The 71,006-nt window shown below is 34.7% G+C and overlaps 5 protein-coding genes across 5 annotated transcripts; 4 read left to right on the top strand and 1 right to left on the bottom strand.

Annotated features, from left to right (window-relative positions):
• The first annotated feature begins 37,555 nt into the window (after positions 1 to 37,555).
• LOC145606221 (high affinity nitrate transporter 2.5-like) lies at positions 37,556 to 47,199 on the top strand. Its single transcript, XM_081662262.1, has 3 exons — positions 37,556 to 38,727; positions 38,854 to 39,187; positions 47,161 to 47,199. Exons 1-3 carry the CDS (start codon positions 37,556 to 37,558, stop codon positions 47,197 to 47,199), a joined length of 1,545 nt encoding a protein of 514 aa, XP_081518388.1.
• LOC145606141 (CRIB domain-containing protein RIC4-like) lies at positions 44,663 to 46,817 on the top strand. Its single transcript, XM_081662196.1, has 3 exons — positions 44,663 to 44,939; positions 45,042 to 45,188; positions 46,150 to 46,817. The coding sequence occupies exons 1-3, from the start codon at positions 44,795 to 44,797 to the stop codon at positions 46,431 to 46,433; spliced, it is 576 nt and encodes a 191-aa protein (XP_081518322.1). The 5' UTR covers positions 44,663 to 44,794; the 3' UTR covers positions 46,434 to 46,817.
• On the bottom strand, positions 47,165 to 49,339 carry LOC145606143 (photosystem I reaction center subunit XI, chloroplastic). Its single transcript, XM_081662198.1, has 2 exons — positions 49,070 to 49,339; positions 47,165 to 47,779 (listed from the first exon to the last, which is right to left on the bottom strand). The coding sequence occupies exons 1-2, from the start codon at positions 49,226 to 49,228 to the stop codon at positions 47,288 to 47,290; spliced, it is 651 nt and encodes a 216-aa protein (XP_081518324.1). The 5' UTR covers positions 49,229 to 49,339; the 3' UTR covers positions 47,165 to 47,287.
• Positions 49,340 to 54,552: 5,213 nt separating this feature from the next.
• LOC145606151 (inositol diphosphatase DSP3-like) lies at positions 54,553 to 61,726 on the top strand. The gene is made up of 6 exons (XM_081662205.1): positions 54,553 to 54,686; positions 58,913 to 59,128; positions 59,273 to 59,366; positions 60,838 to 60,886; positions 60,990 to 61,033; positions 61,158 to 61,726. The coding sequence occupies exons 1-6, from the start codon at positions 54,640 to 54,642 to the stop codon at positions 61,413 to 61,415; spliced, it is 708 nt and encodes a 235-aa protein (XP_081518331.1). The 5' UTR covers positions 54,553 to 54,639; the 3' UTR covers positions 61,416 to 61,726.
• Positions 61,727 to 64,191: 2,465 nt separating this feature from the next.
• LOC145604662 (protein METHYLENE BLUE SENSITIVITY 1-like) lies at positions 64,192 to 64,905 on the top strand. Its single transcript, XM_081660571.1, has one exon. It carries the CDS (start codon positions 64,266 to 64,268, stop codon positions 64,572 to 64,574), a length of 309 nt encoding a protein of 102 aa, XP_081516697.1. The 5' UTR covers positions 64,192 to 64,265; the 3' UTR covers positions 64,575 to 64,905.
• The last annotated feature ends 6,101 nt before the right edge of the window (positions 64,906 to 71,006 follow it).

Raw genomic sequence — 71,006 nt, 5'->3', positions numbered from 1 at the left:
AAGTGGAGTTAGGAGAGTCTCCTCCACATCCCTAATGGTAGCACCATCATGATACACTTTGAGTCTTTGACCATTGACCTTGAACTCTTCACCTTTGTTATTCACCAACTCCACCGAACCGAATTTGTTCACTTTTGTGACAGTGAAGGGACCGGACCACCTAGATTTCAACTTTCCTGGAAAAATCTTCAATCTAGAGTTAAAGAGAAGGACCTTATCACCCGGTGTAAACTCTTTTGGTAGGATCCTCTTGTCATGCCACTTCTTGGTCTTCTCCTTGTAGATGCGTGCATTGTCATAGGCCGACAATCTAAACTCATCCAACTCATTGAGTTGGAGAAGTCTCTTCTTGCCCGCGGCCTTAGAATCCATGTTAAGCTCCTTGATTGCCCAAAAAGCTTTGTACTCCAATTCTACGGGAAGATGACATGCCTTACCATAAACTAGCCTATAAGGTGAAGTACCAATTGGTGTCTTGAATGCCGTTCGGTATGCCCAAAGTGCGTCATCTAACTTCATACTCCAGTCCTTCCTAGACTTGGCTACTACCTTCTCTAAAATCGCCTTGATTTCTCTATTAGAGACCTCAACTTGACCGCTAGTTTGGGGATGGTAACCAAGCCCGGTTCTATGATATACACCATACTTCTTAAGTAAGTTGTCCAACTGTCTCTCGTGGAAGTGGGAACCTCCATCACTAATAATAGCTCGTGGGACACCAAACCTGGGAAATATGATTCTCTTGAATAGCTTGATGACTACCTTGGAGTCATTTGTTGGTGATTCTATGGCTTCAACCCATTTGGACACATAATCGACGGCCACAAGTATGTAACAATTCCTATTGGAAGATGGGAACGGCCCCATATAATCGATACCCCAAACGTCAAATATTTCAACTTCAAGTATCCCAGTTTGGGGCATCTCATGCCTCCGCGAAATGTTGCCAGTCCTCTGGCAAGAGTCACAAGCTTGCACAAAAGTGTTAGCATCTTTAAACATGGTAGGCCAAAAGAAGCCTGACTCGTTAATCTTGGCCACCGTTCTAGAGGGGCCGTGATGTCCACCATAGGGTGAAGTGTGGCAACTAGTAAGGACGCCGTGAACTTCCCATTCGGGAACACACCTGCGGAATAATCCATCTGCACACTCACGAAACAAAAAAGGATCATCCCAAAAATAATGTTTAACATCAGAAAGGAATTTCTTTTTCTGTTGGTAGGACAAGTCAGGAGGTAGAGTACCACCCACCAAATAATTAGCAAAATCTGCATACCAAGGGTGATTCTCTACTACTGCATACAGGTTGTCATCGGGGAACGAATCATCTATAGGAAGAGAATCCTTACCCTCATCATACCTGATACGTGACAAGTGATCTGCCACTACGTTCTCTGCTCCCTTTTTGTCTCTTATCTCAATATTGAAATCTTGGAGCAAAAGAACCCACCGGAGTAGCCTTGGCTTGGATTCAGCCTTAGCTATTAGATATTTCAACACTGCATGGTCAGTAAAAACAATGACTTTAGAACCAACAAGATATGATCTAAACTTTTCTAAAGCATATATAACAGCAAGAAACTCCTTTTCCGTGGTGGCATAATTGACTTGGGCCTCATCTAAAGTTTTGCTTGCATAATAGATAGCGTGCAAAACTTTATCCTTCCTTTGTCCAAGCACGGCTCCTAGAGCATAGTCACTTGCATCACACATAATTTCGAATGGAAGGTTCCAATCGGGAGCACATATGATGGGTGCTGATATCAAAGCCTGCTTAATCCTGTCAAAAGCCTCAAGACACTCGTCAGTAAAAACAAAAGGGGCATCCTTAAGCAAAAGCTGAGTTAGTGGTTTAGCAATTTTAGAAAAATCCTTGATAAAACGGCGATAAAACCCCGCATGACCCAAGAAACTCCTAACTCCCTTAACATTAACTGGGGGAGGTAATTGCTCAATCACTGAAATTTTAGCTTTGTCCACCTGTATGCCCTTATCAGATACAATATGACCCAAGACTACTCCCTCTGTCACCATAAAGTGACATTTTTCCCAATTTAGAACCAAATTGCATTCTTCACATCTTTTCAGGATTTTAGCTAGGTTAATTAAACATGCATCAAATGAGGAACCATAAACACTAAAATCATCCATAAAGAATTCCATGATAGACTCTATGAAATCAGAAAAAATGCTCATCATGCAACGTTGAAAGGTAGCAGGCGCATTACACAAACCAAAAGGCATTCTACGATATGCAAAAGTGCCATAAGGGCATGTAAATGTAGTCTTTTCCTGGTCGTCAGGGTGGATCGGGATTTGGAAAAATCCCGAATACCCATCCAAATAGCAAAAGAACTTATGGTTTGCTAACCTCTCAAGCATTTGATCAATAAAGGGGAGAGGGAAGTGGTCCTTTTTAGTGGAGACATTTAGTCTACGATAGTCAATGCACATACGCCACCCTGTAACAGTTCTAGTGGGAATTATTTCATTTTTATCATTTTTAACGACAGTCATCCCACCCTTCTTAGGAACCACCTGTACAGGACTTACCCATTTAGAGTCAGAAATAGGATAGATGATACCTGCATCAAGTAACTTCATAACCTCTTTCTTGACTACCTCTTGCATATTAGGATTCAACCTCCTCTGGGGTTGAACGCAGGGCTTGTAATTGTCCTCTAAGTGTATCCTGTGCATACAAAAATCAGGGCTTATACCCTTGAGATCATCAATACTGTACCCTATTGCCCTTTTGTGGGTTCGGAGAACCTCTAAAAGTTGAGAAATTTGTGGGTCATCCAGTGCAGTACTAATGATCACAGGGTACAATTCCTGCTCATCAAGGAAAACATATTTTAAATGGGAAGGGAGAGGTTTTAGTTCAGGTTTCTTCACCTCTGCAGGTTTTGATTCCTGAACCAAATTTACTACCTTCACACAATCATTAAGATCAGATTCCTCGGTGGCAAGAGCTCTTTCTATATCGTCCACCTCCTTGCTCCATACGCTCATGTCACCTGCAGACAAATTTCCACAAAGAATTTCCTCCAAGGGGTCCCTTGCAAGAACCTGTGGTAAGCTTTCCTCACAAATATCATCCATTATATCAAGCACATCAATCAAATAACAATTTTCTTCAAGCATTGGACCTTTTAAAACTTTCCCTAAATTAAACGTGATATTATCGTCGCCTACAGAAAGGGTTAGTTTACCATTTTTGACGTCAATAATGGCTCCTGCAGTATGGAGAAAAGGTCTACCTAGTATAATGGGAATTTGCGTGTCCTCAGCCATGTCTAGAACAACAAAATCAACGGGGATAAAAAATTTACCAACTCTAACAGGTACATCCTCTAAAATACCTAAGGGGTATTTAACAGAACGGTCTGCCATTTGCAATGTTATATTAGTAACTTTTAAATCACCCATATTTAATTTAGCACAAATAGACGATGGCATTACACTAACAGAAGCACCTAGATCACATAATGCTTTATCAATGAAGACATTACCAATATGACAGGGGATAGAAAAACTATCGGGATCCTTTAATTTAGGAGGGGATTTATTCTGTAAAAGTGCACTACATTCCTCAGTGAATGCTACGGTTTCTACCTCATTAAAGGCCCTCTTCCTAGTCAGAATGTCTTTCATAAATTTAGCATATGCAGGAACCTGAGTAATAAGTTCTGTGAAAGGAACTGTTACCTGCAAATTTTTAACAACCTCCAAAAACTTACCAAACTGTTTATCCAACTTAGTCTTCAAGTGACGGTTGGGAAAAGGTAGCTTGATAACTGGTGGTGCTTCCCTACTCTTCTCCTGGGGTGCATCCTTCCCTGGGGTTGTACCCTGCAATGAATCATCAAAAATATTAGCATCAGGAATTTTACCCTGCAGCCCTGTAGGGGAAATTGGTACAAAGGAATCAGGATTAGCAATGTCAGATAATTCAGGTTCATCCTCTTTGGGCATTTGGGGCCCATCATAGTGTGAACCACTCCTTAGGGTGATTGCATTTGCATGATCCGTTGGTTGCATTCCCTGCGCTGGTAAAGCTCCCTGCTGACGAGATTGAAGGGTAGAAGACAATTGGGCAATTTGGGTGTCCATGACTTTATTATGGGCTATAATAGAGTCAATCTGTTGGTCTCTACTCTCCATATGCTTTTGCATATTAGTCAGCATTGCCCTAATTTCTGATAAAGCAGGGTCAGAAGATGTAGTAGGGGGTTGTGATGGGGGTTTCTGATTGGCATGAGGATGGTAATATTTCTGCTGTGGAGGGGGTGCTTGTTGTGGTTGTTGTGGAGGTGGAGGATTTTGAACATTGGTGCTACGGTAAGATAGGTAGGGATGGTTCCGGTAGCCAGGATTGTAGGAATTGGAGTATGGGTTATTTTGCTTGTAAGTTTGAAAAGCATTAACTTGCTCCATTGAACTCCTGCAATCTTGTTCAAAATGACCTACACTTCCACAATTTTCACAGAAAGCATCATTAGCATTATTAGAAACAGCAGAAACATTAGCAACAGAATTAGGATTGTTAGTAGTAAGATTATCTAGTTTCTGACAAATAGAAGTAAGCTGGGCTTGCAATAAAGTGACTGAATCAACATGATGCTTGCCCTTGTTAGCAAAGCCTCTAGCATTCCCATATTGGGAATTATGGATTGCCATATCTTCGATAACCTGACCTGCATCATCAACATTTAAATTCATAAATCTACCGCTAGCTGCGGAATCTAAAATTGTCCTAGATGCATTTCCTAAACCATTGTAAAAAGCTTGAATCAACTGCCACTTCGCCAAATTGTGGTGGGGACACTGATGTATCCATTTTATATAGTATTTTACCCCCGTCCCTTGGTCATAGTTAGTAGTGTTTTTGGCTCTTTAGAGCCACTTTTATTACTAATTGGTGTTTTCTAGTGTTTTCGTAGATTTGGTTGACTTTTGCAGGGATTTATGCTTTTGGAGTATTTTCCCGAGATATTTTGGAGCAATCACGAGCACTGGAGAAGCACGACCAGATTTTATAGCCCAGGGCCGGTTGGAGCCATCGAACCGGTGACTAAGGGCTCGGTAGAGGTGATACCGGGGCGTTTGGACCGAGTATTCAAGACCCAAAGAGGAAACCCAGATTGGCCCGAAGAATTGGAGCCCAATCGAAGTCCAAATATTGGCCCAAATGATCCGCCCGGCCAAAGAGGCTGGCGCCCGGAGGCGCGCCCGGCCGGGCGGGAGGAGCGCCCGGTGACGCGCCCGGCCGGGCGCGAGATTGTTATTAGAGGTGAAAAAAGGCGCGCCCGATCGGGCTCGTGTTTATTTAGGAGACAATTAGAGTCGTATTAATTTGTTTTAGTTTAGGATTTTTGTACGGAGTATAAATACTCCTCCGTAATACGTTTTTAGATCGTCTCTTCTTTTGGGGAGATCTTCTTCTCTCTTCTTCTCCTATTCCCTTATCTCCTCTCTTTTAGACTTTCTCTCTCTACTTAGTTTTCTCTCTCTAAACTCTCTCCCTAAACCTTTGTTCTTATTCCTTTGATTAATTCCAGATTTATTTTGGTGACGATTTCTTTTCCCTTAATCTTAGTTATTTATTTTATTCCTTTGATCATGATTTATTTTATTGCTTTGTTTAGTTTATATCTAATTATGTGTGAGTAGTTTAATTTCTAGGGTTTATGGGGATCTAATAAATAATGTGAAGGGGTAAATTTATTGTTGTTAATTATCAATGCTAGATTAATTTCCTATTGATTGATTTAATGCTCTGTGACTAGATTAGGCCTATCTTTTATGCATGAGTTTGACAATATTGATTCAAGAATCGAGAGATGAGAATTAATGTTTAGGTCTAGTTTCAATAGGCAAGTTAATTTATAAATGGTTAAGTCAAGATTCGAGAGATGAGATTTAATACCGATAAATTAATTGTGTGATTGTAATAAGTAGCGAGAGCCCTTTACAATCTGGTTAATTGATGCATTGATGATTGACTATTATTGATTGTTGGTATTGCATGATGATTTCTTATTGGATTGTTTTAATGTTTTACAATTGCGGCTTGTAAAAGTATAGCAATATTAAATTGATGAATCGAGCAGATGTTAATTTGATATTAAAGGCTATTTTCAATAAGAACTTAGATCTAGTAAATTGCGAGAGCCTGTTAGGTCTATGTTGGTTAATAAATTGCGAGAGCCTGTTAATCATGTTATTTATGCAATGTCAATAATTGATTACCCTATTTTACCCCGGAATATTATTTATTGGTGAACCTATGCCCTAGATCCTTTTATATATTATTTTCTCCCTTTTCTTACTCTTTTTAGTTTAGTTTCATATTCAACTTTTAATATTGGTTACTTAAATAATTTAGATTATAATATTTAATTAGGAGTAAAAAGACTTGTTTCCCTGTGGAGATCGACCCTACTTCCCTATCTACTTTAGTTAGTGAATTAGGTAATTATTTTTGATTAGGGGATACGACTTTACCCTGTCAAAATTTGGCGCCGTTGCCGGGGAAACGGTTTTATTTTTATTTCTAGTTATTATTAGAGTCTAGATTATTTTTAATTTATTATTATTATTATTATTTTAATTTGCCGGGAAAAGACTAGTTGATTTGGCAAGGATTGTGTGATAGTTCCATAGTTCCTGGTATGTCAATGAATTTGAGTATTGGTTTGCTACTACTAGTAATGTTTATATGATTCATTATTATGCACATTGTGGAGGACGAAGGTATTTGTTCTTTTAGGTAGCCTCCAGACATTGTAGATACATTTGTTCCCTTCTTGCTACCCATGTTGTTGCCTTGACTTTTTGTTGTTTATTAGCCATATTACAAGCCTATTTTGCCCCATTGGTTACTAGTCCCAAGCTTGGCTTGGGGGAGCTATTAGTGAGTGAGGTGAGGGAGTTTGTAGTGTGTTATTTATTTGCACAATTTGGGTGGGATTTTGAGAAGTAGTTTTGTTGATTGTTCATGTTTATTTTTGATGAGTTTGAGAGTTATATTTTCTTGAAAAAATAAAGCATGATATTATGAAAAAAAAAGAGAAGTTCAAAGAAAAAAAATGTGAAAAAATAAGCGAACTTCAAAAGAAAAAAAATGTTCAAATGTTCTAGTTGGAGGTTTGTAAAGAATAATTTTGATACCTTAATGGAAAAATTTCAAGTTTGGAAAATAAAGTTTGTTTATTCACTCTATTACTCCATTATTATATCTTATGAGTGAAATTGTAAGAGTTGGGTTTATTTATTATGATTGGAGTATATTTGGTTGATGTTAGAGTTGGTTATGTAGGAGATGTTGATCATTACTTATTTTTGATCATGAGTTTTATTAGGATATTGCTCCCTTAAGCATAGCTTTTCTCTCACGTATTTCCAAATTTATCCTACCCTTTACCTTAGCCTTACATTACAAGCTTTAAAGACCTTCCGACCTTTGTGCATAGAACTGTATGAATGTGAAAGTGTTGCTTATCAATGCAAGTTATGATTTGGCATATTTCGAGTCGACTAGTAGGATTGAGCGTTCATTGTTTTTATACACACGAGAGTGTGAGTTGGGAGGGCATTGTTCACATTAAAGGGGTGGTTGGAGAGCGATCGAGTACATCTTTTACTCGCCACATAAATGAGAGTCGAGTGTGTGAGCACTAGTCTTGAATTCTATATGCTCTTGTGGTTTGCTCTGTTTGACAATTGTTAGGGAAGAAAGGTAATTGGATGGATTTGATTGGTTGACTTTGAAGCATGTTTATTTGATTTACCCTGGATCGTTTGTGCTTGATTTTTACTTATTGGGGTGAAGCATATTTATTGATTCATTGATGAGATCTTTGCTTAGGGACAAGCAAAGGTTTGGCTTGGGGGAGTTTGATGTATCCATTTTATATAGTATTTTACCCCCGTCCCTTGGTCATAGTTAGTAGTGTTTTTGGCTCTTTAGAGCCACTTTTATTACTAATTGGTGTTTTCTAGTGTTTTCGTAGATTTGGTTGACTTTTGCAGGGATTTATGCTTTTGGAGTATTTTCCCGAGATATTTTGGAGCAATCACGAGCACTGGAGAAGCACGACCAGATTTTATAGCCCAGGGCCGGTTGGAGCCATCGAACCGGTGACTAAGGGCTCGGTAGAGGTGATACCGGGGCGTTTGGACCGAGTATTCAAGACCCAAAGAGGAAACCCAGATTGGCCCGAAGAATTGGAGCCCAATCGAAGTCCAAATATTGGCCCAAATGATCCGCCCGGCCAAAGAGGCTGGCGCCCGGAGGCGCGCCCGGCCGGGCGGGAGGAGCGCCCGGTGACGCGCCCGGCCGGGCGCGAGATTGTTATTAGAGGTGAAAAAAGGCGCGCCCGATCGGGCGCGTGTTTATTTAGGAGACAATTAGAGTCGTATTAATTTGTTTTAGTTTAGGATTTTTGTACGGAGTATAAATACTCCTCCGTAATACGTTTTTAGATCGTCTCTTCTTTTGGGGAGATCTTCTTCTCTCTTCTTCTCCTATTCCCTTATCTCCTCTCTTTTAGACTTTCTCTCTCTACTTAGTTTTCTCTCTCTAAACTCTCTCCCTAAACCTTTGTTCTTATTCCTTTGATTAATTCCAGATTTATTTTGGTGACGATTTCTTTTCCCTTAATCTTAGTTATTTATTTTATTCCTTTGATCATGATTTATTTTATTGCTTTGTTTAGTTTATATCTAATTATGTGTGAGTAGTTTAATTTCTAGGGTTTATGGGGATCTAATAAATAATGTGAAGGGGTAAATTTATTGTTGTTAATTATCAATGCTAGATTAATTTCCTATTGATTGATTTAATGCTCTGTGACTAGATTAGGCCTATCTTTTATGCATGAGTTTGACAATATTGATTCAAGAATCGAGAGATGAGAATTAATGTTTAGGTCTAGTTTCAATAGGCAAGTTAATTTATAAATGGTTAAGTCAAGATTCGAGAGATGAGATTTAATACCGATAAATTAATTGTGTGATTGTAATAAGTAGCGAGAGCCCTTTACAATCTGGTTAATTGATGCATTGATGATTGACTATTATTGATTGTTGGTATTGCATGATGATTTCTTATTGGATTGTTTTAATGTTTTACAATTGCGGCTTGTAAAAGTATAGCAATATTAAATTGATGAATCGAGCAGATGTTAATTTGATATTAAAGGCTATTTTCAATAAGAACTTAGATCTAGTAAATTGCGAGAGCCTGTTAGGTCTATGTTGGTTAATAAATTGCGAGAGCCTGTTAATCATGTTATTTATGCAATGTCAATAATTGATTACCCTATTTTACCCCGGAATATTATTTATTGGTGAACCTATGCCCTAGATCCTTTTATATATTATTTTCTCCCTTTTCTTACTCTTTTTAGTTTAGTTTCATATTCAACTTTTAATATTGGTTACTTAAATAATTTAGATTATAATATTTAATTAGGAGTAAAAAGACTTGTTTCCCTGTGGAGATCGACCCTACTTCCCTATCTACTTTAGTTAGTGAATTAGGTAATTATTTTTGATTAGGGGATACGACTTTACCCTGTCAAAATTTGGCGCCGTTGCCGGGGAAACGGTTTTATTTTTATTTCTAGTTATTATTAGAGTCTAGATTATTTTTAATTTATTATTATTATTATTATTTTAATTTGCCGGGAAAAGACTAGTTGATTTGGCAAGGATTGTGTGATAGTTCCATAGTTCCTGGTATGTCAATGAATTTGAGTATTGGTTTGCTACTACTAGTAATGTTTATATGATTCATTATTATGCACATTGTGGAGGACGAAGGTATTTGTTCTTTTAGGTAGCCTCCAGACATTGTAGATACATTTGTTCCCTTCTTGCTACCCATGTTGTTGCCTTGACTTTTTGTTGTTTATTAGCCATATTACAAGCCTATTTTGCCCCATTGGTTACTAGTCCCAAGCTTGGCTTGGGGGAGCTATTAGTGAGTGAGGTGAGGGAGTTTGTAGTGTGTTATTTATTTGCACAATTTGGGTGGGATTTTGAGAAGTAGTTTTGTTGATTGTTCATGTTTATTTTTGATGAGTTTGAGAGTTATATTTTCTTGAAAAAATAAAGCATGATATTATGAAAAAAAAAGAGAAGTTCAAAGAAAAAAAATGTGAAAAAATAAGCGAACTTCAAAAGAAAAAAAATGTTCAAATGTTCTAGTTGGAGGTTTGTAAAGAATAATTTTGATACCTTAATGGAAAAATTTCAAGTTTGGAAAATAAAGTTTGTTTATTCACTCTATTACTCCATTATTATATCTTATGAGTGAAATTGTAAGAGTTGGGTTTATTTATTATGATTGGAGTATATTTGGTTGATGTTAGAGTTGGTTATGTAGGAGATGTTGATCATTACTTATTTTTGATCATGAGTTTTATTAGGATATTGCTCCCTTAAGCATAGCTTTTCTCTCACGTATTTCCAAATTTATCCTACCCTTTACCTTAGCCTTACATTACAAGCTTTAAAGACCTTCCGACCTTTGTGCATAGAACTGTATGAATGTGAAAGTGTTGCTTATCAATGCAAGTTATGATTTGGCATATTTCGAGTCGACTAGTAGGATTGAGCGTTCATTGTTTTTATACACACGAGAGTGTGAGTTGGGAGGGCATTGTTCACATTAAAGGGGTGGTTGGAGAGCGATCGAGTACATCTTTTACTCGCCACATAAATGAGAGTCGAGTGTGTGAGCACTAGTCTTGAATTCTATATGCTCTTGTGGTTTGCTCTGTTTGACAATTGTTAGGGAAGAAAGGTAATTGGATGGATTTGATTGGTTGACTTTGAAGCATGTTTATTTGATTTACCCTGGATCGTTTGTGCTTGATTTTTACTTATTGGGGTGAAGCATATTTATTGATTCATTGATGAGATCTTTGCTTAGGGACAAGCAAAGGTTTGGCTTGGGGGAGTTTGATGTATCCATTTTATATAGTATTTTACCCCCGTCCCTTGGTCATAGTTAGTAGTGTTTTTGGCTCTTTAGAGCCACTTTTATTACTAATTGGTGTTTTCTAGTGTTTTCGTAGATTTGGTTGACTTTTGCAGGGATTTATGCTTTTGGAGTATTTTCCCGAGATATTTTGGAGCAATCACGAGCACTGGAGAAGCACGACCAGATTTTATAGCCCAGGGCCGGTTGGAGCCATCGAACCGGTGACTAAGGGCTCGGTAGAGGTGATACCGGGGCGTTTGGACCGAGTATTCAAGACCCAAAGAGGAAACCCAGATTGGCCCGAAGAATTGGAGCCCAATCGAAGTCCAAATATTGGCCCAAATGATCCGCCCGGCCAAAGAGGCTGGCGCCCGGAGGCGCGCCCGGCCGGGCGGGAGGAGCGCCCGGTGACGCGCCCGGCCGGGCGCGAGATTGTTATTAGAGGTGAAAAAAGGCGCGCCCGATCGGGCGCGTGTTTATTTAGGAGACAATTAGAGTCGTATTAATTTGTTTTAGTTTAGGATTTTTGTACGGAGTATAAATACTCCTCCGTAATACGTTTTTAGATCGTCTCTTCTTTTGGGGAGATCTTCTTCTCTCTTCTTCTCCTATTCCCTTATCTCCTCTCTTTTAGACTTTCTCTCTCTACTTAGTTTTCTCTCTCTAAACTCTCTCCCTAAACCTTTGTTCTTATTCCTTTGATTAATTCCAGATTTATTTTGGTGACGATTTCTTTTCCCTTAATCTTAGTTATTTATTTTATTCCTTTGATCATGATTTATTTTATTGCTTTGTTTAGTTTATATCTAATTATGTGTGAGTAGTTTAATTTCTAGGGTTTATGGGGATCTAATAAATAATGTGAAGGGGTAAATTTATTGTTGTTAATTATCAATGCTAGATTAATTTCCTATTGATTGATTTAATGCTCTGTGACTAGATTAGGCCTATCTTTTATGCATGAGTTTGACAATATTGATTCAAGAATCGAGAGATGAGAATTAATGTTTAGGTCTAGTTTCAATAGGCAAGTTAATTTATAAATGGTTAAGTCAAGATTCGAGAGATGAGATTTAATACCGATAAATTAATTGTGTGATTGTAATAAGTAGCGAGAGCCCTTTACAATCTGGTTAATTGATGCATTGATGATTGACTATTATTGATTGTTGGTATTGCATGATGATTTCTTATTGGATTGTTTTAATGTTTTACAATTGCGGCTTGTAAAAGTATAGCAATATTAAATTGATGAATCGAGCAGATGTTAATTTGATATTAAAGGCTATTTTCAATAAGAACTTAGATCTAGTAAATTGCGAGAGCCTGTTAGGTCTATGTTGGTTAATAAATTGCGAGAGCCTGTTAATCATGTTATTTATGCAATGTCAATAATTGATTACCCTATTTTACCCCGGAATATTATTTATTGGTGAACCTATGCCCTAGATCCTTTTATATATTATTTTCTCCCTTTTCTTACTCTTTTTAGTTTAGTTTCATATTCAACTTTTAATATTGGTTACTTAAATAATTTAGATTATAATATTTAATTAGGAGTAAAAAGACTTGTTTCCCTGTGGAGATCGACCCTACTTCCCTATCTACTTTAGTTAGTGAATTAGGTAATTATTTTTGATTAGGGGATACGACTTTACCCTGTCAAAATTTGGCGCCGTTGCCGGGGAAACGGTTTTATTTTTATTTCTAGTTATTATTAGAGTCTAGATTATTTTTAATTTATTATTATTATTATTATTTTAATTTGCCGGGAAAAGACTAGTTGATTTGGCAAGGATTGTGTGATAGTTCCATAGTTCCTGGTATGTCAATGAATTTGAGTATTGGTTTGCTACTACTAGTAATGTTTATATGATTCATTATTATGCACATTGTGGAGGACGAAGGTATTTGTTCTTTTAGGTAGCCTCCAGACATTGTAGATACATTTGTTCCCTTCTTGCTACCCATGTTGTTGCCTTGACTTTTTGTTGTTTATTAGCCATATTACAAGCCTATTTTGCCCCATTGGTTACTAGTCCCAAGCTTGGCTTGGGGGAGCTATTAGTGAGTGAGGTGAGGGAGTTTGTAGTGTGTTATTTATTTGCACAATTTGGGTGGGATTTTGAGAAGTAGTTTTGTTGATTGTTCATGTTTATTTTTGATGAGTTTGAGAGTTATATTTTCTTGAAAAAATAAAGCATGATATTATGAAAAAAAAAGAGAAGTTCAAAGAAAAAAAATGTGAAAAAATAAGCGAACTTCAAAAGAAAAAAAATGTTCAAATGTTCTAGTTGGAGGTTTGTAAAGAATAATTTTGATACCTTAATGGAAAAATTTCAAGTTTGGAAAATAAAGTTTGTTTATTCACTCTATTACTCCATTATTATATCTTATGAGTGAAATTGTAAGAGTTGGGTTTATTTATTATGATTGGAGTATATTTGGTTGATGTTAGAGTTGGTTATGTAGGAGATGTTGATCATTACTTATTTTTGATCATGAGTTTTATTAGGATATTGCTCCCTTAAGCATAGCTTTTCTCTCACGTATTTCCAAATTTATCCTACCCTTTACCTTAGCCTTACATTACAAGCTTTAAAGACCTTCCGACCTTTGTGCATAGAACTGTATGAATGTGAAAGTGTTGCTTATCAATGCAAGTTATGATTTGGCATATTTCGAGTCGACTAGTAGGATTGAGCGTTCATTGTTTTTATACACACGAGAGTGTGAGTTGGGAGGGCATTGTTCACATTAAAGGGGTGGTTGGAGAGCGATCGAGTACATCTTTTACTCGCCACATAAATGAGAGTCGAGTGTGTGAGCACTAGTCTTGAATTCTATATGCTCTTGTGGTTTGCTCTGTTTGACAATTGTTAGGGAAGAAAGGTAATTGGATGGATTTGATTGGTTGACTTTGAAGCATGTTTATTTGATTTACCCTGGATCGTTTGTGCTTGATTTTTACTTATTGGGGTGAAGCATATTTATTGATTCATTGATGAGATCTTTGCTTAGGGACAAGCAAAGGTTTGGCTTGGGGGAGTTTGATGTATCCATTTTATATAGTATTTTACCCCCGTCCCTTGGTCATAGTTAGTAGTGTTTTTGGCTCTTTAGAGCCACTTTTATTACTAATTGGTGTTTTCTAGTGTTTTCGTAGATTTGGTTGACTTTTGCAGGGATTTATGCTTTTGGAGTATTTTCCCGAGATATTTTGGAGCAATCACGAGCACTGGAGAAGCACGACCAGATTTTATAGCCCAGGGCCGGTTGGAGCCATCGAACCGGTGACTAAGGGCTCGGTAGAGGTGATACCGGGGCGTTTGGACCGAGTATTCAAGACCCAAAGAGGAAACCCAGATTGGCCCGAAGAATTGGAGCCCAATCGAAGTCCAAATATTGGCCCAAATGATCCGCCCGGCCAAAGAGGCTGGCGCCCGGAGGCGCGCCCGGCCGGGCGGGAGGAGCGCCCGGTGACGCGCCCGGCCGGGCGCGAGATTGTTATTAGAGGTGAAAAAAGGCGCGCCCGATCGGGCGCGTGTTTATTTAGGAGACAATTAGAGTCGTATTAATTTGTTTTAGTTTAGGATTTTTGTACGGAGTATAAATACTCCTCCGTAATACGTTTTTAGATCGTCTCTTCTTTTGGGGAGATCTTCTTCTCTCTTCTTCTCCTATTCCCTTATCTCCTCTCTTTTAGACTTTCTCTCTCTACTTAGTTTTCTCTCTCTAAACTCTCTCCCTAAACCTTTGTTCTTATTCCTTTGATTAATTCCAGATTTATTTTGGTGACGATTTCTTTTCCCTTAATCTTAGTTATTTATTTTATTCCTTTGATCATGATTTATTTTATTGCTTTGTTTAGTTTATATCTAATTATGTGTGAGTAGTTTAATTTCTAGGGTTTATGGGGATCTAATAAATAATGTGAAGGGGTAAATTTATTGTTGTTAATTATCAATGCTAGATTAATTTCCTATTGATTGATTTAATGCTCTGTGACTAGATTAGGCCTATCTTTTATGCATGAGTTTGACAATATTGATTCAAGAATCGAGAGATGAGAATTAATGTTTAGGTCTAGTTTCAATAGGCAAGTTAATTTATAAATGGTTAAGTCAAGATTCGAGAGATGAGATTTAATACCGATAAATTAATTGTGTGATTGTAATAAGTAGCGAGAGCCCTTTACAATCTGGTTAATTGATGCATTGATGATTGACTATTATTGATTGTTGGTATTGCATGATGATTTCTTATTGGATTGTTTTAATGTTTTACAATTGCGGCTTGTAAAAGTATAGCAATATTAAATTGATGAATCGAGCAGATGTTAATTTGATATTAAAGGCTATTTTCAATAAGAACTTAGATCTAGTAAATTGCGAGAGCCTGTTAGGTCTATGTTGGTTAATAAATTGCGAGAGCCTGTTAATCATGTTATTTATGCAATGTCAATAATTGATTACCCTATTTTACCCCGGAATATTATTTATTGGTGAACCTATGCCCTAGATCCTTTTATATATTATTTTCTCCCTTTTCTTACTCTTTTTAGTTTAGTTTCATATTCAACTTTTAATATTGGTTACTTAAATAATTTAGATTATAATATTTAATTAGGAGTAAAAAGACTTGTTTCCCTGTGGAGATCGACCCTACTTCCCTATCTACTTTAGTTAGTGAATTAGGTAATTATTTTTGATTAGAGGATACGACTTTACCCTGTCAAAATTTGGCGCCGTTGCCGGGGAAACGGTTTTATTTTTATTTCTAGTTATTATTAGAGTCTAGATTATTTTTAATTTATTATTATTATTATTATTTTAATTTGCCGGGAAAAGACTAGTTGATTTGGCAAGGATTGTGTGATAGTTCCATAGTTCCTGGTATGTCAATGAATTTGAGTATTGGTTTGCTACTACTAGTAATGTTTATATGATTCATTATTATGCACATTGTGGAGGACGAAGGTATTTGTTCTTTTAGGTAGCCTCCAGACATTGTAGATACATTTGTTCCCTTCTTGCTACCCATGTTGTTGCCTTGACTTTTTGTTGTTTATTAGCCATATTACAAGCCTATTTTGCCCCATTGGTTACTAGTCCCAAGCTTGGCTTGGGGGAGCTATTAGTGAGTGAGGTGAGGGAGTTTGTAGTGTGTTATTTATTTGCACAATTTGGGTGGGATTTTGAGAAGTAGTTTTGTTGATTGTTCATGTTTATTTTTGATGAGTTTGAGAGTTATATTTTCTTGAAAAAATAAAGCATGATATTATGAAAAAAAAAGAGAAGTTCAAAGAAAAAAAATGTGAAAAAATAAGCGAACTTCAAAAGAAAAAAAATGTTCAAATGTTCTAGTTGGAGGTTTGTAAAGAATAATTTTGATACCTTAATGGAAAAATTTCAAGTTTGGAAAATAAAGTTTGTTTATTCACTCTATTACTCCATTATTATATCTTATGAGTGAAATTGTAAGAGTTGGGTTTATTTATTATGATTGGAGTATATTTGGTTGATGTTAGAGTTGGTTATGTAGGAGATGTTGATCATTACTTATTTTTGATCATGAGTTTTATTAGGATATTGCTCCCTTAAGCATAGCTTTTCTCTCACGTATTTCCAAATTTATCCTACCCTTTACCTTAGCCTTACATTACAAGCTTTAAAGACCTTCCGACCTTTGTGCATAGAACTGTATGAATGTGAAAGTGTTGCTTATCAATGCAAGTTATGATTTGGCATATTTCGAGTCGACTAGTAGGATTGAGCGTTCATTGTTTTTATACACACGAGAGTGTGAGTTGGGAGGGCATTGTTCACATTAAAGGGGTGGTTGGAGAGCGATCGAGTACATCTTTTACTCGCCACATAAATGAGAGTCGAGTGTGTGAGCACTAGTCTTGAATTCTATATGCTCTTGTGGTTTGCTCTGTTTGACAATTGTTAGGGAAGAAAGGTAATTGGATGGATTTGATTGGTTGACTTTGAAGCATGTTTATTTGATTTACCCTGGATCGTTTGTGCTTGATTTTTACTTATTGGGGTGAAGCATATTTATTGATTCATTGATGAGATCTTTGCTTAGGGACAAGCAAAGGTTTGGCTTGGGGGAGTTTGATGTATCCATTTTATATAGTATTTTACCCCCGTCCCTTGGTCATAGTTAGTAGTGTTTTTGGCTCTTTAGAGCCACTTTTATTACTAATTGGTGTTTTCTAGTGTTTTCGTAGATTTGGTTGACTTTTGCAGGGATTTATGCTTTTGGAGTATTTTCCCGAGATATTTTGGAGCAATCACGAGCACTGGAGAAGCACGACCAGATTTTATAGCCCAGGGACGGTTGGAGCCATCGAACCGGTGACTAAGGGCTCGGTAGAGGTGATACCGGGGCGTTTGGACCGAGTATTCAAGACCCAAAGAGGAAACCCAGATTGGCCCGAAGAATTGGAGCCCAATCGAAGTCCAAATATTGGCCCAAATGATCCGCCCGGCCAAAGAGGCTGGCGCCCGGAGGCGCGCCCGGCCGGGCGGGAGGAGCGCCCGGTGACGCGCCCGGCCGGGCGCGAGATTGTTATTAGAGGTGAAAAAAGGCGCGCCCGATCGGGCGCGTGTTTATTTAGGAGACAATTAGAGTCGTATTAATTTGTTTTAGTTTAGGATTTTTGTACGGAGTATAAATACTCCTCCGTAATACGTTTTTAGATCGTCTCTTCTTTTGGGGAGATCTTCTTCTCTCTTCTTCTCCTATTCCCTTATCTCCTCTCTTTTAGACTTTCTCTCTCTACTTAGTTTTCTCTCTCTAAACTCTCTCCCTAAACCTTTGTTCTTATTCCTTTGATTAATTCCAGATTTATTTTGGTGACGATTTCTTTTCCCTTAATCTTAGTTATTTATTTTATTCCTTTGATCATGATTTATTTTATTGCTTTGTTTAGTTTATATCTAATTATGTGTGAGTAGTTTAATTTCTAGGGTTTATGGGGATCTAATAAATAATGTGAAGGGGTAAATTTATTGTTGTTAATTATCAATGCTAGATTAATTTCCTATTGATTGATTTAATGCTCTGTGACTAGATTAGGCCTATCTTTTATGCATGAGTTTGACAATATTGATTCAAGAATCGAGAGATGAGAATTAATGTTTAGGTCTAGTTTCAATAGGCAAGTTAATTTATAAATGGTTAAGTCAAGATTCGAGAGATGAGATTTAATACCGATAAATTAATTGTGTGATTGTAATAAGTAGCGAGAGCCCTTTACAATCTGGTTAATTGATGCATTGATGATTGACTATTATTGATTGTTGGTATTGCATGATGATTTCTTATTGGATTGTTTTAATGTTTTACAATTGCGGCTTGTAAAAGTATAGCAATATTAAATTGATGAATCGAGCAGATGTTAATTTGATATTAAAGGCTATTTTCAATAAGAACTTAGATCTAGTAAATTGCGAGAGCCTGTTAGGTCTATGTTGGTTAATAAATTGCGAGAGCCTGTTAATCATGTTATTTATGCAATGTCAATAATTGATTACCCTATTTTACCCCGGAATATTATTTATTGGTGAACCTATGCCCTAGATCCTTTTATATATTATTTTCTCCCTTTTCTTACTCTTTTTAGTTTAGTTTCATATTCAACTTTTAATATTGGTTACTTAAATAATTTAGATTATAATATTTAATTAGGAGTAAAAAGACTTGTTTCCCTGTGGAGATCGACCCTACTTCCCTATCTACTTTAGTTAGTGAATTAGGTAATTATTTTTGATTAGAGGATACGACTTTACCCTGTCAAAATTTGGCGCCGTTGCCGGGGAAACGGTTTTATTTTTATTTCTAGTTATTATTAGAGTCTAGATTATTTTTAATTTATTATTATTATTATTATTTTAATTTGCCGGGAAAAGACTAGTTGATTTGGCAAGGATTGTGTGATAGTTCCATAGTTCCTGGTATGTCAATGAATTTGAGTATTGGTTTGCTACTACTAGTAATGTTTATATGATTCATTATTATGCACATTGTGGAGGACGAAGGTATTTGTTCTTTTAGGTAGCCTCCAGACATTGTAGATACATTTGTTCCCTTCTTGCTACCCATGTTGTTGCCTTGACTTTTTGTTGTTTATTAGCCATATTACAAGCCTATTTTGCCCCATTGGTTACTAGTCCCAAGCTTGGCTTGGGGGAGCTATTAGTGAGTGAGGTGAGGGAGTTTGTAGTGTGTTATTTATTTGCACAATTTGGGTGGGATTTTGAGAAGTAGTTTTGTTGATTGTTCATGTTTATTTTTGATGAGTTTGAGAGTTATATTTTCTTGAAAAAATAAAGCATGATATTATGAAAAAAAAAGAGAAGTTCAAAGAAAAAAAATGTGAAAAAATAAGCGAACTTCAAAAGAAAAAAAATGTTCAAATGTTCTAGTTGGAGGTTTGTAAAGAATAATTTTGATACCTTAATGGAAAATTTTCAAGTTTGGAAAATAAAGTTTGTTTATTCACTCTATTACTCCATTATTATATCTTATGAGTGAAATTGTAAGAGTTGGGTTTATTTATTATGATTGGAGTATATTTGGTTGATGTTAGAGTTGGTTATGTAGGAGATGTTGATCATTACTTATTTTTGATCATGAGTTTTATTAGGATATTGCTCCCTTAAGCATAGCTTTTCTCTCACGTATTTCCAAATTTATCCTACCCTTTACCTTAGCCTTACATTACAAGCTTTAAAGACCTTCCGACCTTTGTGCATAGAACTGTATGAATGTGAAAGTGTTGCTTATCAATGCAAGTTATGATTTGGCATATTTCGAGTCGACTAGTAGGATTGAGCGTTCATTGTTTTTATACACACGAGAGTGTGAGTTGGGAGGGCATTGTTCACATTAAAGGGGTGGTTGGAGAGCGATCGAGTACATCTTTTACTCGCCACATAAATGAGAGTCGAGTGTGTGAGCACTAGTCTTGAATTCTATATGCTCTTGTGGTTTGCTCTGTTTGACAATTGTTAGGGAAGAAAGGTAATTGGATGGATTTGATTGGTTGACTTTGAAGCATGTTTATTTGATTTACCCTGGATCGTTTGTGCTTGATTTTTACTTATTGGGGTGAAGCATATTTATTGATTCATTGATGAGATCTTTGCTTAGGGACAAGCAAAGGTTTGGCTTGGGGGAGTTTGATGTATCCATTTTATATAGTATTTTACCCCCGTCCCTTGGTCATAGTTAGTAGTGTTTTTGGCTCTTTAGAGCCACTTTTATTACTAATTGGTGTTTTCTAGTGTTTTCGTAGATTTGGTTGACTTTTGCAGGGATTTATGCTTTTGGAGTATTTTCCCGAGATATTTTGGAGCAATCACGAGCACTGGAGAAGCACGACCAGATTTTATAGCCCAGGGACGGTTGGAGCCATCGAACCGGTGACTAAGGGCTCGGTAGAGGTGATACCGGGGCGTTTGGACCGAGTATTCAAGACCCAAAGAGGAAACCCAGATTGGCCCGAAGAATTGGAGCCCAATCGAAGTCCAAATATTGGCCCAAATGATCCGCCCGGCCAAAGAGGCTGGCGCCCGGAGGCGCGCCCGGCCGGGCGGGAGGAGCGCCCGGTGACGCGCCCGGCCGGGCGCGAGATTGTTATTAGAGGTGAAAAAAGGCGCGCCCGATCGGGCGGTGCCTCGCCCGATCGGGCGCGTGTTTATTTAGGAGACAATTAGAGTCGTATTAATTTGTTTTAGTTTAGGATTTTTGTACGGAGTATAAATACTCCTCCGTAATACGTTTTTAGATCGTCTCTTCTTTTGGGGAGATCTTCTTCTCTCTTCTTCTCCTATTCCCTTATCTCCTCTCTTTTAGACTTTCTCTCTCTACTTAGTTTTCTCTCTCTAAACTCTCTCCCTAAACCTTTGTTCTTATTCCTTTGATTAATTCCAGATTTATTTTGGTGACGATTTCTTTTCCCTTAATCTTAGTTATTTATTTTATTCCTTTGATCATGATTTATTTTATTGCTTTGTTTAGTTTATATCTAATTATGTGTGAGTAGTTTAATTTCTAGGGTTTATGGGGATCTAATAAATAATATGAAGGGGTAAATTTATTGTTGTTAATTATCAATGCTAGATTAATTTCCTATTGATTGATTTAATGCTCTGTGACTAGATTAGGCCTATCTTTTATGCATGAGTTTGACAATATTGATTCAAGAATCGAGAGATGAGAATTAATGTTTAGGTCTAGTTTCAATAGGCAAGTTAATTTATAAATGGTTAAGTCAAGATTCGAGAGATGAGATTTAATACCGATAAATTAATTGTGTGATTGTAATAAGTAGCGAGAGCCCTTTACAATCTGGTTAATTGATGCATTGATGATTGACTATTATTGATTGTTGGTATTGCATGATGATTTCTTATTGGATTGTTTTAATGTTTTACAATTGCGGCTTGTAAAAGTATAGCAATATTAAATTGATGAATCGAGCAGATGTTAATTTGATATTAAAGGCTATTTTCAATAAGAACTTAGATCTAGTAAATTGCGAGAGCCTGTTAGGTCTATGTTGGTTAATAAATTGCGAGAGCCTGTTAATCATGTTATTTATGCAATGTCAATAATTGATTACCCTATTTTACCCCGGAATATTATTTATTGGTGAACCTATGCCCTAGATCCTTTTATATATTATTTTCTCCCTTTTCTTACTCTTTTTAGTTTAGTTTCATATTCAACTTTTAATATTGGTTACTTAAATAATTTAGATTATAATATTTAATTAGGAGTAAAAAGACTTGTTTCCCTGTGGAGATCGACCCTACTTCCCTATCTACTTTAGTTAGTGAATTAGGTAATTATTTTTGATTAGGGGATACGACTTTACCCTGTCAAAATTTGGCGCCGTTGCCGGGGAAACGGTTTTATTTTTATTTCTAGTTATTATTAGAGTCTAGATTATTTTTAATTTATTATTATTATTATTATTTTAATTTTAATTTTTTTTTTTTTTATGAGTTGAAAATATCCATGCTTATGTCACTACAAGAATTATATAATTTTTATGCAGCACCTAACTACTGTAGTTGTCAACGTCTTTGTCATGAAAATCCTGAATGCCCTTATAGTGAGTTTTTTGTGCGTGCTCCGGATGATTTTAGAGTCTTTCCATATACATATGATCATATTCGGAAACGATTAGTTGCTAATGAAAGTTATTGGAAAGCTCTTGATGAAAAAGTCTATGGACACTATAATAATATGAATGTTATTGAGGATGAAGAACCATCGGTTATAGAATTTGTGGTTGAAAAATCATTGGTTGACGAATCGGTGATTGAAAAATCATTAGTTGTAGAAACGGTGGTTGATAATTCCTTTGTTGATGATGAGGTTATTTGTGAGGGTAAAATTTTAAAGTCATTATCGGATGATAAAGACAATGACTACCTCCATGTTCGTTCTATTAATTCTAAATTTTTAGCGGAGGAAGTAGAAGGTTGTGGTATATTTTCATCTCCCTCTTTTGATTTTTCTTTCTACCTTGAGTTCTCTTTATGTACTCCTAACTTTTTCTTTGTAGGGATAAATGTGCTTGCTATTAAGCCCTATATAGTGCTTAATGAAATGTTTGCAGGAGCGTTTGATAAGTTACTCAAGGCATTGAATTCTTCCGATTGAGAGAAGGAGTATGGTCGAGCGGGACCTTGATAAACTAGCGCTTTGCGGGAGACAACCCGTATTTTGTTGATTTTTATTTAGTTTTATTTATTTATTTATTTGTTTGTGTGTTTTCTTTTTGTTTTGTTTTAGAGAGGTAGAGGAGAGTATATCTTATATTTGTGGGAGTGTGATTTTGTGCACAGATACTAGAAAAGTTGAGAAAAGATCGAAGGGCTAAAGGAATCCCAGGGCAATTAGCAGCAGCAAGCTGCCCCGTCAAATCAGTAGCACGGGCCCGATCGGGCAGAGCTCGCCCGATCGGGCGCGCGTACGCGTCAGCAAACTACGTCAACTTCGACAGGCCATAACTTTTGCGTTTCTTATCCGATTTTTGCGTGTGACCTGTCGTTGGAAAGCTCTTCAAGTCTAGTTTCCAATGCAATTAGAATCACTGTATTATCATTTATACATCAAAAGTTATGATCAGAATAGTGCACCTGACTCAAATTTGAACTTTTTCCCACTAACACTTTGTTTCATTCTTGCCCAATTTTGTTCCAAAGAGATGCATTGCAATCCTCGAGGCTTTGGTGACATTGATGTGGTGATGATGAAGAGTAGTCACCTTGACTACTAGCTTCCCTTTAAGACAATGAGGACATTGTCTGATTTAGCTTGGGGGGAGGTTCTCGTGTTCGTATGGTACATCTTTCACTCTCTCTTTTCTCTTTTTATTTTTATTTTTATTTTTCTTAGTATAGATTTTATTACTTTCTTAGGTTAGTTTTGTTCCAATGAATTGTAAATCATGCTTCCCTATGCCCCTTACTTGAGAAAAGTTGTTTTGATCCTTAGTAATTGATGATAGGCATTGTGGATTAGTTGATCATGATTTGATGTTTGATTGTCTTGAAACCTTTACATGCGTCAATTTTGTCCAACTACTTGTGAATATAGTGCTTGACTAGTTGATTTGGCAAGGATTGTGTGATAGTTCCATAGTTCCTGGTATGTCAATGAATTTGAGTATTGGTTTGCTACTACTAGTAATGTTTATATGATTCATTATTATGCACATTGTGGAGGACGAAGGTATTTGTTCTTTTAGGTAGCCTCCAGACATTGTAGATACATTTGTTCCCTTCTTGCTACCCATGTTGTTGCCTTGACTTTTTGTTGTTTATTAGCCATATTACAAGCCTATTTTGCCCCATTGGTTACTAGTCCCAAGCTTGGCTTGGGGGAGCTATTAGTGAGTGAGGTGAGGGAGTTTGTAGTGTGTTATTTATTTGCACAATTTGGGTGGGATTTTGAGAAGTAGTTTTGTTGATTGTTCATGTTTATTTTTGATGAGTTTGAGAGTTATATTTTCTTGAAAAAATAAAGCATGATATTATGAAAAAAAAAGAGAAGTTCAAAGAAAAAAAATGTGAAAAAATAAGCGAACTTCAAAAGAAAAAAAATGTTCAAATGTTCTAGTTGGAGGTTTGTAAAGAATAATTTTGATACCTTAATGGAAAAATTTCAAGTTTGGAAAATAAAGTTTGTTTATTCACTCTATTACTCCATTATTATATCTTATGAGTGAAATTGTAAGAGTTGGGTTTATTTATTATGATTGGAGTATATTTGGTTGATGTTAGAGTTGGTTATGTAGGAGATGTTGATCATTACTTATTTTTGATCATGAGTTTTATTAGGATATTGCTCCCTTAAGCATAGCTTTTCTCTCACGTATTTCCAAATTTATCCTACCCTTTACCTTAGCCTTACATTACAAGCTTTAAAGACCTTCCGACCTTTGTGCATAGAACTGTATGAATGTGAAAGTGTTGCTTATCAATGCAAGTTATGATTTGGCATATTTCGAGTCGACTAGTAGGATTGAGCGTTCATTGTTTTTATACACACGAGAGTGTGAGTTGGGAGGGCATTGTTCACATTAAAGGGGTGGTTGGAGAGCGATCGAGTACATCTTTTACTCGCCACATAAATGAGAGTCGAGTGTGTGAGCACTAGTCTTGAATTCTATATGCTCTTGTGGTTTGCTCTGTTTGACAATTGTTAGGGAAGAAAGGTAATTGGATGGATTTGATTGGTTGACTTTGAAGCATGTTTATTTGATTTACCCTGGATCGTTTGTGCTTGATTTTTACTTATTGGGGTGAAGCATATTTATTGATTCATTGATGAGATCTTTGCTTAGGGACAAGCAAAGGTTTGGCTTGGGGGAGTTTGATGTATCCATTTTATATAGTATTTTACCCCCGTCCCTTGGTCATAGTTAGTAGTGTTTTTGGCTCTTTAGAGCCACTTTTATTACTAATTGGTGTTTTCTAGTGTTTTCGTAGATTTGGTTGACTTTTGCAGGGATTTATGCTTTTGGAGTATTTTCCCGAGATATTTTGGAGCAATCACGAGCACTGGAGAAGCACGACCAGATTTTATAGCCCAGGGCCGGTTGGAGCCATCGAACCGGTGACTAAGGGCTCGGTAGAGGTGATACCGGGGCGTTTGGACCGAGTATTCAAGACCCAAAGAGGAAACCCAGATTGGCCCGAAGAATTGGAGCCCAATCGAAGTCCAAATATTGGCCCAAATGATCCGCCCGGCCAAAGAGGCTGGCGCCCGGAGGCGCGCCCGGCCGGGCGGGAGGAGCGCCCGGTGACGCGCCCGGCCGGGCGCGAGATTGTTATTAGAGGTGAAAAAAGGCGCGCCCGATCGGGCGCGTGTTTATTTAGGAGACAATTAGAGTCGTATTAATTTGTTTTAGTTTAGGATTTTTGTACGGAGTATAAATACTCCTCCGTAATACGTTTTTAGATCGTCTCTTCTTTTGGGGAGATCTTCTTCTCTCTTCTTCTCCTATTCCCTTATCTCCTCTCTTTTAGACTTTCTCTCTCTACTTAGTTTTCTCTCTCTAAACTCTCTCCCTAAACCTTTGTTCTTATTCCTTTGATTAATTCCAGATTTATTTTGGTGACGATTTCTTTTCCCTTAATCTTAGTTATTTATTTTATTCCTTTGATCATGATTTATTTTATTGCTTTGTTTAGTTTATATCTAATTATGTGTGAGTAGTTTAATTTCTAGGGTTTATGGGGATCTAATAAATAATATGAAGGGGTAAATTTATTGTTGTTAATTATCAATGCTAGATTAATTTCCTATTGATTGATTTAATGCTCTGTGACTAGATTAGGCCTATCTTTTATGCATGAGTTTGACAATATTGATTCAAGAATCGAGAGATGAGAATTAATGTTTAGGTCTAGTTTCAATAGGCAAGTTAATTTATAAATGGTTAAGTCAAGATTCGAGAGATGAGATTTAATACCGATAAATTAATTGTGTGATTGTAATAAGTAGCGAGAGCCCTTTACAATCTGGTTAATTGATGCATTGATGATTGACTATTATTGATTGTTGGTATTGCATGATGATTTCTTATTGGATTGTTTTAATGTTTTACAATTGCGGCTTGTAAAAGTATAGCAATATTAAATTGATGAATCGAGCAGATGTTAATTTGATATTAAAGGCTATTTTCAATAAGAACTTAGATCTAGTAAATTGCGAGAGCCTGTTAGGTCTATGTTGGTTAATAAATTGCGAGAGCCTGTTAATCATGTTATTTATGCAATGTCAATAATTGATTACCCTATTTTACCCCGGAATATTATTTATTGGTGAACCTATGCCCTAGATCCTTTTATATATTATTTTCTCCCTTTTCTTACTCTTTTTAGTTTAGTTTCATATTCAACTTTTAATATTGGTTACTTAAATAATTTAGATTATAATATTTAATTAGGAGTAAAAAGACTTGTTTCCCTGTGGAGATCGACCCTACTTCCCTATCTACTTTAGTTAGTGAATTAGGTAATTATTTTTGATTAGGGGATACGACTTTACCCTGTCAGACACTCCCTCTGCAGATCCTTGAATCTTTCCCAAGCTTCATATAATGCTTCATCTGCCTCTTGGGCAAAATTCTGGATGGCGCTTCTCAATAAAACTGTTTTCTCTACAGGGTAATATTTATTATAAAAATTCAACGCAAGAGTCTCCCAGTTAGTAATACCAAGTGCAGCTCTATTCAAACCATTAAACCATAATTTAGCTTTTCCACATAAAGAAAAGGGAAAAAGAATCTCCCTGATTTGATCCTGCGTTACCCCATTCTGCCTAATAGTATTGCAGTATTGACAGAAATCTGCAATGTGAAGATTAGGATCTTCACCCTTTGCTCCACTGAATTGCTTCCTTTCTATCATCGTAATGAATTGGGGCTTGATCTCGAACTGGACTCCCTCGAGATCGGGCGTAGGAGAAAGATGCGGAAAATCTGTCAGCGATGGTTGCGAATAATCGCTAAGCTTACGAGGTGGTGGAGGTGGTGGTGTACCCATCTCTAGTTCTGAATCAGAAGAATGCTCCGAATCACTAGAGGAAGGTAATGGATTTCCAGGAATATCACTACTCCCGGACTCTGCTAAGATCTGCCTGTAAAGATTCTTTTGTCTATGAAACGAGCGTTCGATCTCAGGATCGAATGGAATGTAACCTGATCTGGAACACCTGGGCATAAACAAAGAACTAAAAAAAAAAAACAGATATTAGTACTACCTCAAAGAACTAATGTCCCTTGAGGCAAAAGAGAGAATAATCTAAACTATAAAAACAATTAGAAATAAAAATAAAACCGTTTCCCCGGCAACGGCGCCAAATTTTGACAGGGTAAAGTCGTATCCCCTAATCAAAAGTAATTCCTAAAACCACTAACTAAATATAGATAGGGAAGTAGGGTCGAATCCACAGGGAAACAAGTCTTTCTATTCCTAACTAATTATTATAATCTAAATTATCAAGGTAACCAATATTTTTATTGTAAAAAGGAATTAAACTACGGAGATCAAGTTCAAGGAGAAAATCAGATATAAGAAGGCCCAGGGTCGCAGGTTCACCAATAATTAATACTCTGGGATAAAACATGACAATCAATAATTAACATTGCACAATAACATGATTAACAGGCTCTCGCAATTTATTAACCAACATAGATCTAACAGGCTCTCGCAATTTACTAGATCTAAGTTCCTATTGAAAATAGCCTTTGATATCAAATTAACATCTGCTCGATTCATCAATTCAATATTGCTAAACATTCACAATCAAATTACATCTGCTCGATTCATAATCTAATTGCAAAGAATTAAAACAATTCAATAAGAAATTATCATGCAATATCAATAATCAACAATAATAAATTACCCCTTCATATTAATTATGGATCCCCATAAACCCTAGAATTAAACTACTCGGACATAATCAAAACTAAACAAAGCATAATAATTAAACAAGACATAACAGAAATCGGAAAGAGTAAAATACTGAGATTAATTAAAGGAGAAATCGTACCAAGACGGCGGAATTACAAGAGTGTGAGGAACAAGGAAAGAAAATAAAATCTAGAGAGAGAAAGTTAAGTAGAGAGAAGGGAGAGAAAAAAAACTAAACTAGAGTAATAATCATGATAAGAGATCCTAATCTTGCCTAATAGAATTACATTAATACTAAGCAAGAGTTAACGCTAAAACAAAACAAAACGGAAAGCTAATCGTCTCTGAGGAACGACACGCGCCCGGTCGGGCAAGGGCTCGCCCGACCGGGCCCGCCTTTTTCTCCCCAAAAGCTTTCTCGCGCCCGGCCGGGCGCGTGCACCGGGCGCATGTTGATTTGGCCCGCCCGACCGGGCGCGCCTCCGGGCGGAGAGAGTGGACTTGGGCGATGCTCATGGGCTTCGAAATCTCCAACTCTTGGGCCTCCGAACTTGGCCCAAGTCCACAAATCTTCATAACCGAGCCCTTAATCACCGATTTGATCCCTCCAATCGGCCTTGGGCTATCGAAAGCGGTCGCGGTCTTCCAATACTTGTAGATGCTCCTCGAAAAACCCGGGAAATTGCTCCAAGTACGCAAATTCCTACAAAACTCAAGCAAAACTACCAAAGCACTAGAAAACACAAATTAGTAATAAAAGTGGCTCGTAGGAGCCAAAAACACTACTAATTACGACCAAGGGACGGGGGTAAATATATATATAAAATGAACACATCACATTTCCCATGAGAAGTATGTCATCCACATACAAGACTAAGAAAACTACGCTGCTCCCACTAAACTTCTTGTATACACAAGGTTCCTCTTCACTTTTGACAAAATCAAACCTTTTGATTGCTTCATCAAAACGAAGATTCCAACTCCTGGATGTCTGCTTCAATCCATAAATGGATTTCTCAAGCTTGCATACCTTTCTAGGATTTTCCGGATCTTCAAAACCCTCAGGTTGTGTCATATACACTTCCTCCTTCAAGAACCCATTCAAGAAGGCGGTTTTGACATCCATCTGCCAAATTTCGTAATCGAAAAATGCGGCAATCGCTAGAAGAATCCGAATGGACTTAAGCATTGCTACTGGGGAAAAAGTTTCATCATAGTCAATACCATGAATCTGTCTGAACCCTTTTGCAACTAGTCTTGATTTATGGATGTAGGCATTTCCATCCTTGTCTGTTTTAATCTTGTAGACCCATTTGCAACCAATGGGTTTTACCCCATTAGGCAAGTCAACTAGGGTCCACACTTTATTTTCAGACATTGACTCCATTTCGGATTTCATGGCCTCAAGCCATTTATCTGAGTTGGGGCTCACCAAAGCTTGCTTGTAGGTTGTGGGTTCCTCATTCTCCAGTAAGAAGATTTCATAATCCTCAGTTAACAGAACTTCGACAAACTGTTTGTTTCTGATTCTGCAGACCTACGTGGGGTAGGAGCAACAGTAGAAATTTTCTCTCCAACTCCTTGAAGATTTTCGCATGAATTAGATTCAAGTGGGACGATAGGAGTCTCGCTGGTGGAATTAGCTTGCTCCGACGCATGATTAATCGTTTCATGTGCCCTCGCCTCTAATGTGGTGTTATCCACATCCATTTGTTGCTCGTCTCGAATTTCTTCGAGAACCACTTTACTCCCACTTGGCTTTCTAGATAGAAATTCCTTTTCTAGAAAGACACCATCGCGAGCAACAAACACTTTGTCATCTTCGCGATTGTAGAAGTAATACCCTTTTGTTTCTTTGGGGTAGCCCACAAAGAAACACTTGTCTGATTTAGGGTGTAGTTTATCGCCTTGTAAACGTTTTACATAGGCTTCACATCCCCAAATCTTGAGAAAAGACAACTTTGGAGCTCTTCCATTCCACATCTCATATGGAGTCTTTTCTGCAGCTTTGGATGGGCTTCTGTTTAGTATTCTTGCAGCTGCTCCTAATGCATATCCCCAGAATAATATGTGAAGATCAGTAAAGCTCATCATGGACCTAACCATATCAAGTAGAGTCCTATTTCTCCTTTCTGACACTCCATTTAATTGAGGTGTCCCTGGAGGGGTTAATTGTGAAATTATTCCACAATTAATCAGATGTTCATCAAATTCTTGGGTTAAATATTCGCCACCACGATCAGATCGTAGTGCCTTAATTGTCTTCCCAAGCTGGTTTTGTACTTCATTCTGGAATTCTTTGAACTTTTCAAAGGCTTCCGACTTGAGCTTCATTAAGTAAATGTAACCATATCTACTTAAATCATCAGTGAACGTAATGAAGTAATTATATCCACCCCTGGCTTTTGAACTCATTGGTCCACACACATCTGTATGTATGAGTCCCAAAAGGTCGCTAGCTTTTTCACCTATACCCGTAAAGGGTGACTTAGTCATTTTCCCAAGCAAGCATGACTCACAGTTTTCAAATGATTCATAATCAAAAGAAGAAAGGAGTCCATCCTTGTGTAATTTCTGGACGCGCTTTTGGTTAATATGTCCAAGCCTACAATGCCATAGGTAAGTTGGGTTTGAACCATCTGTTTTCTGCTTTTTATGATCTATGTTGTAGACATGAGTTGTATATTCTAAAACATACAAACCATTAATTAACTTAGCATTAGCATATAACATGTTTTCTTTCGAAATAAAACAACGTTTGTCTCTTATTTCAAATGAAAAACCTTCAGTATCTAAAACTGGAACTGAAATAATGTTTTTAGTAATAGCCCCCTCCCTCCCGGACCACCAGCAGCGGCACCACCGTGGCAGCGCCACCCAGCCGCGGTGCTGCTGCTGTTCTTTCTATTTTTTTTTTTTCTTTTTTTTTTTTGATGATTTTTTTTTTTAATTAATTAAAACAAAACAAATTTTGTAAAAATCAATTAAACTTTATGTGGTCCTATTAATCCCAAAATTAAATCACATTCAATTTTGAAATTAGGGTTCTTGATGAAATTAATCCCCAATTTAATTTAACATTTAAACTAAATAATTTGATCATGAAAAATTCATAATTTTAACATGTAATCAAATAGATTAAATTCCTTAAACATATTATCATCGAAATAAATCAAAAATTAAACACAAAATTCACAAATTAGGGTTTAAAATTCGAAATTTTCGAAATTAGGGTTTTAGGGGTTCGAATTTTTCGATTATTTTGGGGCAAAATTCGGATCAATAGATGGCTAATATGGAGCAAATTAAACACGTTTAATGATTCTATATTGTTAAATCACATTTAAAATAACAATTGACTCATAATTAAATAATTCTCCCTTCTAATTGAATTAAAATTGTGGATTATCAAAGAATTATTACTCAATATATGTAAATGCAAGAGGCTAACTGATACCACTGTAGGAGATTATAGGTACTAAATGCGGAATTAACATGAATCATATTCATATAGCACCAAACCAAGGATCTCACGCATAACACATAAAGAAGTAAGAATTATACCTTTGAAGCGTGATTCCACGATGATCGAGCAAGAACAATAGGGAGATAAAGAACCTCAAATGCGATTCCTCTACTTGGTCCACGGGCACAGATTAAGACCTCCACTAATGCTAGTTAGTCGCGAAAGAACACTTCTATCGACCTTCTACGGAGATGGACGAACGATCAACTAGGCAAGAACCACCGCGCAACACCACGTGACCACTAGAGGTGGCCGGCCGTGGGTGAGAGGGGAGGAGAGGCGTGCGTGTGAGAGAGGGAGGATGAGGGCTTTTGGATGGTGGTTGCTTGATTCACAATTCACTGTATTGTCAATTGTCACTTCACTTTCAACCCTAGGCAAGGCTATTATTTATAGATCATATCTCTAAATAATAGCCCAAGTCCAAATCCAAGCCCACTTCCTAATCCCACTCAAACTATACTTAGCCCACTCATGCTTATGACTAATAGATGCTCATGAGGCCCATTAATGGGCCTCTAACTTGCTTAACCCAATACCCTTGTGTGTGACCAATATAGGATCCATTCTAAAGGGCTTTGGGCTTTTTGACTAGCCCAAAGATCATCTCTCATAGTCTAGCAACAGAGGATGACGCCCCAATAGAATGAACTTATTATCTCCATAACAGTGATCCTTGATATATCTAGTAATTGCACTTATCGAAGACACAATTCCTTCAATAACCTCCCAAATATACGCTGCGGCGATCAGTCTAGTAGCTGGATCTTTTAATTAGGATAACTGAAATTCCTTAAACTAAGGTACCTGCTGACTTCAGATCAGGCGACCTTCCACATCACTTATGAGTCAGCAATGTGCTTTCGTTGACTTACCCTAGCCTTCTTGCCATTGACTTTTTAATTCATTAAGGACTCCTTATTGTTTTTGATCTCTATTAATTAAGCCCGCCGGAAGTAATCCATCCGCCATAAACCACCATCTTAATTAATTAGGCTAGCCTCACCAAATCGCGTAGCCAAAAATGGTTCCATATGGTGCGATTTATGGCTTAACCTCATTCAAAACTTATCATGCACAAAGAGTATGAGTAAGTGGTAATCCTTTAATTTTAAACTTTTTAATTTTGTATATCATTGTTTTATGTTGTATGGAGTAATAAGATAAGAGTGCAAATAATAAGTCGATATGCTTGTGAACAGAACATGAACAAGTTGGGTTCAAAACTTGTTCTGTTGAAGTGTATCACCACATGTAAGTGTCTCACATTGGTTTAAGATGAGAGAGTTAATCACTTTATAAGGCTAAGGGGCTATTCCTCCTATTGCCATATGGTTTTGGGATGGAACCTCCTTGGACTTGTGAAGTGAACTCTCTCTCTTGATTTGCGGGTGTGGCCCAGGCCCGCGTTAACATGTTCACCAAATCTTTTACTTAACGAACCAAACTCGAACAAAAATTTAAAAACTTGTTCAAGCTCGAGCATGCTCAAAGAACAATTTGCTAGCTACTAAAAAGAATATTAGCATGTGTAACGTAGCTTAATATACTCCACTAAATACGGAGCTGTTACAAACGAGTTTGATCACAACAAAGCTTGAAAAAAATGAAACATTGAGTAAATTAAACATTCGTAGAAGTCAATGACCATACTTATAAGTTAATCTAAGCTAATTAACTTATTAAACAGGCGTAATAATCGAAGCATGATACCTTATCATCACCATTATATACGCATATCTAATCATATTTAAGCAACTTGATAGAAGAATATTCCGAGTATAATTGAGTAAGTTTGCCAAATTGTTGATACAAATTACAAAGTAGTCTTTTAGACGAACTTGCCGGTAAAAAAAGCCATGCAAACTGTACACGTTTACTTTATATTCCGTAGTACGGTATAGAGTTGTTGCAATTTAGTGGGAGATATTTGTGGTTTTGTAATTTTTAGTCAACGGATGAAAACTTTTACAAATTGTCACAGCACTAGTATAATGATTTTCTATGAAATAAATCAAATGAGATAATTATGTTATCTTAGCTTACACAATTTCAATCAGCTTGAGGTGTAAAACAAACTTACTTTTATTTTTTTTGATGAATAAACATACTTATGAGAGGTGTTTAGTGGACAAAGATGATATTCGAAGCTACTATACCTACATATTTATATACTCTGTACACTCGTATATTATGTACACGTAATTATCTACTTTATTGAGCTAAAATGGAATGAACATAACCATTTGAACTGATGTAATAATGATAATAAAAAATACTAATAATTATAATAAACTGGATTAAAAAGTAAGTTTTAAAAAATAGAGGTTAAATTGGTACATACTTATTATATTGGTAAGTAATAATGTAATATATATATATGTCCCGTATTTGTATGGAGTATCTCAAACTCCATTAGGTTTTTATACGAAGTACTAATTAGTACACTTTATAAATCAGATATCCTTTATTTTCTCGATTCTTTATTTTTTGAAGGGTCAAGAGCCAAATTGATTTTTTTCATTTAGAATTAATTTCGACTTATGTATACTAGTAAGATACTTGTTCATACGAGTCATACCATATTATAATATAAAGTGCGGTTTAAATAATTATAGAAAAACAAGATAATTATGATATGCGGAAAGCCGGAAACGCATTTGGTGGCCAGCGCTTCATAAACACTTCACGTTAAACGACTAATAACGATAATTTTCTTATTTTATTTTTATTCGTTTGAATTGTTGCTTCAATTATTACGCCACATATAGACTTCTAGTGGGATTAATTTGTTTAATTTACAACTACCACCGTACCATTATTCGGTTAATGTACGGTCGATTTATGTACTACTCCGTACTTTTATTTGTTTAATGAACATCATCTTATCATCCAGCACATTTTTTTGTCATCTAATGAATTATCATATCATATACGTGATGATAAATGATTAACGATTGAATGAATTAATTATTTTCTTCCCTAAATTACGTCAATTGCATGCCATTGTGATATGCATATCATAGCTTAAATTTAGGGACTACTCATGTATTCATCATGAATGATTGAATGAGAGAAATTTTTTTCATTTTCATGTATTACTACTCCATACAAAGTAGTTTTATACTACTCGCTTTGTTCTTGTTTGTTTGCTTCTGTATTGATTAATTGATTATTACGTTAATTTTTTTTTTAAATCGTCACATATATATACAAACACGTTGACACGTGTAGGGTTGGCATCTGTTTATTCATAAAATAAAATGGTGTTGAATCATATATAATATAATGTGTGGTAGTGTGTAATTCTGTTAGCCAGGTTAACTCCACAAAATTAGGATTTTACAATCGAGACAAAACTTGTGTGAGCTAAGATGTCATTATAATGACGATAATACAAGTAAACAACGTGTTGGTTGCCCGTTGATCACAACGAATTAATCCGTACTAAGTACACCGTATCTAATTGCTTGCTTTTTCTATAGTCAAACAGAAACATCATCATAAGGATATTTGTAGAAGTAAAGTATTGATTAATACAAGAAATTATTTATTTCTAATATATATACTCCGTATATAATAATTTAATTAATATTTTTAAACTTGTTGTCTAATGCATGGTTCAATGTCGAAAATTTATAAATACTAGGTTAGTTCCCGTGCCATGCACGGTACTTTTCAATAATTGATTTTAAAAACATGACAAAATCAAAAAATGATAAAAAATATTATTTGTTGATTAAATATTCACATTTTATTATTTAAGCCCGTATCTTCTATTACATGGTTAAAAAATTAAGAAATTAATATATAATTTTTTTTGTAATAAACGTATATAGTTTATAATATGTCTTTCATTCCTTAAATAAATTGTCCACATTCAAATAAATTGTCCACATTCACATGTCACAAATTACTTGTATGTTAAGAATATTATTTTTAGTTTATTTGCTTAATTTATTAGTTATCAATACTTTTTTTGGAAAGCTAAATCAAATCTTCTACTGTTGTATATTTCATATGTAATTATTACTTATATGTCGAAAGATTTTTTTCCTTATATAACTTTTTTTTCAAAAAAAAAATAAATAAAATAAAAATAAAATAAAAAGATAAGGGACACACCAGGAAATGACACGTGTCATTGCTGGTGTGTCTTTTAGTATATAATATTTTTAGTTTATTTGCTTAATTTATTAGTTATCAATACTTTTTTTGGAAAGCTAAATCAAATCTTCTACTGTTGTATATTTCATATGTAATTATTACTTATATGTCGAAAGATTTTTTTCCTTATATAACTTTTTTTTCAAAAAAAAAATAAATAAAATAAAAATAAAATAAAAAGATAAGGGACACACCAGGAAATGACACGTGTCATTGCTGGTGTGTCTTTTAGTATATAATATTGATTGATTCTAGTGTATGTATTTTTGACTATTATTTCTGCTCATTTAATATTTTATGCTCATTCAATTCTAAAATCTTATAATGAGCAAAATAAACCATCAAATACTATTAGATTGATGAATCTACCTTTATATCCATCTAGATGCATGTATAAAAATTCTAGTTCAATATTTGATTAGTTTATTTGATATCAAAATGCATGTAATAAGAGCTAAGTTGTTAATAAAAGCAAGGAGATTACCAAGGCAAGCCTTTTGAAAAACTAAATTAACGTCTTTACTTGTCTTTATTATATAAATTTACGATGTGTTTGGATTGAAAGAAATGGAAGGAAAGGAAGAGAAGGGAAATGGAGAGCTGAGGTATCTTTCATTTGGATAACAAATGAGGAAGGAAGAGAATTGGAGGGGAGAGAAATGGAGGGATTAAATTGTAGGAAATTGATCTATCCCTCCAATAATGGAGAGATTTGGAAGGAAAACTTACCATTCTCTCCCATCCCTTTCCCTCCCCTCCTCTTCTCCTCCCTCCCTTTCTTTTCCTTCCCCTTTCTTTATCCAAACACACCGTTAGGTTTTACATTCTACATTTCTATAAGCAAAGCATGGTAAAATTCACAATAAATCGAACATTTGAAAAAAATAAAAAGAAAAGATGGAGATCCACTGATAGGTATTAGGTAAGTCTTCTCTGAAGATTATAGATAATGGAACATTGAAAAAGGAGACAAAATATGTATGAGGTGAGATGAGATGATGATTACATAATAATACAAATTATATACAACTAATTGATCACAACTACTTAACTACTCCATACAATGCTTTTATATGATCCATAATATTAGAAACATAATGTAAATATTAGAAAAAAGTCAACAACCATAATTTTATCAAAGTTCATAAAATAGAGGAGTAGTCATATCAAAGCGTTAAAGCATGAGCCATGAGATATCCTTATACCTTCAACCAAGTTGAAGTTTTGTGCGTTTTTACATACTCTAGGTTAATTATAATCTACATTATCATTAAACATGTTAAGTTAGTAGTCATATTTTAAACGACTACTTTAAATTTTCATGCTAATAACATCAAACATTTTCCTTTGTTTTTTGTTGTTTATAGGGCAACAAACTTATGAAAATGTTGTAAACAATATATGGTCCATTGATACCGAATTACCGATAGAGTTATCACAAATGACCAGTCCAATCATAAACTGTGACATGCATCCATTGTAACAGATTGTGATCTTTAGTATCACCCCATACGTCACAAATAAAAATGATAAGTAATTAGAAGAACAAGAAGAAGAAAAATAAATAATGGTACGGTACGATAAATAGATAATCGTAACCGTACCACTTGCTCTTATAATACTAATTCCGTAGTTTCCGTACATTTTCCTTTTCAACTTAATTAAGCATCTTTAATCTGACAAACTACTCTATAAACTAGGTTAGATGAACCACATTTTTGCAACTTCAGCTCAAATCCCTTAGCTTCTAGCCTTCTACCTTACCTTATTCACCAAATACATACAAACTTTGTTCGCCAAAAAACTTACTCCCTATGTCCCAAAATACTATAAAGTTTGTAGTAAGAAAAACATAAAAGTGTTATATTAATTGATATATTGATTTATCTTATTGTAGTATATCATTATATCAATATGGTAATCAATAATAATGTTGGAGAGAATAATAATGATAACGTTAATGAAACATCAAAGAAATATAGTTATCCAGTTGATACAGAAAATAAAGCAATGATATTTCCATTATTTTCTATAGAAAAACCTCATATGAGAGCATTTCATTTGAGTTGGTTTCAATATTTCACTTGTTTTGTATGCACTTTCGCAGCTCCGCCCCTGCTACCAATCATCCGTGATAATCTCAACCTTACAGCCACTGACATTGGCAATGCCGGTGTTGGTTCCGTAGCCGGGGCGATTTTCGCCCGTCTTGCCTTAGGTGCTGCTTGTGACTTAGCCGGCCCTCGCCTCGCCTCTGCTACCGTCTGTTTTCTTACTGTCCCTGCTGTTTTTCTCTCTTCAATGGCTAGTTCACCCGCCGCTTTTTTTGTGATGCGGTTTTTTACCGGATTTTCTTTAGCCACTTTTGTTTCTACACAGTATTGGATGAGTTGTATGTTTTCTCCTAAGGTTGTTGGCATAGCTAACGGCCAGTCGGGTGGGTGGGGGAACCTCGGCGGAGGGGTGGCTAACCTTCTGATGCCACTTCTATATAGCTTTATTTTAAATAATACTAAGGCTGACACGCCTTTTACAGCCTGGAGGGTTTCATTTTTCTTGCCCGCTTTTCTGCAAATGTTTTCAGCATTTGCAGTCATGCTATTAGGCCAAGACCTTCCGGATGGAAACTTTCTTAAGCTCCAGAAGTCCGGTGAAATGCACAAGGACAACGCGAAAAAGATTGTTTATCACGCGGTCACCAACTATAGGGGTTGGATCACTGCTATAGGATATGGATTTTGTTTCGGAGTTGAGTTAGCCGTAACAAACATAATTGTTTCCTATTTCTATGACCGATTCAATCAAAACCTTAACCTTGCAGGCATTGTTGGTGCACTTTTTGGGATGGTTAATATTTTCTCTAGGTCATGTGGTGGATTGTTCTCCGACTTCATGGCGAAAAAGTACGGAATGAGGGGTAGATTGTGGGGGTGGTGGACTGTCCAGACACTTAGTGGTGTAATGTGTATTGTTATGGGACGCCTTGACACTTTAGGCGCTACCATTGCGGTCATGTTGATCTTTTGTTTTCTTGTTCAAGCTTCCGAAGGACTAACATTCGGGGTCGTTCCCTTTGTCTCTAGAAGGTACGAAGTAATTAACAATAAATATTTTCAATCATATCATTTACTTAATACTACCTCCGTTAACTATTAGTTGCAAAACACTGGATTTTAAATAATCTTTGTGTGTACGATTATTGTTCTGTTCAGATCATTGGGCTTGGTTTCGGGCATATCAGGAGCAGGTGGAAACGTAGGTGCAGTTATATGTCAAGTAATATTCTTCAGAGGTTCACAATTCAAATTAGAAGATGGAATAACATACATGGGTATAATAATCATTGTTACTACCCTAAGCTTATCTTCAATATACTTCCCTCAATGGGGCGGTATGTTGGCTGGTCCGAAACCAGGTGTTACAGAAGAAGACTACTACCTGAGGGAGTGGGATGCAGAGGAGCAGGCACAAGGACTTCATAAAGTAAGCATGAAATTCGCCGAAGGGTGTAGGAATGAAAGAAGCTGTAAAGTTAAGTCTGTTCCGGTAGTAGAAGAGAGCACCCGTCCTTCGACTGATGTTGTCTAACTACATATGCCTGCCTTGTGTTTTCATCTAGATCATGGAGTAATTGAGTTCATGAAAATTGTGTACAACTTGCTGATTGCAAATGAAGCGTCTCTCGATTTATTAGTCTTTCATAGAAGGATTAATAGAGGTGATACTGATGCTATGATGCTAGCTAGTAATAATAGTAGACAAGAAGAATATAGTTTCTATTGTATGGTGAAGTTGTGTTAAGTTGTAATCTTTAGCTGCGTTGGTGTTTGTATTTTCTTCCTTGATGAGTAATAATAGTATTTTATTTGCTCGAGGCTTAAAAAAACATGATACGTACATAAGTGATATGCATTTCGATGAAAAAGTAATTAATGGAAATCCAACTTCGATTTGCTTGTATTTGATTGGAGTCTTAACACTTTTAAACTACTTTGTCTTTTTATCTACCTTCATGGATTAAAAAGACTATGCATGTAGTAGATAAAAGGTACTTCATATTAGCTCCATGTGAGAAGTTACCCATTGGCCTTACTCTTACACGTCATTAGTCTTCATATAAAGGTCGAGCTTTTTGTGAAAGATTTACAATTAACCTAACCCATATACAACAATACGTTAGACATATAAACATCTTGGGTGTAATTCATACCATCCATACGACTAATAATGTTCGATTTTTTTTTTTTTTTTTTTGACAAGAATGTTCGATATTTTTACGGAGTACTAAAGTCCGTTTCGATTCCAAAAATTAATGAGCCTCCCTCTAGTAATTCAGGAGAGGTCTTATGAAGTATGGACCCGTATAGAAAATCAATTTAAGGCGGGAGAAACTCTTTTCCATCCACAAATGCAATTAGTAAGCTTAATTATTGCTTAACTTAAAGTTTATACTCTTAAACTATTGTTTGAAGTTTGAACTGCATTCTTGTACAATGCAATGTACTCTTTTACGCTCCAAATTCTTCTGTTATTCCGTCGCTTTGATGAGCAATTGCTTCAACCCCTTGAAAGCCCTAATTTCTTCTAATTTAACCCAGATTGAGATTACCCAGAAACAAATTCAACGATTCCATGCTTCCCACTCTTCTAAACAGCATGGAAAACAACCACAATTATTGGGGTTTATTGATGATTTGAAAGATGAACGAACACTTCATACCCTTCATGGGAGGGTAACCAAGAGTGGTTCCATTCTTGATTTGAATGTTGGGAACTATGTTTTGAGTTTGTATGCGAAATTTAAAGATTTGGGTTCTGCCCAGAACCTGTTCGATGAAATGTCTGAGAGAAATGTTCGTACTTGGACGGTTTTAGTTTCGGGTTTTGCTCGAATCGGGCTGTTTCAAGTTGGGTTGGATTATTTTTCTCGAATGCTAGTGGAGGGTGTTTGTCCAAATGGATTTACACTGTCAAGTGTTTTCAAGTGTTGTTCTTCTATAGGGTTTGTTTATAATGGTAAGGCAATTCATGGGTGGATACTGAAACATGGGATTGACTTGGATGCTGTGTTGAAGAACTCTATTATTGATTTTTATGTGAAATCTGAAGAGCTTGATTATGCTAATAAGTTGTTTGAGTGTACAGATTGTGTAGATACCGTTTCGTGTAATATAATGATTAAAGCTAACATGGAAAGTGGTAATGTAGAGAGTTCTCTTGATATGTTTAGAAGATTGTCTACAAAAGATGTTGCAACCTGGAATACTGTTATATCAGGAATGATGAAAAATGGGTTGGAAGGAACGGCGTTGGAACTCCTGTATGAGATGGTTAAAGAACAAGCTTGTTTTGATGAATTTACGTATGCTATAGCGTTGGCTTTGGTTTCTTCATTATCGATGTTGGGGCTTGGGGCACAGCTACATGCTCGATTGATCAGACTTAGATTCTATGATAATGAGTACATAAGAACTTCACTAATTGATATGTATTCCAAGTGTGGGGTGATTGATAAGGCGTCTGTTGTATTCAAGCAAATGTCTCAAGGTTTTTCTAATAAACATGTATCTAAGATAAATGGTGAAAATTTAAAGATGGATAATGTTTCTTGGAGCTCCATGCTTTCGGGATATGCTCAGAATGGAAGGTTTGGAAAAGCTTTGGAAATGTTCTGCCATATGGTTCGTGAAGGAATTGGAGTTGATAAATATACTCTGACTACTATTGTCTCTGTATGTGCTGATTATGGGTTTTTGGAATTTGGTGAGCAGATTCATGGCCTCACACATAAGATGGGACACAAATTCGATTTGGTTCTGTGCTCTTCGTTGGTTGATATGTATTCCAAATGTGGAAGTTTAGGGAATGCACAGACTGTGTTTGATCAAACTGTCACAAGGAACACTATTTTGTGGACAGCTATTATAAACGGATATGCCTTCCATGGGCTTGGTAGAGAAGCCGTTAGACTTTTTGAAATGATGATGGAAGATGACATTCAACCAAATGAGATTACCTTTGTGGCTGTTTTAACTGCGTGCAGCCATGCAGGGCTTGTTGATGAAGGCCGCAACTTTTTCTCTTTAATGAAAGATGTTTACAAAATTAAGCCTGGGGTTGAACACTTTACTTGCATGGTTGATCTCTTTGGCCGTGCTGGCTACCTGGATGAGATAAAGAGCTTCATTTATGAGAACAATCTATCACATCTTAGCTCGGTATGGAGGGCCTTCTTATCCTCTTGTCGACTTCACAAAAGTTATGATATGGGAAAATGGGTTTCAGAAAAGTTGCTTGAACTCGAACCATTGGATGCAGAACCTTATGTTTTGCTATCCAACATGTGTGCTACCAGTAACAGATGGGAAGAATCTGCTAGAGTTAGGAGTTCAATGCAGAAGAAAGGCGTTAGAAAGCACCCAGGTCAATCTTGGATACAATTGAACAACCAAGTTCATACTTTTGTGATGAGTGACAGGTCTCATCCACAAGAAGCTGATATATATTCTTATTTGGACAACCTAATTGGTAGGCTAAAGGAGATAGGCTATTTTACTAATTTAGAGCAGGTTACACAAGATGTAGAAGAGGAACAGCAGGAAATGTTTCTCCGTTGTCATAGTGAGAAGCTTGCCGTTGTATATGGTATCATTAGCACGACTAGTGTAACACCAATACGGGTCATGAAAAATCTTCGAGTCTGTACAGATTGCCATAATTTTCTGAAGTATACCTCTCAGCTTTTAGGCAGGGAAATCATTGTCAGAGATATTCGTAGATTTCACCATTTCAAGGATGGACACTGTTCTTGTGGAGATTACTGGTGAGCTGGAAGTAATTTGTCATGCATGACACCTTGATAGCATGTATCGGTGAACTCTAAACTGAGTGACCATATTGGCTGTTATTGTCCTGGCATTCACATTACGTTCAAAATATGGGGTACAGAGTATCATTCAAGCTCAAATATTAGAACAGGGTTAATGGGTGTTCTATTTTTATTGTTCGAAGTTCAGACCAAAAAGCAGCTATGAATGGTTGTAAATCGCCTTGTTTCATCGATTCATGTCTTTCAGATACTTGGCAATGTTTGGGCTTGGGCAGGTATAATGTTCATAAATCCTTTATAGCTTTATGTTTCACTGTATCTTGTATTCTTGTTAATCTGACAAGTTTTCATGATCAAATCAACATTTCTCAACCTACACTTCCTTGAATAAAAATCATCCATCAAGTTTCTTCCTTATGTTTGTGCATCTTTTCGGAAATGATCTTCCAATTTTATTTTTGTTCTAGTTTATGTATACAATCAGCTATGCAGTCCTGTTTGAATAACTTAAAACCAGATATTTTTCCCCCCTTTCGAATTGTAAGGATTGAGGCTTTTTTTTTTTTTTTTTTTTTTTTGAAGTGTCCTTTTTTATTCTTTGAAACTGTGTTTTTTAAGTGCTTTCCCTAAAAGTTAACTGACCAGGCTTTTACTATACTTCTTTTATGTATATCTTTCATCAACACTGTCCCCTGAATTCTCTGTAGGTACGTCATCGTTTAATGAAATTCATGTTTAAATTAAGAAGAGCCTTAAAGATCAAGTCATCAAATTGGAACTTACTGATATTAGGTGCTTAAGATAATGCATCTTTTTCTAGCTTCTATGTTCTTTCATTCCTTCGCTTTAATCTTATAGGCTCTTCTGTTACTTTAAATTAATGATGTACCTATATTCTCATTATGATGATAGTGTTCTGCATTATCATGATAATCATTGGTTCTTGGCTACTTATCTTATTTCTTCTGCAGCTGGTTCACATATTAAGGTGGATTTTCGACATGATTTTAGTCGATCAAGTGTCTACACCTTTTTCATTATTTTATCATAGAACAGCTGTAAGGTTACTTATTGAAAACCTATTTGATCGAAACTTGCTTACTTCTTAAAACAAGATTTTTTGTTTTCAGCAGTTACAACTTACAAGAGTTTGCAAAACTGACATGCATTGTACTAAAAGAATTTATAGCATATAAACTTGTTTTGACCGGAACCAGAAAAACCCAACCCAAGCCAAACATCAGTACTCCCTCCGTATTTTATTACTTTCCTTTTGAATTTACATTAATGAATATATCTCACCAAATTTGAACTTCCACTACATCCGATTTGACCGAAACCAAAACCTGATTTAAATATGGCTTGTTTCAACCTCTAGTTGTTGCCTTGAACATTGGTCTTCTAGGAGTAAGAAATGTATCATTTTTTGACTAGTGCTATTATTCTAATTTCCTCATCATTAGGTACTTTGGGATAAAGAAATGCTCAAAATCAGCATCACCATCAGTTTTAGCTGTGGATTAAAAATACGTAATATCGCTTATGTTCCACTCTTGGAGATTGAGTACTAATCAAGCAAAGAGAGTAGTAATGCTGAGAAACCAAATAGTAATGGGGTTTTGGTGGCTTTTCTCACAAGAGAGGTTAGTGGAACAAAGACAGAGGAGCCCACCACAGAACTTAGACATCAATTGTTAGATACTAGGATTTAGATACATTTTTTGCTGCTAAGACCTGTCTTTTTGCTCTAATTTGACATTGATTTGTTTTCGACGTACCGTGGTATTGTCAATTTTACTTCTTATAGCTTAATCTTATACTAACAAGTAACAACATCCTTTCAATTTTGAACTTTTTTTCTCCTTTTTATTTCCCACCAAAAAGTGGAAGAGTGGAAGAGTGGGACCATGGAGGGATTAAACGAGGAAGAGGGAGACCAAAGATGACTTGGTTGGAAGGAGTGAGGAAGGATATGAAGTGCATGGATTTACGTGAGGATGAAGTTTTGGATCGTAAGGGATGGAGGAGAAAGATTTATGTTGATGACTACACGGAATAATCAAATTTGGTTCATGTTAGCCGACCCCACTTTTGGGATTAAGGCTTTGATTGATTGATTGATTGATTGATATTTCCCACCAAACCAACATGGGTACTGACTTTTTTCTCATGTAAAATTATACCTTCTTGACAGCAAAGCTAACAGCAGCTACTATAACAACCGCAAACCCTCTTCTATAACTTTAATATCCTCTAAATATATACATCTTTGCATCTATCTCTTAATCTCTTTGTGTCTTTCATCTTTCTTTGTTGACTTTGCTATGGGTGTCCAGGGTAAAGTGAGAGATCGAATGGAGAAATTCGTCGTTCTTCCTTTCTCCATGGGTTGTGCTTCGCAAGCCAGTGTTGCTGTTGCTGAACCAAGGCCTAGAAGATCAAAAGCAGACTTACATTCCCCTTCATTAAGTATGATAATATTTCTATGCTCTTAACTTATATGTATGGAGTTGTGGACTTAAATAAATGTCGGTGTTAAAATTAAAATTTCTTGTTTATAATTACTTCTAGGAATCCAGGAAGAAGAGGACGACGATGAAAGCTTATCTGGTGAGAGCATGAAGAATTCTTCGAGGTTTTTGGCACTTCCAAGAACTAACTTGTCCACTGGAGTTAACAGGCTAGTGAAAGGTTTCAAAAGTTTGTCTCAACTATTCAGTAAGTCACGTGGCTTCTCGTTTTTCCTTAAGTTGGTTTAATTTTCTATGATAAGCCTTTCCAAACTACGGTTCATCAAAGTTGCCTTGAAAGTAATGTGTATTAATTAGTGTATGGTCTAAGGCTGAAACAAAGAAAACTCCTAACTTACAGAGCAATATAACAAAAACTCAATCTTGTGTATATGCATCTATGTGATAATGAAATCTTAGTCTAACAGGTCTTATATAAATAATATAATCAACTCTTACGGCGTGATTTTAAATTTTCCTCTCTATGCATGCATGTGTACTATAATGAACCAATATTATAACTATTTGTGAAAACCTGTTCAAAAATTATTTGAAAGTTCAAAAGCTTATAGATTAAGATGAGTTTATAAAATTTAGATCGCTACCATGTTACTTGTATAATACGTATTACATAACAAGTTATTAACTATGTTAGTATTTGGTTTGATGATCATCTTCTTGCTCGCCATAGAACTCAGTGTAATAGTGCTGGCTGACTTTGAGCTAGACATTGTTCTACGTGACACTTTTAATTGCAAGTTATAAGTTGATATTACAAGATATATGCAGTACAGAGAATATGTATTTGAAAATATTGTTTGCAAATAGGGAAAAAGAAAAAAAAATGCATTCTACCTAGATAAAATTAAAAAGCCTTAATTATTTCATCTGCATTCCAACCAGTTTAAAGTTTTTTGCATCTTGCCAAGCACCTCTAAGTAATACTCCTTCTGATCCTTCTAAAAAAAATTTGCGTATAAGACTGTCTTATATGCTTAATAACTTATTGTAAGATCAGGGTGACTTCATACTTTATTATTGGCGATGTCTTACAAAATAACAAGGTGCAATACAATCTTGATCTGTAGTATACAGACTTGTGGTCACTTGCACTTTTTTTTGGTCGTTAGTATTTTCTTAAACCTTTCCTCCATTTTTCTCTCTTCCAGTTTATGAAGATGAGATGGCAGAGTTGGGGATGAACATGGAAATCGGGTGTCCAACCGATGTGAAGCACGTTACACACATTGGGTGGGATAACCTAGCTAAAACAGACCCACTGATAGGGTGGGATAACCTCATCACATCCGAGCTGCTGTCAACTTCGTCGTCTCACGATCACCCTACATCGTCTGCTGTTAGCTTGAAGCAGTTTAATAAGCTTGCAACTGCTCCTGAAAAAGACAGTCCAACCTTTGTTAGTAGTTTCAATGCCTCCTCTTCATTAGCTTAGTCTTGAAGATTTAATATAAATCTTTGCTTTTGATCATATATTATAGTATAATATAAATATAATACTTTGTATTATATATATGTCTTGCAATCAAAGTTGGTTCTATTTTGTGGGCATATATTATATGATATGATGTGGTTTGTATTGTGCTAGGTTTTGTGTGATTATGTACAAATCATGGCAGTTTTTATAATGCACCACCACCACCTCCATAATCATATTACATAATTGTATTGTGGTTGGTTATGATTGGTTTGATCTAGAATGTACTCATTTGTTGTAAAGAACAAGTTGTGATACGTAGGAAGGAAAAGAAAATGAATTTTATGTGAATGTGATTATTATTTCTAGATTACTCAATTATCATTATCCCACTCCTTTTCCTCTATACTTTTGAAAGATGGAAGCAACTTGAATGATTCATGAGACGTACGTGTACAGTCTTACATTATTGATCCAAAATAGCTTTCTTTAGAATTACCTGTGCGAAAATCATTAGGGAGATTTGGGATGATATATATTTTTCACCTATCGAATTTTAAAATGTGTTCAATTCAATTAGTTTGGGACGAACTACCATAAACATGTGACCTATTATTGATGGATGTTGGAAATTTATGCGTAAATTTGAAATTAATTATTCATGTAGATTCCAATTAGCACATTCTGATTTCTACTAGTTGTAAGTCTTGTAACTATACAAATTAAAGCAAATACAACAACAAAGCAAATTAAGGAGCAAACAGAAAGCAGAGTATTTCCTTGAATATACAATATCTTTTTCCATCTTCACAATAATAGAAGTTTAGCCCCTTACAACCAAAACCTTACTAACAATGATCTCAACACCCCACTTACTTGAAGTAGTAAGGAAGGTTGAGAACATACATGAGGAAGTAAGCCCATGTAACACCGGAAACACCACCAAAGAAGAACCCTCCGGTGAACTTAGCCCACCCATCAGCGGTCTGAAGCTGGTCGGGCTGCTTCTTTCGCCCGGTCAATGTCAAAGCCGGGGCGATAGAGGGCTCTCCCTCCTTGAAGGAAGCAATACCATACATAGTCAAGCAAATGCTTAGGATTACTACAAGTCCTGCAGCAGCTAAGGAACCTGCAGCACCAGCATACTCAGTGTTTCTTAATGGGCCAGCCTTGACAAATGGGCCAACCAAAAGAAAACCATGGGCTAAGCCCACCTCAACACCACGTAGAAGTGGGTTGACTGCAGTCCTGTATGCTGGAAGGTTGGATAGGTACCAGGCAACCAATGGGCTGGATGTCACTGGGGTTTCAAGCCCACCAATGAATGGGTCTCCATTTAGAGGCTGGATTACTTGGTATGTTGGCTGTCAAAGAAATGAAAAACAAAGTTAATTTTGTTCATAACTTATCGGTTTATCGGGGATATAAATGACAATGATGCAGACAAAATTCTTTAGCAAACCGTTCTCTAAACATGTTGCAAGTTTCATATTCGAAAAATATATTGTTGACAAAAAAATTACTACTCCGTATGTAGTAATAATGAGCTCAAACTATGAGTGATCAATTGCTCACTTTGATCATTTGAGTTAGTGAGTGTTATTAAACCCTTCAAGAACTTCAGATTTTATGCTTCTTTAATCATTTGCCTATTTAAGAATCCAACCTCTATTAATACAATTTTTATTTTTAATTTATTAATCTCTATGTTTCTTTAATCATTTGCCTTTTAATAAAATTTTCAATGAAACTTTAACATTTTTTTTCCCTTAGCGAGCCACAAGGACGGGTGATAAGACTCAATCCCAAAATCTTTTGAAATTGGGAGAAAAGCTCTAACCACTTGAGCTATCCCTCGTTCTCAAAACATTTTAATTTATGATCTACCACTCTACATAAAGGATGTTTAAGATAGACAAGATCGTTAATTTGCCACAAAATGGATTAACTATAAATAAATATTACGACTGCCGGCCAATCAAAAACAAGCTACTATTTAAAATTTTTAACATAATGTGACTGAATAATTAAAAAAAATTAGACTAAATTAGAAACTTTGGATAAAAGGGAGACAAAACAACAGCCACTCCAGAAAAAATAGAACAATTCTAGGTTCTGGTAATCTGGTATCACCAAAACCACCAGACATGTCAGCAAATATACATCATCCAAGATCTAGATCACCGAATTTCTGGTCAGCTCAAAGTACCAAATTACTGTCAATATCAATTTTAGTAGAAATTTGTTACTCCGTATGATATTATTCTAAATCTCCACTAATTGACATGATTATCAATTAATATTAAGTTACATGATTAATTATTCCATACCTAAGAAAGCTAATTTTTTACAATCATTGCATTTTTAAAGCCTTGTACGGAGTAATACCTTAACGTAACAATAATATAGTGCCATCATTTATCTAATATTGATCATCAATCTTTCATTCGATAATCAATATAACTACTACAAAATTTCAAGGGATTGTGAATTTGTGACTACACGTATTCATTGTATTCACAATCACAAGTATTATATTCACAAACGCTATCTAGTTCAGTTTATAAAATAACGTAAAACTACTTAAAACTCAACATTGTGTCACATAACATGAAAACAATACAACATGTAATCTAATATGAACATAAGAATACCTTTTCAGACTGAACAGCCTTGACGGTAAAAGAAACGTTCCTCCTAGAAGAAGGGAAAGCTCGCAAAGCAGGGCCAGAAATACCCTTAGGAGCAACAAGAGCCCTAGTGGTGAACCCACTCTTTAATTGGCTAGCCATTGGAGATGTGGTTGCAGCCATTTTTACTAGCCCCCCTAATAAAATATCTAGTTGTAACCAAAAGCAAAAAAAATTGAGCAAGAGTTTTAGAATGAAGAAGAGTGACACTAGAGTATAGTATACTTACTAAGTTAAAGATTTGGAAAGAGAAATAAAGAAAGAAGAGGTTATCCTTCAAAGTTGGAATTCATGGTTGTGAACATAGCATCTTGATTTCTGATTGGATGATTGGTGGATCCAATCTTATCCACTCTCATCTTTACAAATACTCTTGTTTTTTTATGAGGTTTCGGACTATTTGACATACCATTTATTTGGATTATCCACTTTTTATGGATGGGCCGGTGCAAGTTTAGATTGGGCTGGGTTGAGTGGTAAAGGCCCAAGATCAAATGAACTAATTAAAATAGTTTAGGCCCAACGTAAAACTGCATCCCCAAAGCCAAATCCTTGCACATTTATAAACTTCAAACTCCAACTAAACACAAAGTCTAGAGATATAAAGAAGTACTCGTAAGAATTTCATGAATCTCGATACTATTATCGACGTGTAATTAGCCGGAAAAAAATATATTAAAATAAAAAATTCTCAAATGAAAATTGATGTGATTTGAGCGATTATGTTAAATATAGGTATAGACTGCATTTATCATTGAGAGAGAGTGCACTTTACAAGTTCAAGTAACTATCCCAAAATCATATGACGAAAAGAGAAATAACCTATTTAACTTGTATAGTATTTAACTTTATCTTCCTTTATCAATTTGAAACAATAATATTAGTTTCTCGAAAATACTACTCGATATAAAACATATTAGAAATTTAAAAGATCCCAATAAAAAAATATTTCAAGCTTTATTATGACCAACTTTTTTATTCTTCAAAAAAGATGACCAACTTTTTGACAAGCAATAGCCAAAGGATTCAACGTTTTTATTTGACCAAAATGAAAGTATATATCCTTGTTTTCCCCCACTTCCCATATCTTCTAAATTGCTTGGAAACAACCTTTACAATTTTATTAAAAAAAAAAATAACCTAAGGATTCCAAAAGAATGGCTGACTTGACCATACTAAAAAATCCTAATAAAAACATTATCTTATCTATTCAAATTAAATATTAATTTATTTTAAAATGGTAGATGGATCTGATGAATATTCTTCACACGTTTTCAACTTTTGAAGTGAACTCGACACATTGGCTTAGAAGATTCAATTGACATTTTGACCAATTACTTTTCACAATATGATTTTTTTAGTTCAAATAATATGTGTATTTACTAAGTGGTACGGAGTACAACATTAGGATTTTAATTTTGTTTTTAAATAATTAATACTCATGCTATTAAATTACATGTGTCAAAGTTAAATAATACCGAGTAGAGATGTATTATTATAACTAATCATGGTAAGTTGAGATAAACTTTCTATCAGTGAAAGAATCAAAATAGAAATCCATGACCCATGACGTAGCATCAAAGTCATGATCATGTTTTGTAAATAAAAACCTCTACAAGACAATTTAATTAAGAAGAATTGTCGTTTAGACTTTACAGCAATATCATTTTTTGTCGTTTAAAGAGTTACAAAGGCGGGGGTAAGAGTTGATCTCAGGATTCTCTGGAAGGGATAGGGAAGCTTTAACCACTTGAGCTATCCCTCATTCTCCGAACAATATGATTAGTATAATATGAAGTACTCTGTATCTTTTTTTGTTTCCTATGATCTCAAAATCTTCTATTTTATATATTGTGCACTCAAGGTTTAAAAAGGTCGCATCATCAACATTCCAAATTAGAAACTAGCTAGATACATGGTGCTTTTAAGTGTAGGATATATTGTCAATCTAATTACCTAAAAAATCAAATTTACAATGCTAGTACAACAAACAATAGACAGCCACCTCCCACTTTACACCCCAAAAAAAACACAAAAAACTATTTAAAAGATTTGACATCCACTAGTTTAAAGATCAAATTGAGAGATGAGAATAGTTTAGGTTAAATTCATGGGTATAATTAAGTGTAATATAATAGTTCCAAATTTAAAAAAGAACTCACACTCATAGAGTCATGGAGCATACAGTTTTCCTTCTTGTCATATTACGTAACAAAAATTGGATCCTTTCAAATTGTCATATTCTTTTATTTGCTATTCATCTGTCGTACCAAATGGACTCTTTTAATGGTATTCAGTTTGAACGAACTTTGTCATAGATTATTAATTAATACGAGAGAGTCTAACCATATACAAGTCTAACATGATTTTATTCTAAAATCAACTAATAACAATAATACGAGTAGTAAACTAGACTTATGATGATTATCTAGCTTCTGGTCCATTCTCTTCTCTAATATGAGACAATTCAACTTGTTCCACGACTCACACAACTTGTTTTGAATACAAATCGCGTCATATCAAAAAGTAAATGGTATAAAATGTTATTCATATATCTTATTACACCTATTAGTATCACTTATCATCAAAGTACAAATAATGCCTGCAACACACACGTAGGTGATCGATGAAACCACTATTGCGTATGTTCTATGGATAGTTGGCATATAAAAATTGCATTGCGATGATAACATACTAACGTAACTAATTAAAGGTGTTAGACAGTTAGACAATACAATATTCCATGTAGATTTCCAAACTTTAGTATATAACGTACCAATCTTGTTATTACAACATGATTTATCATGCATGAAGCATGAGTGCATGACGCATCCATTCATGCATTCTAGAGGTCTTTTCCATGTGATTATTTTTAGATTCTCGTATGAATTAAATAACGAGTAATCTTGGATTAGAATGAATTAAATGTACACTCTTTAGTCTTTACCAAACAAATGACATCTATATATATTAGAGGATCCAATAACACCCTTGCTTTGCCTAGATGTACGTATTTGGTATTATCTAGTAGTCAAAGTTAATTAGTAGCCAAGGACGATCAAGATCAATCATGTGTAAATATGCAAAAGGTCTAAATCAAGTCTGATAAGTTAATTAGCTAATCTTATCAAGCGAAAAAAAAAACATTTAAATTGTATGTACTTATCTTATCTTTATGTAGGTCGTCCTTTTTTGTTCACCTTATTCTCATAACTTTATATAAAGATGATAATCAAGAGAAAAGATAAAGTTTTAAAAATTATTTTAAGGGTTAATAGGACCTACTACCCCAAGCTAAGTTCAAATTAAATACAATCCAAATCAATAAGTTCAGATTAGTAAAAAAAAAAAAAAATTAGAAACCTTAATTCTATGTAAGACTTTGAAAGAACAAATACTTAGGGCTTGTTCACTTCAGCTTAATTTTAGTTCAGTTCAATTCAGCTCCTAATTTTCTTCTCTCATAAAATATTCATTTCAGTTCAGTTCAACTCCAATTAGTTCAATTCAGTTCAGTTTAGTTAAAATTCAATTAGTTCACTTCAGTAAATGTGAACAGTACATAAACTTTAATGACGACGTAGATATGTACGTAGTAAAACTAAAAAATAATCAACAAAAAAAAGTTGACAATTGCAAAAACTTAAAAAGAGTTAAAGGATTTAACACTTTAAATTGCCCTTTTTTTTTTCTTATCTAAAGAAGGGGGGACAAGGATGGAACAATAATAATGGATAAATTTAGATAATGCATTATCTAAAACTTCTTATTGGTTATCTAACGCTCAGGGCCATTGCTTTGTGAATACTTTTTAGGTTAAATTTATGAAAATTTAGATGTAGATTTAAAAAAAGAAAAAATGAAGATGTATGAATTAATGAATTATATATTTATATTTGGAAATTCATCCAACAAAAAAGTTTATTGATACTTTGCAGTACTATTCGTATAAAATCAACTGAGTTTAGTGGAAAATAATTAAGATTCAAGAGTAGTGATTTCACTTTTCAGATGTCCCCATAATGATTAAAGAATGAAGAAGAATAACAATATATTTTTACATGACTCTTAAGTCTTTAGATGTCGAAACTAGCTCAACACTTCTTGGACATAACTTCGAGTCTCCGACACACTAATTATATTTAATAATATTTTTTTTGAGGAAATTTTTTTAATAATATTTTAATGTTAGCTAATTTAAATTTATTAACGTTCTTTTTAAAAAAAAATATATGATAGAACTGTTTTAAAACATGCATGGTATTTTAATAGACGTACTCCGTATAAATGTTAAGCATTTTGAAATTGATTTCTCTCAACTTAGCTAACCCTAGTTATACACGGTAACATTTGAGAGTAGAGGATGGAAATAAGAAAATCCCTAACCTTTAGCTGGACTTCGATATGTAGTTTGCTAATAAACTTGCCTATAATTATTTATCTAGGCCAGGGGTGGCTACTGGCTAGCAATAATGTTCACGTACAATTCCATCAGATTGATAATCTATAATAATTTATACACTTATACGGTGGTCCAATAATCTTTTGATGTACCTAAAACATTGCATTATTATTATTTATTAAATATTTAAACACTATTGTGTTACACATACAGATTCCATCAAAGAAGAATGACGTTCCTAGTCGAGCCCTTTAATGTATCAAGTGTGACCACATCAATATATTGATTTAGATATATTGTAATTATGTTTGATTAAGGGAGAATACTCAAAATGGCGGCATGCAATCAAAATTACTTTGTAGTACGTAGTATATCAATTATACTCCCTTCTTCATTTAAAATTGTACTTCGTAATTTGTATCCTATTTTAGGACTCATTTTCTGGACAAGAAAGATTAATTATTAATACCTGGAAATTCGATCTCTAATACAAATTATTACCAGTTTTATTACTTCATATATAATCAGCTGATATATACCGAATCCTACTTCAAGAAAAATTTGAGAACGAACGAATAACATTAAAATTGTGATCACCTTGCCATCATATACTCTGTATATATATACATTGTACGTACTACGTAACGATGTGAAATGTCTTTATTTACTTGTAATTATATTTTCCATTATATTAAAGTAAGTGTTTAGTTTTGATAGATCAACTTTAGTGTCGTCATCATATAATTACATTTTGAATAATAGATTATATTCTTGAGTGAAATATAATGATAATAAAATCACAAAAGTTCATTTATAAGAATTAATAGCCGTTAATTGATATTGTAACTTTTGGCAATGAGGAAAAATAAAATTAAATAAAATAAAATTTGTGGACCAATAGAAAAAGGTAAAAAAGATTCAAGAATCAAAATTCAGTGGCTTTTCTAACTAATGGTGGGTCGTTAAGGAGTCAAATAGAGGTACACATTTCATATTTGTTTGCCTATATAAAGAGTCAAATATTGTGGACTCTTTCTTCCACCTTAAACAATATTGTTAGTTTCCAAAATTCTTATCATTTCTAGAAGAAATTATCACAATTAAAATATCATACAAGTAAAAGAATTGCTAAATGGAGGCTGTTCAAAGTTTCAACTCAACCGAATGCTTCCAATTCAGGTAAATTAGGCAATATTGTTTTGATGAAAATAATGGTTGTAAATTTGAACTGAAAATGTGTCATGCATGAGGTACATATATTATATGGCATGAATATTCAATATTATATATGTATCATACGGCCGCCTACAATTTAAAATTCGTATAGTATTCATCTTGTTTAATTTGTATATATTTTATTGTATAATACGAGCGAGTATGGTAGTCGTCTACTGTCTACTGACCATACTATCTTCATCACTTCAATTAACAAAAAATGCGTATGAAATCATTATACTTTTACTTCAAAACATAGGACGAATTTTATTTTTAATGTTTTACAAAGGTTTCACCGTTTTAAGTATCTGTGTACTCTTATGACTATTAAATAATAATTGACTTAAACCTTAATTATGAATATTTGAATGCACATGAGTAGTCATGGTATTAAAAAAAAAAAAATACATATATAAAAATAGTTGCCACCTTGTGCTATAATAATTTTTAACATTCGAAACACTAAGCTCATTTTGAAGTTTGATCCTTATTTTTCAACTAATTAAATGGTAAAAAATATGCTATCAAAATTAAAGAAATCAAGGTCTAACACAGCAAGTGATCAGCATCCGGTGCCCTCCAGACAATATAAAGTTTCTTTTCATAATTTTATTACTTGATTTTTCAATTATAACAACAAACGTCACCCATCCAAAGTGGGATGATATAAGCTAGGAGTGTTCAAAAATTGTTCTGGACGGAAAAAATGGATCAAACCTAATCGGACCGACCTCAAATCGGACCGAATTAATCGGTCCGATTCTCGGATCGAGAAATTCATTTTTCTCTTTCTTCTGTTCGGTCTGGTTCAAAACCCTATAAAAACCGATTTTGGAACATATAGTCTACGTACTTTAATTTACGTAAACAAAATAAAAACCAAGTGTTATGCGGTTTTTAAAAATATATACAATAACTTATACAATAACAAAATACAATAATAACCTATAAAAACCACATAGTACTTGTATCACGATCCAATAAGTATATAGACATATAGTCTATATACATGTACGTACTCATAATATATTGTATTATTGTGAGATGACATTGACTAATGAGGTTTTATGTTGAAGTCAAACATCTCTTTAACACGGCGGCTAGTGTATTTTGTTAGCCCATATACCACGAAATGGAAATAAAATGAAATTATAATTAAAAACAAAGAAAAAAAAAACGTAGTCATTTTCTTGATTTAAGTGAAGAATGTTATAAAAAAAACAAAGGCAGATCTAGAATTAAGGTACGACAATACGATGTGAGTAGTACTAATATATCCATCTTAATTGGTACGTTGGTCAATTGTCCAATATTTCACAGGTCTTCAACTCTTGTAAATAATCCTAACTTGAATATTAAGTCATGGAAGTGTCCAAGAAGAAGACTTGAACATTACTTGTATTTTTCTTCTTTCTTAATTATCAAGGATATGGATATATTGGATTTGGACTTTTTATATTTGTTGATTTTTGACAAATTCAAACAAAGGTAAAGTAAAAACAAATTACTATGCATCTTCAATAAGATGATCAGTTATGAGATTGCGTAAATTTCATCCACTAGGTGTAGGATGAAAATTACTCAGCGTCTTAATTTATCTTATAAGTGTATACTCATATGTCTCATCCCCACACCTCGACATGTAAATATCATAATTATTGCTCTGTCTCTTCATATTTTAAATAATGGCTTTATATAGCTAATCCTAGTTCTCCTATTTTTGTAAGAACGTGTAGTTAAACGTAACATATTTATAGCTATTAAGGTTCTCTTACTTTTGTGAGAACGTGAGATTTTGCCATCAATCAATATATATATACGAATTACTACATACTTTTTTTTTTTTTTTTTTTTTGACAGGACTACATACTAAATACATTTATATATGGTTTACATTTTGAGTGCCTAATTCGTAATGCTTTTGCCAATGTACTCTCCTAACTTTGAGCCAACGTTTCCAATGCATGTTGATGCATTATGAGTTGTGGAACATATTTTTGAAATTTAATTTAATGCATGCATGCTTTGTGTTCAATAAGAAAAGCTAGTTCCATTGGATTATATCGTTGTAGCTTTTTTTAATTTTGAAGTATATATAATTAATATGGAGTAGTACGAAGTAAATAAACGCCAAGTCTTTCGCAAAAACCAAAAAAAAAAAAAAAGTCTCTACAATTAAACAATGTATAAATGAAGATTCAGGGCATGTTCTCATTGATTGAACTGAACTGAACTTATTAGAGCTGAACTGAACTGACCTAACTAAACTTATTAGAGCTGAATTGAACTGAAAATAACCGTATGAGAACAGACCTTTATTAATTGCTTATAAAGACTTTTGTATTAGGAGTAACCAAATACAGTACTATTATATCAATTATTTAATTTTGCTAAGAAGTCACAATAAAACATGCATATGAGTACGATTGTGTATCAATCATAATATACTTTCATATATCTCCATTTCAAATGTAAAAAGAATTAAGGAAAAGGCAAGTAATTATTTTTTGAAGGAGTTGTTTTTTGTTTATATAGTACGAGTATGTTTTAAGTGAGTAGGTTGTTCATCATGACTCATTTTCTATTTTATTTATCTATCAATATATGTGGGTGTTGCCGTACAATTTGTCAAATGAATTATTATAAATTTGTAATTATTTTCTTGTGCTTAATCATGCAACTTTTTCCCCCTTTTGATAAGAATTAATAATGCAATTTGGTGTACCTAAACAGAACATTTCATATATATATATTTTTTTTTTTAATGTATACTTTTTTAGACAATGGATTTGATAATTGAATTACTAATACTACGCACATCCAACATTTTAATGTATAGCTTGGAGAATCTATACTCTATAGTGAGTATAGTCAATTCCAACCTTCACAAAGGCAATTAAGCACATGTGAAACATAAACAGCATTAACCGATTTATTAAAAATTCTAAAAAATTATGCTAAAAAAAATGTTAATAGGGTAAATGTTCCCTTTTTGTTTACTGCAATGGATGTACATGATTAAATTTAATTATTCACAAACTTGTGATAAAATTATCAAATTAGATATTTTTTAAATCGAATTAAAGGTAACAAGGATGAGCACAACGGATAAATATTAAAAGATACGAAGTATTGTCAAATCTTAACTAGCTATCATGCACACTGTATATACCCATTAGTATATAGTTTAGTGTTAGACTCTTTAATCCCTTTCCCAACCCTATTTTCAAGGGATTTATACGCTAAATTGAGTCGGTTGGACTGTGATGGTCAGTTTAGGACCTTATATTTTCCTATTAATTTTTTATTTTAATAATATCATATAGAATTCAAATATACTATTAAAATAATGTGATCAAAGCCTAATTTGAATTATTCACTCAGACTAGGTTAAATACTTAAATTTGCTCATGTTTTATGTGAATTAATTATATGACTATATTATATCAAAATCCCAAAATTTATCAACCTATAATATTTAGCCATGACAGAATTTTATCCAACCCAAAACTCGGTAATTTTTGTTGTTATCCTATCCAATTCACCAAACACAAAATAAAATCTTTTTACTAGCTGGTTTTTGCCAAATCATCCCCCAAAAAAAAAACCTTCTTAAGAATATAAAATTGCCCTTATTTCTTTCAAAATAATAAAATAAAATTGCCCTTATTATTTACTGAAGAAAAGAAAAGAAAAAAAAAAAAAAAACTTTCTATAAATCTGTTGACTAGGTAAAACAACCCAAAAATATGTTGAAAATTGAAAAAAAGAAAAAAATAAAAATAACTTTTTTATTTATTTATAATTATATTTACAGTAATTTAATTTGTGTATAAGTGTTGGTATTTTAGCAAGCGTCTCCCTCACAAGAATCCCAACGGACAACAACTTTCTCTCTCTTTTTTTCTCTCTCTAGAATCCTACTTTCATTCAACTTTCTCTCTCTTCTCTTCTCCTTCTTCAACCCCAATTCGGATTATTTTTGGGTTTTTCTTATATAATTTTTTCATTAATTCCCCTCTAATATAAATAATGTGGGAATTAATTTTCGAGAACAATTCGATTATTTTTCTGGGTTGTTCTTGTAGTTGCTGCTCTTGATAATTTCCCTTTTCTTTTTTTCTTCTGCAAATTCTTTCTGGGTAATTTTCTAATCAATAAAACTTAATAATTAAATAAATTTCTTGAAGAATGAGCGTAATATTGTGGGAAAAGCAGCAGAAAAAGGAGAAGAAAAAGAAGGTTGAAGATGGCGGCAAAAATGGAGGAGAGAGAATAGAAGATGATGATGATGTTCTAATTCCTCCTGCCAATTTTTCAATGGTAGAAGACGGGCTTTACAGATCTGGGTTTCCAGAACCTTCAAATTTCGGCTTCCTCGAAACCCTAAGTCTCAAGTCTATCATGTAAGTTTTCGATTTTTTGGTGATTAATTATTGATTTTTTGGTGATTAATCATTGTAATTTGGGGTTAATTAGTAGTTATTATTAATGGGATTTTATTTGATTTTGTTATTATTAATTTTTGTGTTTAAATTTCAATGTTGTAGATATTTGTGCACCGAGCCATACCCAGAAGAACATTTGAAGTTTCTTGAATCGCATAATATTCGATTGTATCAATTTGGAATTGAGGGGACTAAGGTATAATTTTTCTGTGTTTAATTTTATTGAATTTATATATTTCGTATGATATTTATTTTTTTTCTGAAAATTTTTGGGTGTTTATTGGAATTTTTATTCCTTTTGGTTGTTTTAATGCTAATGAATTGGTTTTTGTAAAGAAAAATAATACAATTAACAATATTTTAATTCTTGAGAGATAAAAATTTGCTCCTTTATTAGGGTTTGATAGAAATTGATTATTGAATTGCTGAATTTTAATTATTCGTCTTTCTTGGATTATTGGATAGAAAACAGGATTTGTAAGTTGTTTGTAGAAGTTAGCCAGGGTCTGTTACAAGTAACATTAGAACTTTGTTTATGATAATGATGTTTAGAGACGTGGAGTGCTAGGATTTCGATTTAGTTTGTGTTTATGCGCGGTAGACTTCAAAGATTCGTGCAATTTTGGTTTTGATTGACATTTTGGGAACCATTGATTGATAGGTAAAAGAATGGTGATGGAGGGAGCTTGTTAATTTTATAAATCGCTATCAATTTAGATGGATGGTTTTTAACTAAAGGAGATGTGATTATCTAGCTATAAAGTGTATCAATCTTTGTTGTCGTACTTCATCTTTTCTCCCTTCCTGGGAGAAAAGTTGCTTGTTCTATCTTTTACGTGTTTGTTCGGTTTTACAATAAATTCCGTCCTCCTTACCTTTCTTCGTAGCACAAAGTCCATGGAGGGAAATATTTGAAAGTTACATATGGAAAGTGGATATGTTTGAGGCTTAATTGTTGATAGGTATGGGATCCTTTATATGGTGAAGACTTTTGTACCGTGAAATCGAGCTTTTCACATGTGGTGGGAATTAAGCGATTGGCTTTTTTCTTTTTTTTTCTTTTGGAGGATCACATGAGTGGGCTTAAAAGTTGCTTTATCTCTTGCTCAACATGACTAGGCTTGAGTCATTTGTGCATTGACGAATCTAATGGGCCCAATAAAATCGTATGGATAGAGTTGGAAAGGCGAGTGTTTGAACCCTTTTTCGAGCCAAAACTCTTAGCTGATTGCATTGAGCACAATACACTTCTTTCTGTTAAAAGAAGTAAAAACTCAAGCATGTGTGAGGGTGGGTGCAAATGTTAATCTAAATATTTATTGTTATAACCTGTGAATTGATTTTTGCTAAGCTCTCTGTGATAATATTGCTACATTAAATTGGAATAAATCTAAATATTCATTGTTCATAACATGTGAATTGATGTTTGCTAAGCTTTCTGTGATAAGAGTGTTACATTAAATTGGAATAGTTTATATCAGATTGTTTTATGCATACTGGCTGGCAGTATCCTTCGATAATGGAGTTTATGGTAAAAACCTGAAACAATTAGCAACCATGTTGTAGATCTCCACTCAGAATTTGTTCTTATGTATTAGCTATGTTGATGGGCTAACGCGGAAAGTAAGTTTATTGTTATCTTATGCTGTTGCTGTGGCTTCTGGCAGGAGACTATCCCTGAGGATGTCATCTATGAGGCTCTTAGGATTTTGATAGGTAGTTCTACGTGAACTATCACGAAGCATTAAATAATTCTTAGTCCACTTTGTGACTTCTAAATTCATAAGTCATCTAACTTTGAGTTTCTTTTTGTCTGCAGATGTAAGAAATTATCCAATTCTGATTCATTGCAAACGTGGAAAGGTAATGGCTTAACTTCAAGCAAACTTCATTGAGCTCCAAAGTTCTAGTTCTTATATTTTTTATTTTTCAACATGTCAACTTTATCAACTGTGTTGCTCATGATTTTTTGCCTTGGCATCTACAGCATCGCACTGGTTGCCTCGTTGGCTGTCTTAGGAAATTGCAGAACTGGTGTTTGCCCTCAGTGTTTGAGGAATACCAACGCTTTGCAGGCGCCAAAGCCAGGACAAATGACATGAGGTTCATGGAGAAATATGATGTTTTGCGCATTAGACAGTCCCTTTACAGTCTCATCTACCAATATCATGGCTATGGCTCTAATAAGAGGCGTTTGCTGGACCGAGAAGACAACATGCCGACAACCCGGATCAACGTTAGCTAAGCCAGAGTGCAGGTTTCTGGCAAAACTTTAGCTTGCCAAAACTTTCAGCCTGCTGCCTGTTCTCTTATTCTTTTATACTCTAATTGGGAAAGTTTTGTTTTTTAGCCGTCCTTTGGCCTACATTGTTCTTTAGTTAATTTGGAACAAGCGTGGAAATATTAATTTTTTTTTTTTCATCTTTTCCGTTAATTATTTTGGAAACCAATCCTCATACGATTCTAGGGAAAGAGAGAAAGAATGCCATTTTACATTTTTAAAAAGAAAATTGATGTATATCGATTTATCAAGGAAAGAAAAATAAAATTTTCCCATCTATTGTCTTCCATTGTCTGTTATTTTATATTCATGTATACTTTCATTGTTCCATTGATGAAAATTACTTCTGTTTTATAAATTTAGATTATACTGCATAAATATGATTTACTGTGTATAAAATTGCAGATCGTCGTACAAGGGTAGCTCGTGGGTAGCTGCCCTACGGTGCAGGATGCTTCTATCTATTGGATTAAGTTGGCTTGGCGTAGGCCTAAGCCCTACGATTATTGCACCTTTACATTTGATTTGAAGAATTGGGTCATTAGTATCACCTTTCATAATCAAAGTTATTTATGACTGGATTATCGGCATAATCAAAGTAAAATCAGAATTTAAGTTTTACCAATGAATGTCAAGAGAGTTTCTTGTTACTAGACTATGTTACTTTGGTGTTATGCAGAGATTCGGATCATTGTGCATGGATTTTATGTTGTCATTTTTGGGAAAGAGTATCAGTATTTGTTCTTTGTTGCATTTGACTTGACTACTTTAGGAACAACTTTTGCTTTTGGAATCAACTGTCCTTTCTTCCAAAGGAGAGATGCACCCAAAATTTTACAGGATCATATCTGTATTCCTGTGGGTGCTGATTTCTTCCAAATTCCTCCCTTTGAGGGAAGAGCTATTGGAAAATAGGCATATGATTTGGGGGTGGATGTCATAATATAGAAGTATTTAGTGTTAGTCGAAAATCTATCATATATATCATACAGAATTATAGTACATTACATATATACATCGTGAAATTTATAATATAGATGTGATTATGTGAAATACACTATTTATGTAATAATTCAAAAGAGATCAAGATTTTATTGTAAATTTGTAATATACAATTATATATACTACACACGTGAACATATTTTTGTAGGCTGTTTGGTTTCGGAGGAAATGATTTTAACATTCATTTTTACGATAATGAGGGTTTTTGAATTTTAAATTTGTAACAAAATCTAAGTTCAACATCTATGTTTTGTGTTGAATGAATGAATGATGCATGGTTTATTGTGGAGAAAAGTAGAAATTGTGAGTATTTCCTGACTCTTTGAATCTTTCAAGAGACAAATATATAAATGTTGGCTTATTCATATGCCCTTCAATTTGTGTATACATGTATTCAACAAAAGGGAAATAGTAACTATATTGACAAATTATATACTTCAACTCAATTTTCATACAATTAATCAAAGTGTTTATACGTAGTAATTAAAATCCTTTTAAAGCAATCATGAGGGTATTACACTTTGTACTTGCATAATAGGAGTACAAACTAGATTACTAGGAATACTAGTAAAAAGGTTAATTGTCATCCTCAAAATAATGATAGATTGATAGTCACCCTTTTTGTGCAAGGATATGTTGGTTCAATGGTGTAAAAACCAACGATAGAATTCATTGGAAAGGCCATATGCTATTGAGCTGGGCCCCTTGTAAGCTGGGCTTGAATGGGGGTGTATGAATGGACTAACACAGGCCTACAATGACTAAACATATTATTCCATGCATGCTTGATTGCTTGGTCTGTTTTATTAGAGCTAAGCCGTTTTCTCAAATATTTCTTGTGTTTAGGATTTTTAGGCAAGTTAGGTATTCAATTGTATGGAGTATATATTTGTGGTGAATAGAATACAAAAGGCTAAGCTGTTATCTTCAATATTTCTTGTGTTTAACACTTCATAGTTAAAGTCTTGGTGCTGTTGGCAGCGATACACTGATACATACTCCCTCTGTTTCAATATATTTTAATTAATTTTAATTTGTTGAGATATGGACAAATTTATTACTCGTATAATATCTTTAGCATTCTTTATGGTAATTGTACATTTTTTTTCACCTGAATGTTTTTAATTAAATTTATTGGACCCGACTGCACTTAATTAATCTGATCTCACCTTATGTTACACTTGTTTAGCTTTAGGCTAGACCCAAGTTCACCGCTAGAGATGTTTGTGTCCAAACCCATTAATGACGGGCTCCAAACGAGTCTATATTATACGACCGGGGTAATTTAAAAATAAATTGGCAAAAGCTGCCCCGGGGCGTTAGATAAGATAACTAAAAGTGGAAATATGAGATTAAAACTAACATTAATTAGATCGAACAACGCGTGATTTTGTCATGCATTCCTAACTTAATACTATTTCAACCAATATAATTATTTCTTATTTAACGTTGTGGGGCGCTCGTTAGCAAGATCCCAATAAATTTTGTGCAATCCAAAACCCATAGTATTGAATCCAAGATTTAATTTTTTTTTTTTTTTTTTTTTTTTTTTTTTTTTGGTTAAAGTCCAAGATTTGTTTGGACCCAAAACATAAGAAATTCTTATGGGAAGAACACCAAAGAGATAACATTAAACAAAATTCCGAAAATACCCCTATCCTATTCCTACCCCAAGTTGCAATTCTCAAATAATAAACGAAACCCCCAAATTGTTGTGAATCTCCCTTTATAAATTAGGGTTTTCTCCCACCTCCCGCAATTCCCATCCATCAAACCCCACAAACCCTAGGAGAGAGAAAATCAATTCCAACCATGACAGGGAAAGCCAAGCCAAGGAAGCACACCGCCAAAGAACTCGCCGCCAAACTCGACGCCGCAACCACCAATCGCGGCGGCGGTAAAGCCGGCGTCGCCGATCGTACTGGCGCCGTTAAAGGTGGTCATGCTAAAATGGAATGCCCTCTTTGCAAAGTGACTGCCCCAGATGTCAAATCGATGCAAATTCATCATGATGCTAAACACCCTAAAATCCCTTTTGATGAAAATAAGATCAACAATCTTCATGCTTCGACTTCATCAACTGGTCCACCTCCTGGGATTCGTGGGAGTTTGAAGAAGTAGTAATTTTTAATTTTTATTTTTAGGGTTGAAGAAAAGAGAAAGAGAAATCTGGTATTTTTCTGGGTTTTGAGATCTGGGATTTTATGATGTTTTTTTCTTTTGGTTTTTTTCGATCGATTTGTGTTTGTTGTTGATGTTTTGGGATGTGGGGTTCTGTGAGATATATATGTTGGGAATGGTGGGTGGAGTCTTGAAGAAGAGGGATTATGATGAATTAATGTTTGATTATTAAAGAATCAATCTTTTTTCTGTTTTAATCCTACTTTTTTTTTAATGGTATTTGGAATTATTAAGTTTCTTATGCTTGGAAAAATTGTTCATATTGTTATGATATTATGATACTCGAAGTTTTGATCAAGTTCAAGTATACTTGGATTATTGTTATGATTAATTGGAAAGGATACATAATTTGATGATTTTTTTTTTTTGTAAATAAGCATGTATAATCATAGCAATTACCGGTAGTTTGATTGATCATATATTGATAATATAATGATGAAAAACTATGTAATATAATGTAATCAATCAATTATGATAATATATTGATCACTGTAATACAGTCTACAAGTGTCATCAAGGATTCAAGCATGTGGAGTGGAAGCTGAAAGGGGAGAATATTAGCTTTTGCTTTTAACTTATCTTGTGAGTTATTGGGGAATTTTAATGACAAGAATTTGTTAAAATTGTTTTAGTTGAGAATAACCTTTATTGTTTATATAATCTCATTTTGAGTATTTGCTTGATTGGTAAGCATGTGGGCCATGTGGCAAAACAGGAGTCCATCAGAGTGGTGTCCTGTTTTGGGGTGTAATTTGGGTGATGGGTGTTTAATTTTATGCTAGTTCGATTGGTCAATATCTATGTTGAAATAGGTCGAGTCAGTTTTGTTAGGTCTAAGTAATTTCTACTCCGTACTATGTATGTTAAAGGACTTAAATCAGGCCGAATAGGTGTAAAAGAATGTGAATGTAACAAGAGGTGATAAAATTGGCAATCCCGATTAAGAGGTTTCTTACAAAACAAAGATTAGCAATTTTGACCATAGTAGATGTCGGGGGACAGAAATACTTGCGTGGACTAGTTCACAATAATATTGTTGTGGACCAAGATTTATACACACGCAACTGACATTATATTGAACATAGTGACCCTTACTTTTAACATAGTGACCTTATTTTTAACATATTAACATATATTAAAACTTGTATGACGTTTAATATTATTGTGAACTTGAATACAATGTCATGACCCTAATTTTAACATAGTGACCTTTATTTTTCATATTGACCAGTATATATAAAATATTTAATTATAAAAATTAACCTCTTATAGCTTATATATTACCAAAAAGACTTTTATTTCAACATAGTGACTTTATTTTTATTATAGTGACCTTTTTTATAAGTGTGAACCAGGTTCATTTAAGAATTTGTGGTCGGGGGAACAAGATGCAAAGACAAGAAGCTTCAATCTAAAATTATATGGAAGTCCCACTATTTAAATAGTGGATTGACCTTCCTTTTCTGATAATTTTAATTGAATGAATAGTACAATAGTTGTTGATTATTCAAGAGTTCAAAAGAACAAGATCTTAATAGGATAGTCTTTAGGGCTCCGTTAGCCTTAGCCACTTTGGTTTTTCGCTTTTATGTGCCTATAGCCTAGAAAGCAATTTTCTTGAAAAAAAAAACGCATAAATAGTAAAAATTGTTGTTAAGAACATTACGATCTTTTACAAAAAAAAATGACCTTTGATATACAATTATACGGAGTACTATTTAACTATGACTGGTTACATGATATAATATCTTTATTATTAACTTGTACATCCTCTATAAATAGAATAAATAATCAATAAAAAATGGCTTTAATTTTTTTTATTTTTAAATAAAACTCAACCCATTTCCTATTTCCATGTCAACCCGTAAACTTCTTCCCCGCAGCGCCATCAAGCCCCCTCCACCTTCCTAGGCTACATCACCACACATCCCCTTAGAGGTTTACAGCAATGGTGGGGACTGGGGACTAGGGTTGGGATTATAAGCGATGGTGGAAGTGTTGATGAGGAAATTTTTGTGACCGCAGGGTTCGTTATTTTTGGCTTAAAGTGGGTTACTCTTGGGATTTCTGAGACTAGGGGTTGTTGGCTAGGGATTTCGTTGTTGGTGAGGGTGAGTGGGGGAAGTGGTGGTGGTGGTGGTTGTTGTTGAGGGGGTGGTTGAGTTTTTTTGATAGGCTAGGGAGGCTGTTGTGGTATTTTGTTTTGTTTTTTTTATTTTTATAAAAAAAAATAGATTAATTTTTTTTTTAAGAAAATTGTTAAAAAAAATAATTAACCAATTACAATGCGACACATGTTAACTTGTTAAACAGGTTATAATCGACCATATTGTATTTTGTTTGGAGATATTCATTACAGGAATTGATAATCAACTACCTTAAATCCGATGTTTGTTAAACAAATTCAATTTTTTCCTTACCCTTCATATTAACCCATTTTCTCCGCTTTGATTCCCCACATCCCCAGGAATCACTCTTACCCCAAAAATCCTCTTCACCTTACTACCTTGACCATCCTTACAACTACCTTTGATTTGACCAACCTTAAAAATACCACCCACCATCTAACACTACTACCTAGCCACCGGTTAGCCACCACGACCTTACCCACCCGCCAACATCACTTCTAATCGCCACCAAAATTACCGTGAAACCTATCGCCCACCCAAAATCATCCTAGACCTACACACCAAAAAACCCAACCACGCCCCAAATCGCCTACTCCTACCCGGAAAAACCCACTCACCGGACCTACCGCAAAACTATCCAAAACCCATAAATTTCTCTATAAAATCCCCTATCACCCCATAAATAATTCCAAAAAAAAAAAAAACAACAACAAACAACCAAGCAATTAACAAACAAAGATTGGAGAAGACAAGACAAATAGCAGTGGCAACGCTGGGGAGGGCAGCAACCGAAGAGAGAAAAGGCGAAGGAAGGATAAGCGGCAGTGACTGGTTACATGGTGTTTGGGTCCAATTTAGTCCAATTGAGCCTAGTCATTAAATGATCCAATTACAAGCCCAAGGTCAAGGTTCAACTCTCCAATTGTGCTAAAGTCAAGATCAGTCCACAAGGCAAGTCAATTGGGCCAAGGCCCGCTTCTCCCATATATGCCAAGGTATAAAAGCCATCAATATTATATTTGTACACATAAGTTTACAGATACATACAAAGCCTCAAGCAATTAATTCTCTTGCATAGCTTTCTCTCTACACATTGTACTGACTTTAGCATCGGAGGGGCCTTCCTCGGCAACACCCCCGAGGCTAGTTTACGTGTGTTTGCTGTGCAGGAAATCCTCGGCCCAACATCACTTGGACCGAGCCCAGTCATCACCACTTCATTGGACCTTCGGCAAGGTCCCATTATTTTCACCCGAAACACATGGTATAAGAATTCTTTTATTTTTTTTTTCTTTATTGATTACATTTTGTTTATTCTATGCAAACTAAACAAACCAAGGTCATATTGTAACAATTTTTTTTTTTTTGGAAAGGTCATTGTAACAATTTTATTTTTTATGATAAAGCTAGAAATTTGGAATTAAAAGAAAAAACTAACAAACTTTTTTTTTATGATAAAGCTAGAAACTTGGGCTTAAAAGAAAATCTAAAGGTATTGAGTGATCAATACATGCATAATATCTCCAACATACCAACAAGGACAAATTTGTTCTCTTTATTAGCTATGGAACTTTATTGGATTAATTTGGTTAGTTTCGAGTTTTGAAATTTGTGCGTTATTGATTAGCTCAAATGCCGTGAATGAGTCTAGTTCGACCTCAAGAACAATGTCTTTTCTTACTTCGCATTTGAGATAGCACCACCTTCGTAGGATTATCGAATGTATTATCATCTTGCAAGTCATCACTAGTAAGTATGGTTTTCTTCCATAATTTAACCGCGTTAGGATCAATTTCATCAAATGAAATCTTCAAATTCTCCGAATTCTCCGTTACATTGTTGTAGACTTGTACTTCACAACCATCTAAATAAGTTGGACTAACCAGTAGGATAAAAGAATTATATTGTAACAAACTTTTACCAATATGTTTTTTTTTTATTATTTTTTTTATTTTTTATTTTTAAGAATATCATTTGAAGTTTAAACACTCATCAATAAATGCATTTGGAGTTGATCTTGATATTTGGTTATTCTATGTCTGTGCACAATGACTTATCATAATTAATAATAAAAAGAAAATTCAGGATTTGAAGCACGTAATATAAGGTTGATACATTTGAATATAATGGCATTTTTTTTTTTAAATGTGTTACGTTGGTGAGTGCATCGCGAAAATTAATTAGAGATTGAGATATAAGAGTAATAAGGTAAGAAAAATAGTAAAAGGAATACAATATTTAACCTGAAAAAGAGGAGAAATACAATAATCTTTGAAAGGTTGATTATTGGAGGATGCTATATATGGATTTATGCACCAAATGAATGTCGAACATTAGTATTTATAGATGAGATATGGAGATGAAAGAAGCGTGTGAAAACTTCTACACACATGCTCTTTAAATTGCCACATATATCTAGAACATTCATAGTCATTCACCAAATTTAAAATCTTCTCTATCACTTTCTCAAAGTGATACAGAATAGATTTTTCCAGAAAACTTTTTAGAGAAGAGAGAAAGAGAGGGTGGTACCAATGCTTGATCCTTGGACCTAGACTATGGAGCTTTCTCACAAGGGAAGCTGATTTTTTCAGAAATCTTGAGACATAATAAGTTGTGCTAATAAAATTTGGGGCCACACTAACCGAACATATCATAATCAAAGTAAGCTTAAGAATAATCAAAGTGTTGTGATTACACCTTGTGACAGGAAAAGCCAAGCCAAGCCAAAGAAAGAAATCAAAGTCACAGCCATCAATGGAGGTGAAGGAAAAACCGGTGTCACTAATCGTACTGATGTCGATGTGGCACTCGTGCGAAGAAGGAATGCCCTCCATGTAAAATCTAGGCCTCAGATTGAAATCGTTGTGAAATTGATGAAACTATGTTCAAGAATCTTCATGATTGCTTTCGTTTGCAACATGCATATGTGAGCTAATTGAATTATGTTGCATATGCGGTCGATACTGATGGCAAGCACTCGTTCAAATTACATTCGGTGTTATAATGGAAAAGGATGGGTTAAAAAAAAAAAGGTAAAGTTAACACAAATTGAGGATTTCCTACTAGTGTTTTGACTTGGTCCAAAGTCCAAACGTTATCGCTACCTAAAACACTATTGTCGAGCAGGGTCTAAGAGTTTGGTGTTATGATTAAGTGTTGAAAAGTTGAGGTAAAGAGTTTACATTTTGTATATTATGTTAAGTGTTGAAAATTGAGGATGAGAAATAAGGTCGGCTTAGTGGTTGGAGGCCCTCCTTCCACCTTTGTGAGAGGGATTTGATTTTCACTCCAAGTAATTAGAATCTGTAATCCCCCCAACTTGTAAAGGAATCATTTTTACCTTAAAAATTCAAACTTCACTTACTTGAGGACCGATGTTGCGTGTTCAAACACTTGAATCATCATAAATTGAAATTATAATACTACAACACCATACAACTTAAGAGTATATTATACTGTACACAATTAAAGATTGTCAATCTAGCCAGGGTCCTCCTTACCAATAAAAAATAATAATTAATTAATAGTCCTTGAGCGCGTAGTTCAAGGTTGACACATTTGACTCGATAATCTCGCTGAAGAGTGAAGACTACCAAAAAGATAATTTTGACAATTCCTTTGGTTTGGAGCCGCCTACCAGGCTACCACATACTCAGTTGCTCCCTTACTATATAAATTCACCCACAAATCCTCTCAAAATAAACCAACACCAATAACCAATTACACCATGATAGAAACAGCCAAGGCAAACAAGACCGTCACTAAAGAAATCGACGCCTCAACCGTCAATGGCGGCGATGCAAAAGCCAGTGTCATTGATCATACTGGTGTCAAAGAAGGCTCTCATACGAAGATGGAATGCCCTCTGAGTAAAATCAAAGCCCCATCTATGAAATCGATGCGAATTCATCATGATGATACACACCCAAAACCCCCCTTTGATGAAACTAAAACCAAGAATCTTCACGTTTCAACTTCATCATCATTGGATTATTGTTTGGATTCAGTTATAACATGTATTTTTGAGCTACTTGGGCATGTTGCCTTACTTGCCTATGTGGAGGATGTTAATAACAGGCATTTGTTGAAAGTAAATTGTTTTGCTCATTGTTTTAAATCACAATTCGACATTATTTTTGTGTCAAGTTGGTTTTGTCAGGTCTACAAAAGGTATGTTGAGAAAAATGTGATTTTGCTCATGTTTGAGAAAAGGATGGCAGAGGAAAAAGCTTAAAAAGAA

The sequence above is a fragment of the Chenopodium album genome, chromosome 22 (assembly GCF_948465745.1).
Source record: "Chenopodium album chromosome 22, dcCheAlbu1.1, whole genome shotgun sequence".
NCBI classification, from domain to species: domain Eukaryota; kingdom Viridiplantae; phylum Streptophyta; class Magnoliopsida; order Caryophyllales; family Amaranthaceae; genus Chenopodium; species Chenopodium album.
Note: the sequence above shows the minus strand (reverse complement) of the source record. Positions and strands in the feature narration are given on the sequence as shown.

Bases quoted from the DNA above. Each gene is read 5' to 3' on its own strand.
- LOC145606221 (XM_081662262.1), top strand. From the start codon at position 37,556: ATGGTAATCAATAATAATGTTGGAGAGAATAATAATGATAACGTTAAT. The intron at 38,728-38,853 runs GTACGAAGTAAT...TGTTCTGTTCAG, and splicing joins GTTCCCTTTGTCTCTAGAAG to ATCATTGGGCTTGGTTTCGG. The intron at 39,188-47,160 runs GTAGTAGAAGAG...ACAACAACAAAG, and splicing joins GTAAAGTTAAGTCTGTTCCG to CAAATTAAGGAGCAAACAGA.
- LOC145606141 (XM_081662196.1), top strand. From the start codon at position 44,795: ATGGGTGTCCAGGGTAAAGTGAGAGATCGAATGGAGAAATTCGTCGTT. The intron at 44,940-45,041 runs GTATGATAATAT...AATTACTTCTAG, and splicing joins CTTACATTCCCCTTCATTAA to GAATCCAGGAAGAAGAGGAC. The intron at 45,189-46,149 runs GTAAGTCACGTG...TCTCTCTTCCAG, and splicing joins AAGTTTGTCTCAACTATTCA to TTTATGAAGATGAGATGGCA.
- LOC145606143 (XM_081662198.1), bottom strand. From the start codon at position 49,228: ATGGCTGCAACCACATCTCCAATGGCTAGCCAATTAAAGAGTGGGTTC. The intron at 47,780-49,069 runs GTATTCTTATGT...TTTCTTTGACAG, and splicing joins AGGCTGTTCAGTCTGAAAAG to CCAACATACCAAGTAATCCA.
- LOC145606151 (XM_081662205.1), top strand. From the start codon at position 54,640: ATGGAGGCTGTTCAAAGTTTCAACTCAACCGAATGCTTCCAATTCAG. The intron at 59,367-60,837 runs GTATAATTTTTC...GGCTTCTGGCAG, and splicing joins TTGGAATTGAGGGGACTAAG to GAGACTATCCCTGAGGATGT. The intron at 61,034-61,157 runs GTAATGGCTTAA...TGGCATCTACAG, and splicing joins TTCATTGCAAACGTGGAAAG to CATCGCACTGGTTGCCTCGT.
- LOC145604662 (XM_081660571.1), top strand. From the start codon at position 64,266: ATGACAGGGAAAGCCAAGCCAAGGAAGCACACCGCCAAAGAACTCGCC.